This window comes from Mugil cephalus, chromosome 4 (genome assembly GCF_022458985.1).
Source record: "Mugil cephalus isolate CIBA_MC_2020 chromosome 4, CIBA_Mcephalus_1.1, whole genome shotgun sequence".
NCBI classification, from domain to species: domain Eukaryota; kingdom Metazoa; phylum Chordata; class Actinopteri; order Mugiliformes; family Mugilidae; genus Mugil; species Mugil cephalus.
Window position 1 is genome coordinate 729,965 of NC_061773.1, and position 72,089 is coordinate 802,053.

Here is a 72,089-nt window from a genome sequence, read left to right on the forward strand (position 1 = left end):
TTGGAACTATTTTATTGTGTGTTTGGACATGTTTTTCTGTTTTTTCAGTTGCCTCTAACTAGCTCCGGTCCTAGGAAAAAATAAAAGACATTGGTTGGAATGTTGCAGTGTGGTTTGTATATTATGAAATCGTGTGTGATAATGTTTCTTACCTTTGCCTTTGCTGTCTCCTTAGGTGTTGAATTTAAGACCTTTAAAAATGGCTACCATGTCCTTCAGCATGGTTGCTAAATAGAGTATAGTAACGACTACACATGACTACTGCAGCATTAGCTATTTAATCCACCAATGATGGATTAAATCTATTACAAACATTAAAGGAGTTGTATGTTGCAAAATAGCCAAATAGCCCCACCATTGTTATTATCAGTGTTGTTATGTCATGTGGATTGCTTTCATTATGTGTTTGTTTGTGTCACTGAGTTCTGTCAATGTCTGTCAAGCTTCAGGATATGGAGGTAACATTATTATTTTTAAAAGTGATGTAGAGGAAACAGTTGTTACAGAGGGAACACTCTTGTCTAATTTATTGTGGGGAGTCAAAGTTGTATTATATATATATATATAATATGTGTGCGTGGCTGTGTGTACATACAATTTCTGTAAAATTAACTAAAGATGTTTGATAATCTTTGCTTTGATCATGGACTGTATTTAATCATGGACTGTATTTTAAGTGTTGCAATATTTTCTTGTTAATTGTGTAGAATGAGGCACAGGGTGAACCTCAGACAAGATCAGTGCGCTGGAAAAAACACGACAGACGGGAGATATTCCTCAAAGGCAAAGTACTTGTGGCTTGGCACATGGTCAGTATTCATGCTCACAACTTTTATTCACCAATGTAAGTAAGTAAGTAAGTAAGTAAGTAAATATTCAGTCTTTTTTTTCAGTGTAAACTGATCAGCATCAATGTCCAGGTGAAGGACTTAGTTGTGATGTTGCCAGTGTCGACCCAACAAAAGGTACTTTACCTACTTTGATATGTTGATTTCATTTTTTAAGTTGACGTTTATAGATGTTGTCACAGTTGAGTTAGGCAGAAGTGTATAGGCTGTTGTGCAGTCCTAAGCCATACCACCTACAGTATTTAGTTCACTTTGTGGCAGGGTTTCTTTATTTCTTTATTTTTTCTGTTAGTGCTTTGTCAGGAGCTCCTTCAGTTGTTGGAGGATGGAGAAGAGGATGCAGCAGTGACTTGTGAGACGTCATCTGAGTTGGCTGCTACTGACTGGGAGATCAGAAACACGGAGTCCTACTAAAGTGGAAAGAGGCCAGGCCTTCTCTTACTGACAATATGTTGGCTACTCTGGATCCACAGAGTCTGTGATATTACAGCTCACACACACTTGGTCCAGCACAGCAGAGAGGCAGTAACAGGAGTCACACTATTTTGATAGTGTGACTAATCTTTGGAATGAGCCACTTATGTACACGTCACTACATCAAATGCTTTCCAAAACATACATTTGATTAATAACAATAAGTGAGTCTTGATTGTAGTGTTTGCAGTCATTACTGTACCAACTATAGGAAGTCGTTTGTCATAGCATTTACATATATATATATATATATATATATGAAAATGGCCATAAATGGCCATGGCCATAACAAGAACCACCATGTGGCATCCATCAGGGATGAAGCCATTATCATGGTTTGTACAGATTTTATATGACATTAAACTGGTAAACTGGAAATATTTGAAGGTTCTGTAGTACACATGAAAAATCAAAGTGATCCTCATATATTTCTGTGTGCATAACGAAAATGGCAACCTCACTACAACAGTGTAAAGTTAATTCAACAAATGGACTGCAGTCATACTACTATGACTAACATAAAATGTATACTGTAACTATATTTTATAACCAACTATAAATGCATGGGAAGCATGCACGGGCTGTTCAGTCATAGAATCACAAAGTTTTGTCTATATTTTGAAAATATTCAGAAATTGTAATTTTTTTTTTTTTTCTACCATTGTTTGTATTGCTGCATATTTTGGTTGTGCATCTGTTTGATCAAATAAAATAATTGCGAACAAGGAAAATGTGTGACCTTCATTGCCTTCATGCTGACCCTGAGCCAGTGGCTAAGAGACATTTTTTCTTTCTGCTGTGGTCTCAGTCAAGACAAAATGCCACCCAATTTGACTGTTGTCATGCCATTGGAAGGGCGTAATCCTGATACAGTTAGCCCTTATATCCTTGATCATCAAAGATAATCCTTTAAGACAGGGGGAGGGTTTAAAGAGTTTTTTAATGGTCATATTATGTAAATAGGAAAATATGACCTGTGAAACATTAATTGGTTTATGGGGCAAATTATCTTTGAAATGGTCCTAATTTATAAGTATGACTATGTATAAGACAGAAATTAATGTCTTTAATAAATTTGATTACTAAATATCCCCTAAAATATGTTTGACTGATTTCATCCAGCTTGGCCCAGAAAGAGGTCTTTGGATGTACACCTGAGACAGCCATGGCTGAGAGCCAGATAAAAATTAAACTTTGTCGTAGGACAACAGTGATGACATTGTTTGAAAGGTCTTGACCTGGGGAGTAAGATATGTCAGTATGAGAGCTGTGGGTGTGCCCTTTGAACCTTGTATCTGAGACATATTTGAAGGCTTACTGTTCAACAACAAAACATGCTACAGACACAGGATCAACGGTTTTGGAAAATTATTGATCTCTACTGTGATACCTGAGGGCAAACTAATAGGTGGCGTTACTGAAAAAATCTGATTTTACCCTCTTGCCGATGACAAAGATGAAATCTGATCAAACAGTTGTGCTCCCCAGGCCCTAAAGCCCATGCAAAGTTTGCTAAGATCACAGGTTAGTTAGTAAGTAAGTTGAGAAATGTTGACGATCTCATTAGAATAAATCCTTCAAATAGTTCTCCAATCAGATTGAAGCTTGCAGCGTCATATTTCGCCGCGAACGGGTTATTATTGTAATGAATGGAGGACTGGAGCCTCTGCTCTAAGCGCCTCTTACCGCCGCGAGCAGGTTTACATTGAAGTCAATTGAGAACCCAGAGCATCTCATACAGACGTGGAAGGGTACAATTTGCGTCAGTATCAGACGTCTAGGGGCGTGACAAATCGTCGGTATATTACGTCTTGGGAATGAGAACGGGTTGAGCGATCCGCACAGAACAGCTGGAAGCCTGGCAACTGTAGTGCGCTGTCAGGGATGTGTTCACTGAGCCAGGTTTCAGAGAAGCACAGGGTGGCTGAGTGGTGAAAGTCTGAGTTTTTGGTTGGGAGAAGCAGCAATTCATCCATTTTTGTAGCCAGACAGCGGAGGTTTCCCAGGTGTATGGACAGGAGAGATGCGCGTAATCCCCGCTGTTGCAGTGTGACGAGCGCACCCACACGTGTGCCCCGCCGGCGTCTCTGTATAAATCCACAGAGAGCTGCTGCTCCTCTGGCCAGAATCTCCAAAAAACTATCAGATTGAAAACCAGAGAAAAAAGTCCAGCACTGGATAGACGTATGTGCAGGAGTTCTTCCTTGCTAAATTTAATAGCAGAGGGAATACCGAGAACAACACGAAAAGGTAAAAAGTACTAAGTACCAGACAGCATATCACCGAGGCGACCCTCTGCGGTGCCATCTCGGATCTAAAAGATTTCAGTCTGGCCTCCGATTCTTACTACTGATGAGTGGTTTGCATCTTTTGGTATGGCCTCTATATTTCTACTCTCAGAGTTTTCTTCGAACAGTGGATTGTGATACCTTCACCCCTGCACTGTGGAGGTCATTGGTGATGTCACTGATGTTTTGTTTTGGGGTTTTTTTTCACAGCTCTCACAATATTTCAGTCATCAACTACTGTTGTTTTCCTTGGCAAACCTGTTTAACGGATGTTGCTCAGTACACCAGCGGCTTCTTTCTTATTCAGGACATTCCAAATTGTTGTGCTTGCTGTGTCCAAGGTTTGTCCAATGGCTCTGATTGATTTTCCTTCTTTTCTCAGCTTGAAAATGGCTTGCTTTTCTCCTATAGACAGCTCTCTGGTCTTCATGTTGGTTTATCCTCTTCAACAAGAAATGCATACTTTATAGGTTTCAACCAGGCCAAAAAGTAGACTAGTTATGCAGAGCTATTTAATGTTTGAACAATCAACCTTAAAGGCAACACCTGGTCAACAAGAAACACCTGTCAGTCAGTTGTTTAACACATCGAGATGTAAATACCAGGAAATAAAAGCTGACATTCTGAACTCTTGTCTCATACTCATCCTTTGATCTTAAACAGAAATGTCTTCAGTGAACAACAAAAACAAGGGAATTTGTTCACAAATCATGGACATCTGACGTTGGCAGTGGCGTGAAGAGGGTGGCACATCGGCTCGGTGGTTAGCGCTGGTTAGTTCGAGTCGAGTTTGGGTCTTTCTGGATGGAGTTTGCATGTTCTCCCTGTGTCTGCATGGGTTTTCACCAGGTACTCCGGCTTCCTCCCACCTCCAAAGACATGCTTGTTAGGCTGATTGGTGACTCTAAATTGACCCTAGGTGTGAGTGTGAGTGAGAATGGTTGTTTGTCTCTGTGTTAGCCCTGCGATAGGCTGGTGATGTGTCAGTGTGTACCCCGTCTCTCGCCCGATGCCAGCTGGGATAGGCTCCAGCACCCCCCTTCCCTACCATTAAGTGGTATGGAAGATGAGATGAGATGAGACACAAGGGACATTGCTTGGTTGTAGTAGTTATACAGCTGGATAGAATACGGAATAAAAGAAGTTCTGCAGCATTCACTATGGAGCGGAGCTGAATCATTCTGCAGGAGAATGAGCTCCTCTGTCCCTCTAATGTTTGGTGTAGAGAATGGAATGGATTGTCCAGAATGGAGAGAAGTTTATCCAGTACCTCTTGTCTGTCATTGAAACAAATGAGTACAACTTCCAGATGTCTTTTTTGCTGGTACTGCTCCCCCAACAAACCACAGCAAAGTACAGGGCACTCGCTACAATAGAAAGATTCTAGTAACTTGCTGCACACATTGAAAGACCTGAGCTTTCTGAGTCTACTCAGGACCTTCTTCTACACAGCATCACTGTTGTCCCTCCAGTCCAGTCTGTTGTTCATGTGGATTCCCAGGTACCTGAAGCTGTCCACGTCCTGGATGGTGATGGGCTCCATAGGTGTCCTCTTCCTCCTGAAGTCAGTGACCAGCTCCTTGGTCTTGTCCATGTTCAGGAGCAGGTGGTTTGCCTGGGACCACTCCACAAAGTCTGCAATCAGTGTCCTATACTCCCATTTTGGATTTTTAATCTCACAATCAGGGTCAAAGAGAACAATGTGTGTCTGTGTATGATGTGCTTAAATGTGTTTTCATCGTCTTAAGGTCGTTTTCAAACCTGACAGGTAGGACTAACTTTGACTGGGGAGCTTTGTTCCGGTTTGTCCCTCTGCTCATTTGGTCTGATTCTGCTTTCACACTGCAGTTTCTGAAGCGCACCAAACTTTCAGAGCAATGTCATGTGCTTGTGGACGATGTAGGAGGGAAAATCCCTCCCTCCCTCTCAACCTGGAAAAATATACGGTCGGACTAAAGAAAGTCGACAGGCAGCTGCGCTGAATACAAATGGCAAACATGGAGCAGTATATGAAGTTAGCTGTTTTGGGAATTGTGCTTCTTTCTTTATTTATCAGATGCACATCAAACAATAACTGATAAGTAACTTACCATTCCAACAAATGCTTTTTTTCCACAAGTTTTTTTTTTTTTTTTTTTTAATGTGCAAATAGCAGCATAAACCAATAGAGGGTACGCACATCTAGCTAGCTAAGTCTCCATGGTTATGGCCACTGAGTGGGAAAAAGTGACAGCTGACCATGGAGATTAGCTGCTTTAGTTTGAATCATAGACTTTAATAGCATCTAAATTGTAAAATTAATTTTAAAAAATGGGGAAGAGCTGTTGTGCGATTGACTGTACCAATAGATTTGAAAAGTAGGTGGAGATATATATTTACAGATATCTCCTACTGCCAAAGAAAAGAGAAGTAAATGGATCACTGCATTAGATAAAACAAATGGAATCCAGGCACAGAAACCTGGTGTTGTGGTTCACATTTTGTGTCAGTTTCTTTCAATCGCTTTGGTACATTTCTCAAATCATCCTCAACAATTGCAAAACAGTAAGTGCATTTCTCAAAACAATTTGTACAAATAGCAAAACACCATGAAATACCTGCAAAAGCCACTCTCTTGCTCAAAATCTTTAGTTCATCTCTCAAAAGTAAATATCCATGTCAATGTAATGTCAGTGCTATCAAAATAACAAGTCCTTGTGTACGGATAAGACAGTCAAATTACTTAGTCATGTTGTCAATATAACAGTGTACTCTGGAGGGATGTTCAGATGTAAACTATGGCTAAAGTTTTGATGACAATTATTGTAAATTGTAGGTTACAGGAGACTGGACAAGATTCATAATTACGCTTTTATTGTTTTTACTGTAATTTGATCACAGACCATGTCATTGTGATACAGAAAGAAAAAGACAGCATTCATAGGACAAAGAAAAAAAAATAAAAACAAAAGTAGAAATGTGAACATAGGACAATCTCCTTAGGGAAAACTGTACATGCAGTGCTGTAGGGATTACAGTGCAGTCTTCCTACACCTGATGTTCCTGTTGGGCCACAAATTCTCATCCACATCACAACGAATATCTATTCTTGCGATGCAGTGTGGAAAGAATCTTTTAGAGTGTCTTATCCAGCCTCTGCAGGCATCTGCTGTGATGTTATCAGACGCTGCATCCATGGCAGCCTCAAGGGTCATCTGTGTATGTGGCTGGCGATCATATACTATCCATCTCCATGCTGAGAAAAATTCCTCAGTGGATCCTCCTCCCTGCAGATGGCCCCGGTTCGAGTCCCGCACCAGGCACACCATTCTCAGAGACTGCATTAGCCATGGTTATGTTCCCGCCCCGTTGGCCTGGCACATCAACTGTAGCTCTGTGGCCGATGATATTTCAAAAACGCCTTCTGCGTTTAGTCAGGTTGAAGCCAGCCTCCTCCATGCAGATGAAGCTGTGCGGTGGTTCATTTGCTTCCAATTCCATTATACGCTATATCCAGAAGACACAAAATGAGTTTGATGAATTACATACATTTTCATTTTGGGCAAGATACAGTTACAGCAAATGTATACAACACATATGGCATCTTCTTTTCTACAGCCATAGCAAATGTATAAAACTCACACTTACTGTACTGTGTTTTACTATACGATGTTGTATTGTTTACTGTGAGGTACAGTTGCTGCATGCTCATACAGGTTTTACCTGTACATACCGGTAGCGCAGCTCCTTCACTCTTTCGCCATTTCTTTCAAATGGAACGGTGTACAGCTGCTTCGTATTCATTTGGTGTCTTTTCGGCACCCTGTCAATGGTTGAGATGCTGACTGTTTGGATGTTATCAAATATGTTGTTGTCCTCTATAATGGCACTCTGTATCTCCCTTAGTCTTGTGGTGTTGTTTTCTACAACCATGGTGCAAATAGCCTCCTCTTGTTCAGGTGTGAAAAGGGGCCCTCTGCCACCCCTGTGCAGTCCTATGTGGAAGACATATAGTAATGCAAAACACAAAATTGTATGTCATAGAAACATATATCAAGGTGAAGGAAACACGTAGGATCTAATAATATAACATATAGCTGATGATCTTATGTGACAGTTTGTGAGTATAACAGTAATCATGGGCAGATTGGTGAAATGATGACAATATCTTCGGCAATATTAAAAAGCCATTTCAAAGCAACAGTGAAAGTGTGAAGGAGACCCGTCACCAGTATGTGCAGGTAAAGCTTGAGTGTGCGTTCTGTGCGTACTCTAATGTTCAGCACTGTAAACTGTTTTACTTTGTGTAGTTCCATGCAGTACACTTAACAGTTCTGTATATTCACAGTAGGCTACATACTGTACACCATGTTGTCAAAAATGCATTGTTGCATTTTACACAGGGAAAGTTCTTACAATTCGTTTTTTCTCTCTCTCCCTCTCTTCTGGGATAAAGCGTATACTGGAGCTAGAGGCCAGGGAACCACTGCACACATTAATTTACATCAATGAGGCAGGTTTCAATTGGGCCTAAGGCAGAAGGCGTGGAAGAAACAGAATTGAACAGAGAGCAACGATTGATGTCCCAGGCCAATGAGGGGGTAATGTCACAATGTGTGCAGCCATCTTGGAAAATGGTATCCTCACCCATATCCCCCTTCTCGGTCCTTACAACACACAACAACCCTTACCTTTCTAGACACTTTTTACAGAATCATAGTCCCTGAGAATGACAGGGGTCACCATCTGAGCAAGTATGTTGTCGTGTAGGACAATGTGAGCTTTCACCACTCACATTTGGTCAGAGAGTGGTTTGCCCCCCACACTCCCTATTCCTTAATTCAACAGAAGAGTTTATTTCTGCCTGGAGGTCGAAGGTTTAAGACTGGCATCCACATGGCCAAATGGCCCTGCTAGCAGCCATTGATGCTACATGTGATGACATCACAGTGGAGTCCTGCAGGGGGTGGATTCGCCACTCAAGGAGATCTTTAACACCTCTTTGTCTGGCAAGGGAAGGCATCCACTTTGATGTAGATGAAAATACAGTCAGGTCAATAAATACTGGGACATCAACACAATTCTAATCTTTTTGGCTCTATACACCACCACACTGGATTTGAAATGAAACAAACAAGACGTGCTTTAACTGCAGACTTTCAGCTTTAATTTGAGGATATTTACATCCAAATCAAGTGAATGGTGTAGGAATTACAACAGTTTGTATATGTGCCTCCCACTTTGTAAGGGACCAAAATTATTGGGACAATTGGCTGCTCAGCTGTTCCATGGCCAGGTGTGTGTTATTCCCTCATTATCCCATTTACAAGGAGCAGATAAAAGGTCTAGAGTTCATTTCAAGTGTGCTATTTGCATTTGGAATCTGTTGCTGTCAACTGTCAATATGAGATCCAAAGAGCTGTCACTATCAGTGAAGCAAGCCATCATTAGGGCAAAAAATCAAAACAAACCCATCAGAGAGATAGCAAAAGCATTAGGTGTGGCCAAATCAACTGTTTGGAACATTCTTAAAAAGAAAGAACGCACTGGTGCACTCAGCAACACCAAAAGACCAGGAAGACCAAGGAAAACAACTTGGTGGATGACAGAAGAATTCTTTCCCTGGTTAAAAAAAAAACCTTCACAACAGTTGGCCGGATCAAGAACATTCTCCAGGAGGTAGGTGTATGTGTGTCAGAGTCAACAATCAAGAGAAGACTTCACCAGAGTGACACAGAGGGATTAGAGTTTGCCAAAAGACATCTAAAAATGCCTTCACAGTTCTGGAACAACATCCTATGGACAGATGAGACAACGATCAACTTTTACCAGAGTGATGGGAAGAGAAGAGTATGGAGAAGGAAAGGAAACGCTCATGATCCAAAGCATACCACCTCATCAGTGAAGCATGGTGGTGGTAGTGTCATCGCGTGGGCATGTATGACTGCCAATGGAACTGGTTCCCTTGTATTATTGATGATATGACTGCTGACAAAAGCACCAAGATGAATTCTAAAGTGTTTCGGGCAATATTATCTGCTCATATTCAGCCAAATGCTTTAGAACTCATTGGACGGCGCTTCACAGTGCAGATGGACAATGACCCGAAGCATACTGTGAAAGTAACCAAAGAGTTTTTTAAGGCAAAGAAGTGGAATATTATGCAATGGCCAAGTCAATCCCCTGACCTGAATCCGATTGAGCATGCATTTCACTTGCAAAGACAAAACTGAAGTATAATTCCCTCATAGCATAGGCAGACTCAAGTGGCTTTCTTTTACTGGTTTATTCGAAGCTTCTCTTTCTCTCCAAATCCACTGTGAAAACTAAATAATGTTGACAAAAGTCCTTCGTGATGAGAATCAACTTGTAACAGCGCAAAAGTCCTTGATTAGCTTAACTGTTCCTACGAAGCTGTCAGTCACACACTGTCAGACACACGCGAGAGCAGTCAAATGAGACCTTTTTACATTTCAAAATAAAAGCACCTTTTCGTGTACTAAATGAAATAATAGAAAACAAATGCAACTTAAATTAATTCTAATTAGACAATTATCTTTGAAAAGGTTAACAAATGTTAGACATATACAAACAATAAATGCAACAATTACATGAAGGGAAAATGCCCCAAGATCAAGCAGGAACTAAAGACATTTGCAGTAGAGGCCTGGCAGAGCATCACCAGGGATGAAACCCAGCGTCTGGTGATGTCTATGCCTTCCAGACTTCGGGCTGTAACTGACGGGAAAGGATTTACAACCAAGTATTAAAAAGTGAAAGTTTGATTTATGATATTTTGTCGCATTACATTTGATCCCTTAAAAAGTGAGAGGCACATATACAAACTGTTGTAATTCCTACACTGTTCACCTAATTTGAATGTAAATACCCTAAAATTAAAGCTGAAAGTCTGCAGTTAAAGCACATCTTGTTTGTTTCATTTCAAATCCAGTGTGGTGGTGTATAGAGCCAAAAAGATTAGAATTGTGTCGATGTCCCAATATTTATGGACCTGACTGTATGTGGTCAGACAGACAGGAACGTGTGGATGTTCATAATGGTATTTCTTATGTTTGTTCTAAATAGGTGACTTTTTTTTTTTGCACAATGCTATAGAATTGCGAAGAGCATATGCACTAAATATGTGAAATATACACGTGTCTTGTATTCATGTACATACTTACCTCACTAAATACAGTAATATGTAACTTTACTGTAGTTTTCAAATGGCTGTACAGGTAGTGTATAGTACTGCCTTAAGCATATTCAGGTAGTGTCACCAAGATCTGACTTTTTTGCATTGGAAAACACAGAGAGAGTAAACTGTCATAATGGAAACCTGACAATTTGACTTTCTTGTTCATAAACAATGGTGTCACACAGACAGTTTCATTGACATGAATACTTGCTTTTGAGGAACCAACTATTCATTTTGTGCAAGTCACACACTTTTTAAGGTTATCCACTAGGTTTTGCAGTTTGTACTAATTGTTCTGAGAAATGCTCTAACTATTGTGCAAATGTTAATAGTCATGTGAGAAATGCACCAAAGCGACTGAGAAAAACTGTAAAATATCTCTTGGGCATCTTTGTGTCTTTCCCTGGCCAAAAACCAATGAGAGTCATTAAGGAAGAGTTCCACAGGATTGTAAATGATGTAGAAATGTTCAAATGAATGATTATACTCTTACTGCATTGTGCTGCGTCCTCAGACTAGGATTAATAATCTCATGTAGGATTCCCCAACGTGATGCATAGATGAGACTCACATTCCCATTACTGCTCCATCACAAAATGAAGGGGATTATGTGAACAGGAGGTCCATTCTCAGCATTAATGCGCAGGTACATTCACTCAAACTGTTAAGTAATGCATTATACTAGTTCATCTAACATCTGGGATACTCTGCATTGTCAATATCATGTGATGCTGTGTACATCACGAATGCCGAGGCCAAGTGACCATGAGTGTGACATCAGCAATGGACTAGTCTGTGGCAAGCAACCTTAAGCTCTGCACTAGTCTACTTGTCTTCCTCTTTTGATATACTAAAATGTATCCTCTGTACATTATAGGTGAGTGTGGTGGACTTCTGCTGGGTGACAGGGGTAATCCTTGCCTCTGATGACCCCTGATGACCCCAATCCCCTATCCTGACCCTTGCCCCCAATAGAACTTTAACAGGGCACATTGTAGGACAAGGACCTGGGTGGAGTTGACCATAGGCCTGCTGAAAAAGCCTGTTTCCTGTGCTTACGTCACCTAAGGGTTACCCCTGACCGAGCCTGTGACATTATTGTGGCATGTTTTGTTCTTTATAATATTGTCGCTATCAGAGGAGAGTAACACCCTGCCCCACATATTGAGGAGCTGGATGATGGATGATGACCCCATTCATCCTCCAGGTGGTCTAGGTGGTAGAATGGTCAGGCGCAACATCTGCAACACTAACTTTGCAGTTTAATGCATCACCACCACCATTCCCCACAATAAAGACAATGTATTCATATTTCATTCAGTGTTCTTTATTTCCTACAGTTAAAAAGCAAGTTATTTACTTTACATTCAATAAAATACACAATTCATCTGTGGCCATGCACATTTTTCAGATCTGCATTCAAGATCTGGCGTTTCAAGTACATCATTTCCTTATCCAGCTTCTGTATTTTTTGATGAGATGGAGTTTATATAGCTCCTGAACTGGTAACTGAGAATATACGAGGATGATATTGATGACGCAATTGCACAATGAAGGATTCACGTTTAGCGTGTATAACATGAACGACATTATCCCAAGTGTTCTGACTGAACATCTTGATCCACTGCCAAGTGCATTACACGCTGGCAGGATTGCACCTAAATTAAATGAATTTCAGGTTTATCTCATCTCATCTCATCTCATCTCATCTCATCTCATCTTCTACTGCTTCTCCTCTCGCAGGGGTTGCTGGAATCTATCCCAGCTGACATCGGGCGAAACGGGGGACACACCCTGGACAGGTGGCCAGTCTATCGCCAACACATAGACAAAACAATTCGCACTCACACCTATGGTCAATTCAACTTACCAATTAGCCTAATGAGCATGTCTTGAGGTAGGAGGAAACTGGAGTACCCAGAGAAAACCCACGCAGACACAGGGAGAACAAGCAAACTCCATCCAGAGAGGTCCGAGATGGACTCGAACCCGGACCTTGGGCGGCATCACTGCTGACCACCAAGCTACTGTGCCACCCATTTATGCTTTAATTAATTAATATTTTTTATCTGTAATATTCATATTCAGATCACATAGGACTACAACTAAACGTAGTCTACGCATTAAGCCGAGCAAAGATGTTTTCCCAGGGCTGTTGTCTATCCCTTGCAGCTGAAGCGATGTTTCCTTTTCTTCTTAAAATGTGCTCCAGCTCACTACAGGAGCGCATTAAAACCTCAAGCTCCATGAGGGTGAAATATAGTGAGCGCCTTCTATCCATCCATCCAACAGATGAATAGTATAGTAGAGTAGTATGTCATTAATTTCATTTTCTTTTTGACTCATGCCTTCCCTTGAAGTCTTTGGTTTGTACAAAATTGTGACACTGACAAGATAAAGTGACAAAAGACTTCTTGTTAGAGGTATCTTTCAGAGGGGCCTGAACTGACAAAAGAAAAACTTGATGGTCATTCTTCTTTGCGCCTTGGCATTCAGCTATGCCTTCCAGTCATAATGACAATGCAAATTTAAGATGCATGTAGTTGAAGCGCGGATGTCTGTCCATAGAGAGGTCCTGTGTGGAGCAGGAGCAAGCTGTCCACAATGTCTGTACTCTTGATGAAAGTATGTACTGGGTCTGTCCTCTAGATGCGAATTCTTTAATTGTTCGGCTGGTGGGCCTGGATAGTGCAGCAGACTGAACAAGAGTACGAGTCCCATTCTGAGCCTCATCTTTGTGCCTGAGATAGATGCAGCATGCAGGGCCTCTTCAGGTGATGGATGGACAGAATGTAAGGACACTCACTCCACTAGGGCAGAACTGAGCACAAATTAGATTATAGGAAAGACTCCTGTATTATAATTATGCAAAGAAAAAGGGAGATTCTCAGCTTTTCTCAATGAAATATGATTTGAGAGAACGGATTGTGATCATTGATTTGACATTGAATTAAGTTTTTACTATTTTTACAGCTTACATGGATGTTTAATGTTGGGTGAGTGGGTGGGGTGCCAGCGGGGCTGATACACCGATCTGCGACAACATTAAAACCAAACACATTGGAAATAACACTCCTTGATGGCAGCAGGGTGACCCCCAAGGCCCCTTCCCTCAGCCCGTAGGACCTAAAGGCCCCCACTAACAACATTCTGTTGCCAGACACCACAGGGCACCCTCAAGTCCATTCTCTGATGTGATCAGATCTTTTCATATACAAAAAAGCATCAAACAAAAGCCTGAAAAAGAAAACTAAACTCTAGTAGTAAAAAAGGAAATCTCCCTTGTTCTTATGTACATAAGAACACCTGTGTGCTTTTACATATGCACATTATTGTGTCATTTTTAAATCTGGAAATTGCTTTTACCCACTCAATAGAAATATGTATTTTAAGGAATACTGCAAGCATCTGTATATTTATCAGTAACTTCTTTGTTGTAACAAAACGTTTCTTCAAAAAGTTTGCCAGTGTCAATTCAGTCCTGTTTTTTCTGGTTTTAACCTGAACAACTTAGAAGAAAAGAGGAGGGGAAGGAGGAGCTGGGAGCTGGAAGGAAGGGTCTCAGTGGAACCGCTGGATGACAAATATTGGGTCCCTCTCATCCCGGATTTCAATCTGCAGGAGAAACAGACGGAAAATGAGGATGACTGTAGCAGTGACTTAGCTGAATAAGAAAATAAACTCATGTACAACAGGAGGAGAAACATGCTGATCAGGGTGGAGGGATTCAAACATACTTTGGATGCTCAATATTGTGATGTACATACAATGCAATAAAAAATAAAAGCAGATTTATAAAGTAGATATAAATGAGATAAACAGGAGTGTTTTGAATGTCAGGTTGGGAAAGGGTTCCAAAGACGTTCTAACCAATGGTAGACAGCTAGTCAGGTGGGGTAATAAGTCTGCTGGCTGAGGTGGATCTGAGAGTACAGAAGGGTGAAGATAAGTGGAGAAATTCGGACAGATCTGATGAAGCTTGGTTGCGAAGGGCCTTGAAGGTAAGTAGCAGGATCTCGTATTCAGTGTGGGATTTTATCGGAAGCCAGTGGAGCTGATGAAGAACTGGAGTGATGTGGTCCATGGAAGGAGTTTGGGTGAGATATGAGCTGCAGTATTTTGTGATCATTTGTAGTTTGTAGAGACATTTGGAAGGTTAGCCAAAAAGCAAAAAGAACGGAAATACAGTAGTTGATGCTTGAGGTGACGAGGGAGTGGACAGGAATGGTGCTGGTGTTTTTTTGCTAAGGATCGGAGAAGTCAGTTGATGTTTCAGTGGAACTGAGTGAACCGAGGAAACCGAGAACTATAATCGTCATCAATTTAGCACATTATTATATTGATACATCTCAGCCCCTATTCATGCTGGAGCTGTCACCAGGCAAGAGGTGGGGTATTCTCTGGAGAGGTCTCCAGTTTATCACAGGGCTAACACAGAGACAAACAACCATTCCAATCACTACATCATTGAGGTCGGCTCTGGCTCAGTATGTAGAGTGGGTTATCCATAAACCGAAGGGTTAGTGGTTCAATCCCCTGGTCTCCAGAGAGACCATGCTTGTGTAAGCGAATGGGTGAATGTGTTTCTGACTGTAAAAGCGCTTTGAGTACCTTTAAGTCTCACGCCTATGGGCAATTTAGAGTCACCAATTAACCTAACAAGGTTAATATGCAAACTCTATGCAAACAACTTGGGGAAAATGAGCTCTGTCAAACTCAGGAATTACTGCTTCCAAAATAAAAATAAATAGCTGCTGTGTATATTTTAATGTTCAGCAAATATACCACACTTATTTTTTCCCCTCCAAGTTAACTTGTAACGTGAATGCTATGATATCAGAAAAAAGTTCAGGCTCAGGATTTCTTTTACTTTCATCATTTGTAATCTAATTTAGTTACCTTTAAAACCAAGTAATCAGTAAAGTAACAGTTACTTTTTAAAGGAGTGATCGGTAGGAAATCTCTTCGGGTAACACCCACCAGAAACTTGCTTGACCTGAAACTGGCGCCACTATTTTCATAATGGCTGGGTACTTACCTGTTGAATAAAAGGAGGGACTGTGTGCCTAGGTTACTTACCATTCATAGGGTAAGAAAATTCTACAAAATTCTACAAGTCCAGTTGTCCTGATTCAGGGCAACTTTTTTATTTTATTCTCTTACTTTATGCCCTTACGGATTACCATGACCTGGATGACTGAGAACCTTCACAGACACACACATACATATATGTTTCTTGAACATAACAGTGAGTTCACTGTACTCCAATGGCCTCCACAGGCACCAGATCTCAATCCAATAGAGCACCTTTGGAATGTGGTGGAATGAGAGATTCACATCATAAATGTGCAGCCGACAACCTTGTTGTTGAAAGTATGCCACAAAGAATTAAGGCAGAACTACATACTATTAAATGTACGCTTATAACCAAAACTACGATGCTTAATCTATACTCAGTTTGTGATTTGTGTCAAAAACCTGTTTTTTCTTGTTTTTCTAACTCAAAATTTGATAAAGTATGAGCATGAGTATATACTATTATATATGAGTATATACTTGAGTATTTTAATCATAAGTCTCTACCATGGAGCCATGCTGCCACCCAGATGCTAGTTAAAAGAAATGTCTTTGGTATGTAAATTTAGCAAGTAATACTGTTATAGCGTTTTAATACTTATTCTACGCAAGTCTGGTTAGCATAACCCAAGGGTCGGCAACCCGCGGCTCCAGAGCCGCATGAGGCTCTTTCGTTCCTCTGTTGCGGCTCTCTGTGGCGAGCAGTACGGAGCAAGGACACTGATCAAAGCAAATTAATCAAATCAATTATGTATCTATTTTAACTTATTTATTTATCTATGAACTGTACGCGAGCAGTCCGGGCTATTTACACCGGCTCATAGTTCTACTCTCCAGTCTCCCGCTCGTGCGGGAAACTGCTGCACATACAAGATATGAAGTAATAAAAGAAATAAAGAGATAAAAGAGATTAGTAACCTATGTATAGATGAGGCGAAGGCAGTCTGCTCTGCTTCAATCAGCAACCAATCAGAAAACGGGAGGTCGTTGCCAGGTGAAGTAGAACGCCCTAACCATGCCTTCTACAAATGCGCGAAAATGTACACTACTGATGTTGGATACCACGATGTTCTTTCCGAATAAAATTCAGGCTTGTATCCACTATACCCGTCCGATAAAGATACTTTGTGTAAATACACCCCAATGTGTGTTGTATTTAAAATCACAACTTCACAAATATACAAGACATCAGAGTACTTTATTTGTTTACTTTAAACTCCAGAAGTATATTGAACTAGCGGCAACATTTACTATAGCCGAGCTAATACACAAAGAAAAAACAAACAGAGACAGATCATACAAAATGTGTTTCAAACACTTAAATAATCTCATCTACCGGTTATCATCACTAGGGTCACGGGGGTTGCTGGAGCATATCCCAGCTGTCACTGGGCGAGAGGTGGGGTACACCCTGGACAAGTTACCAGCCTATCACAGGACTAACACAGTGACAAACAACCATTCACACTCACACACACCTAGGGCCAATTTAGGGTCACCAATCAGCCTAACAAGACCGGAGTACCTGGAGAAAACCCACGCAGACACAGGGAGAACATGCAAACTCCACCCAGAAAGGCCTGAGCCGGACTCCAACCCGGACCTTTTCGCAGGGAGGCATGAGCACTAACCACCAAGCCGCTGTGTAAAATAATAAGGCCATTAAAATAAATTATTGTTTAACTATTAACAACTACTATAAAATGAAAACCTGCATCTTAATTGAAACTGTGCTCTCCTCTTCTGTTCACCTCATCATAAATGCCTCATATTCTGTGTTGTGATTTAACCTGAAGTGTTTCACAAGATGTGTTGTGTTGCCACAACTTAATAGTTTAGTTACTTTCCACTAAATTATCGAAAGTATCGATATTTTGAGAATCCATTTCAGAGCTTAAAGACCTAGTATTTGAAGTATCATCACTCCATACATCACTAATCTGCACTCTCAAAGAAGAACTGAAAGAAATAGTAGTTAATCTAACCGCTAGAAACAGCGACTAAGTTAACCAAGACTGTATAAATGCAGTGGTGTTAACATGTCTGTTTAACTCGAGCTAAACCATGCTAGGTTAGCACAATCGTTGCCGTTATACACTAACAAGAAGAAAGAGTTTCAAATATCCTACAGGGCTTTAGATGCATTATTTGGGACCTTTCTGTCTTCCTTATTAAAATATTGGTAAAGTTGATAGAGACTAACAAGACAGTGAGTGGTGATACAAGTTAGCTGGGTAAAACTTTACTACCCCACTGCAGGCTGCTGTGTCCTGGTACCTCTGGCACCTTTTCTTGGTGTGTTTGTATTTATTTCTTTAAGCAGGAACTCTACTATGACCCTGGATACTGGAGACAGTTTAACATCTGCTGTAGGAGCTACAGGACTCATTATCTCTTTTTCTCTAATGTTTGGGAGCAAAGTATCTTCAAAGTTTGATGTGAAGTGGCATCTAATGTCTTGTTCTAAACAGTTTTAACAAGATTTAAATGAATTTTGTTACGGTGGTACATTTTAAAACAAATGTTTAAGCTTTACGTGGCCTCTTTATTTTTATCATTTATACATGTAATATGTAACTGAAAAAAATATTTACATCATACAGTGTGACTATGGAGTAAACTAAACACCTGTAGTAGCTAACAACTGACACTATAGGTGAGTTACTATCTGACACTAAATAGATAAACCAACATTGTTTAGTGTTGAAAAATGTTTAGATTAACGCTGATGTTTTGGGCATACTAACTTTGCTGTGTGTCCTCATTACTACCACAGTTAAGAGTTTTAGGGTCCGTTGCACAAAAGTAGGATTCAGATATCCAGGATAAATGACTAAGCCTGGGCTTAACGAATCCTAAACAAGAGCATCCAGGCTTATTTGGTTGCACAAACACCAAGCCAGGACACGGATTCATCAAGCCAGGTTTAACTAATCTTGGCTCAGTGCGCGCACACGGCTCCTCAAATAGACCCCCTGTTATAGTCCGATTAAGGCAATAATTAGTTTTTTTTTGTCTAGTGACATTGGGGAAACCTGCAACACAAAGCAACGAGTATCCTAGTATCAGTGTGTGAACATGCGTGAGAAAAAACGAATTATTGCCTTAATCGGACAATACTTGTCACAAGTGCATGTTAACACGTTACTCCGATTAAAGTCGGAGTTCTCATTACCCGATTGAGACACCCAGATAATTTTGAGTAAAATAGCGCGGATCTTACCTGCACCAGAAGTAGCGCGAACATTACGTACGAGATTAAAAAATGTACTATTAACCGTCTGGTTGTTGTTTGAAATGCCGGTCTGTCGCATGAACGACCCTTGTTTATTATAGCGCCTAATAGAACAACCGGAAATCCGGCCGTATTAACGTGGTATTATCCCGCTGAAAAGACACGTATCGCCACCTAGTGTGAAAGAAGAGAACAGTTATTCGATTTTCTTGCGCTGCATGTAAACTGGGACAAGGACTGTAGTCAGAAAGTCGAATTTTGAGCGTACCTTTACCTTTGCTAAAATAAAGATTAGGTTGAACATTCTCATTTTATATAACGAAACTAAATTTGACTAATTTAATTCTACAAATGTATTTGACAATGGATTCAATTTCACACAAAACATCAGGAAAAAGAAAAAGGAGATCACAGTGCAGTGGCCATAACAAGCTCACACAGTAATGATCTAAATGCATGCAAGGAATACATGATGCAGGGCTTGATCAGCATAGCAATAAAAATTACTGGGGCTTACTCCATCCATTCGCAGAGAAGGACGAAGATGGACCTAATGGAAGGAAGGAATTTTAAAGTAAGATGATCAAAGAAAGTTGGCAAAGCACTTATTTCATCTCAATTCATATAACCACATTAGATCCAGTGGAGACATACACACTGTGGACTGCCCTGCGTTTTCTGCAACTTGTTTAGCACGACGTGGAATACTCTTCTCACTACTGGTCCAACAGTTGATATAGTGTAATGTCTAAAGTTTTGGATATTATTTCATCAACAAACAAGATCAGGTGATGATAGTTTGACAGGTTGCAGTGTTGCATGAAGATACCCATCTGAAAATTACCTCATGTGAATCTGCATTGATTTTTATGATGGGTCCAATGTATCACTCATCCTTTGGTCAGAACCCCTTTCCTGGCTGACAGCACCTTTTGCTTTTGGGAGTAATAGCGTAAATACACCGGCCAGCCACAACATTAAAACCACTGACAGGTGAAGTGGATAACATTGACCAACTTGTTCAGCTGGGAAACTTTTGGACCTGGAATTCATGTGGATGTTACTTAGACATGGACTGGACATCTAAACCAGACCAGACACCCCCACTCCATAGCAATGACACTCAGCAGGATGCAGCCTGACACAGGCACACACAAAAAACGGTTTAGGAACAATTAAAAAAACGTGGAAAACAACACAAGGTGTTGACCTGGCCTCCAAATTTACTAGATCCCAAACTGATCAAGTATCTGTGATCCACAGACTCTCCCCTCAACCCAAAGGACCCAAAGACCCCCACTAACAACATTCTGTTACTAGACACCACAAGACACCCTCAAAAGACCCATGTCCATTCTTTGATGAACCACAAATGTTATGGAGCCACAAAAGACATCTTTACAATATTAGGAAAGTGGTCATAATGTTATGCCTGATTGGTGTATTTTTTTGTGTGTGTTTCTGTGTTTGTGAAAAGTGTCTTTTGACTCACTAAAGCAGAAAAAAAGAAGAAAGAATTAGCTTTCTCTTACATGCAAACCTCTGGGTAAATTACACTAAACACGTAATGTCAAACACGGACTCAAAGACAAAACTAAAGAACTTACTTACCCTTGACACATCAGCAAAATCTGTGAATAAAAAAAGAAACTGAGATCACGCTCTTTTACACACAGACTGGATATTAATGTCTTTTTCACTGTTTCCGACAAATACAGCTCTACACAGTGAAATTTCACGTCTATTTTTCATCACAGACAGTTTATGATCACAGAATGATATCCAAACTCCTGCGCTATGACTGACGTGTCTAGGAGTAGTTGATAGCTTATTGCCTTAATCAGACTATAACAGGAGAACTTAAGTGCACGTAAACACGTTACCCGATTATGACATAATAGGTCAACCGGAAAGCGATCTGTATTAACATGGTAATAACTCGCTGAAAAGACACATATCACCACCTAGTGTGGAGAACAGTTATTCGATTTTCTTGCGCTGCATGTAAACTGGGACAAGGACTGTAGTCAGAAAGTAGAATTTCAAAGCAGACCTCGATTGAGTTTTGCATGTAAACGCACTGATAGATATGGATGCGCTGTCAGCGGACAGCCTGGCTGTTGTCATGGACATCATACAGTTCTTTGAAAACAGATGGGATTGAGACAAAGAAGCAGGGAGACAAAGAAATGAGAATGAGAGGGAGAGAGGTAGGTTTAGCTTTTTTTGCACTCAGCCAGATGTTAATGGGAATCATTTTGGGAGAGAGAGAGCTCAGCTATCCCCACGACATTAACACACTGATCTACCGTAGCCTACATTGCTCTGTCGGCTGGGATCGTGCTGTGTGTAAATACTTAGAACAGAAGACACACGGGGTTGATATTTAAATTGATTCACTAACACTAGAAAAGGACGAAAAGGCCTAGTTTATGTCGTCTTGTCTGGAAAAGTGTAAATGTTCCCTTTACTGTCGCATAAGGATGGACATAATGTGCCATCAAAAGTTCTATGTGAAACTGTCAAAAAAGAAGAAACAAACTCAAAGTGCGGACTGTGACGATAAGTGGTTGCCTACCAGAGAATATTATTTGGTATCGCTGTGATGTTCTCTGGTAATACAGGCCGTGATTTCATTTTTAACTAACGGATGACGATAATCGACAACTGGCGGTACTGCTCCTCTGGTGCCGGTGACATGTGTGTGTGCATCTGTGTGTGTGTTTGGGTATGCATGCAGGCTTTATGCATATGTGTGTATGTACGTGTATATGCATATGGAAGCAATTAGGAGCATCAGTCCTTAGTCCCTGTATTTTTCTCTTTTGTATGTGTGTGTGTTGTGTTAAGGCTGATGTTTTATTGATGTTTTAAGTGCCTTGTAAACCCATGGGCACTGGGCACTAACCCAGTTCAAAGTTCCTTTTTTGATGGACTTGATTGTGGATTGATGGATTGATTTATGTGAAGTAGCCTAAATGTTAATATAAATGTTATGGATGTATATAAATAAAATGTATATAAATGTTCCTTTGATCTATGTAGCCAACATGGGTAAAAACACTGTTAATAAATATTCATATAGGCCATCATCACCATAATGCATTTGTCTGTTTGGCATTACTATAAACAAAACAAAAACAAAAGCTACTTGGGGATTATATTGTGATATTACAATCAAACAGATTAGTACATCATGCAATTATTGATCCAGTCCAGTATCATCATTTTGCCTCCTACACATGGTCCATTTTTCCCATTTTCTGTCCAGTTGTGCTTCCTGCAGTATGAGTGTCAATTTTTCATTAAAAAGATTACTTCCACTAATGTTGTCCATTGCTTTCATTTGTGTCTTTCATTTCGTTTAATCAAATAGTCATCACTACTAGTAATAGTTTCTTCTGAGAAATTACATAAGTAGAGCACCGGACAGGTCTGAGGTACTCCATATCCTAATATTCCTTGTAGCTCATTACATATCATTTCCCAAAATAGTTATTTTTTGACAAATGTGAGAGTCATCTGTTCTATAAGCTCCACATCCTCGCCAACATTTCTGACTGCTGTGCAGTTGTTCCTCTTCATTATTTGTGTCATAAAAAAAAACACATAAGATTCTTCCGTGCAACCTCCCTCCATATTCACGAATTAGTGGATGTATGCTGTATCTTCCACATTTTAAGCCACTCCTCATCTACGGTAAGTTCTTCCCCCCATAATATATTTAGTTGAATATTTGTTGTTTGTATTCAATCCTTGATATAGTCCTGAAATTATTCTTACATTACTTCCCTGATATGCTTTGACTATGACTCTGATTACATCATTCGGTTCCCCGGAAGAAACCAGCCTGATCTCCTTTTTGTAGTAGTCCCTTACTTGAAAGTACCTAAAGATTTTGTGTGTATCTAATTCGTATCTTCTTCTGAGATCTTAAAAACTCAAAACTGTTTTCTAACACACACCAAACAGTTATTCCCTTTTCTGACCATTTATTAGCTCATTAGTATCTGGATTTCTAATTTTTTTGTACGGTATTCACTGCTCGTTGCTTTTGAATATGTTTTGCTAGTAGTTTCACAATAATACGTCTCATAATAATTTTGCTTTAAATATGTATTGTTTTTTTCCGTATACATCCAATAGTAATTCAGTTATTTTCATTTTGGTGTCTTTAATTTGTTTTTGAGTCATTTGTTTCCTGGTACTGTTGCTCTAATTTCCTTAAAGTTACTGAGTGATTTGAATAATTAGAATTTTCTTTTCTTTCTTTCTTTCTTTTTTTTTTTTTTTTTTTTAAATATTGTGGTTCTAGCAATTATCTTTCCCCAAGTAACCACTTTCAAAGCATCCCATATAATGTGCAGGCCCACTCATCCGTTACTATTTTCCTCCATATATTGCCTAACGTCTTTCTTCAAATCTTTCATCAGTCCTTTATGATTTACATATCTTATACATTCAGCCTCCAGATTGTTTGTCTTTTCCTGGCATTCAGAACATGCCTTGTCAGTAATTACTCCATATTTCACTATAAAATCTGAAACAGTTACACTGTATTAATTATCTCAACCAAACGGTCATGTCTCATTTTTACAACCTTATTGTTTCAACACATGTTGACCCAGGTTAATGTAATTTAATGTCCTGTTACCTTTTCACTCTGATAAGATGTTGGATAACAGGTCTCCTCTGATACTCTTCCAACCTCTCCTTCCCTTGTTGTGCCGCCGTATCCTGCCGTGATTTGCTATTCCCAACTCATTGCCATCTCTGTGGAGCATCTCGAGTCATTGCCTCCTCTTGCCCCGCGTCCACATCAGGTTCATCCAGTTAATCCCCTTGTTTTCATGTCATGCGCTGCACCTCCTGTGTTGTCATAGCTCTTACCACGGTTGTTCCAGTGAATTCTTATTTTTGTGAATGGGGTCTGAAAGTGGATCCCCTTCTCTTTCAATGCTTTGATGCCAGGATCAGTTTTGTGCTTTTGAACAATTTCAGTGGGGTAATCATGATTGAAATGAATTTTCTTGTTGCCCTCCTGTATCCCCTTCTTCTGCCAGACTTTCTGTAGAACCATCTCCTTCGTTTCAAATTTGTGGAAATTAACCACCACTGCTCTTGGCGCACCACCCGGACCTGGTTCAGGCCGAGGGCCCAGGGCTCTGTGAGTGTATTGGATTTGTAGATTAGTTTCTTCGGGTAGTTCCAGCTCTTTTTTAAGGAGTTGGTCCAAGTAGCCCGTCATAGAGCTTCCTTCTGTGTCCTCGGGCAATCTGAAAATCCAGACATTTCACTGACACCTCGCTTCAAGGTCTGTTAGCTTGTCCTGCATCTAGTGTGCCTGTTTTGGTAGTTTCATCAGTAGACCACTAGCATCGGTGTTAAGCTCCTCCAACTCGGCTAGGATTGTCTTCTGCTCCTGGAGTTCTTCATGATTTTCAGTAAGCTTCCGCTTTATGTCTTGTCTTAAGATGGCGATTTCTTGTTTCACCTCACCTTTAAGTTCATCTTTGAATGCTGCCAACTCGTTGCGGAGTTTCTGCTTGAGCACTACTTATATTGCTGCTAATGTTAGCAAGTCCAGCCTTCAGTATTTCGGCGTGATCCATTTTCTCTGTGGCGTCACTTTCAAGTTCAGTTTCGTTTGACACCTCTTCTTTTGTCGACCGTTCTTGACTTTTCTTTCGGGTTTAAGTATTTCCCCGACTATGGTAGCTACTCATCTCAACTTTTATAATGGTCGCATGTCGAGTTTTTCAAATTGAGTGAATTAATTTCTCCCAATGTGGGCGAGCTAAAAAAACATGCTGTTAACCTATCCGCCATCTTCCGGAAGTCCCCCTGAAGGCTCACCACATTTCACTGTTTAAACAGATTCACATATAGTATTTCCAAGTCCACTGTGATGTAACCAGTTATATCATAAAACCACATTATTATATATTTTTAGCATCATTTTATTGTACTTGGGTACTGAACACGGGTGTTTTCAGAGTTCATGGAAAGTTTCATAGATATAGTACCCTTACAAGCATAAGATGATATTATACCATACAGTGCACTGGTGTTTATTATTCTACCTAACAGTGTATAAAAGAGTTAAACCTGTACTGTAGTAAAATACAGAATAACAAAAGTCTTGAGCTTTTATCATTTGGTGAAGTGCTCATGGACAAGAATTCAGATCTTTTCTCTTTCTTCCCTCTATTGTGGTGAAAGAATGAAAAGGCTATTTTGAACACTTGCATGTCTTTCCTGTCCTGATTTCTGCCATCTCGTTCTCTTTCTTTGTGTAGGAGTGCATCAAGTTTAATAATTGCCCATTCAAGAGAAAAACCTTTCTACCCTGACCCTGGATATGTTATACAATACCATGCTTTGTAATGTGTGCTCTTGTATATCCATCTTTCTGAGGACCACCAAAATTTTACCAAATCAAAGTGAGGATATTTTTATCAGTCCTCACTTCTTTACGAGGATGTTCGAGGGCTAAGACTCGGTTTTAGAATAAAGGTTACAATTAGGTTCTGGTTAGGTTAATGGAACAGCTCCTCAAAAATGAAAAGTCAAAGCAAGTAGAACTGCCCCTGGTGGTGTTGGCTGGCCAAGTGGTAATTAAAACACTAATACCACATTCACACTGAAAATATAGGGTACGCACGTGGCATCACAGCAAGTAAAGTCTCAGTTGAACATGGAGATTAGCCACATTAGTTTGAATCATAGACTTTAATAGCATCTTAAATTAATTTGAAAAAATGGGGAAGAGCTGTTGTGCGATTGACTGTATCAACAGATTTGAAAAGCAGTCAGAGATATATTTTTGTAGATATCTCCTACTGTTAAAGAAAGAGAAGTAAATGGATTGCTGAATTACGAATAAACAGCTGGCACTGGTGTTGTGGTTCACATTTTGAGTCAGATAATACTCTTCATATTTTTTATGAAGTCATATTTTGGAAGGCTGTCAGATAAGTTTGTAGATGTTGTAGATGTAGATGTTGTCTTGTTTTGGTGTTGTTACAGCAGACAGTAACTATATTAGCTCTAACAATAAATAACAACAAAACAATAAATGGAATATTTGTGAGCACTCCTCGTCATCCTTTTAAAGGCCAGTCGGACACTACAGTATTGCATGGCTAACGTTATTTCTCAGTAAATCTCTTAACGTTAGCATCTTTTATGTACCTACATTGATCATAGATGAAATGACCTAAAACTAACTTAAACTAACTGAAATTGAGGCTAATCCACTTTTCCAAATCCATACCAGTTCGTATGGATCATTGTCGAGTCCAATTGCCTTTAATTTGATCTGATAATCCACATTTTCTCCAGTTTCGCTGTATTTACTGATACATGGGGGTGCACGGGGTGACGTCAATGCAAACCCTCTATCGTGCGTTAACACAGGATTTTCAAGGGCGGGTCATCAATAATCCGGCTCCACGTGGCTCCACTCTCACACTGTACCAAAATTCCAAACTCGCAAGATAGCACTGCCAGTGCAAGGAAGTGAGCACACATTGTCCATATTTATATACAGTCTATGAGCTTGACATGGGCTTCCCCAGAAATCTAATTACATGTCATGAGGATGTGGACTGTAATGGCTGTAATGAGTCCGAAATGCATTTCTTGATGACATTTATTAATTTCAAATTCTAAAAGTAAGGCTTTAAGAGTTGGGTACTACACTGAAAAAAAAAGAAAAGAAAAGCAATGTTATTCATTTCTGATGAATTCTCCGTAACTGTTTTCGAGTCATCACCTTTATGGTCGGCCTTCACTTCTCTCTGCAAAAAGTTGCGCTGCCGGTTTCCCAACACGAAGGCCAGGAAGGAGAGGATGAGGGAGTCAAGGATGCCAATGATAGCTAGGATGTAGGCCCAGCGAACTGAACAGTTGCCCAATGTGTACCTTCCTGTGTCCTCGCCACACATGTCCCGAATCACCTCAGTGTCCCAACCATTCGGGAAGATTATACAGCCAAGCATGAGACACACAGCTGTGGACCCAAGAGAGAGGATATCCAGAGTGTAAGAGAAGGGACAAAGGAAGGAGAGACAAAAGAAGAAAATGTTGAAAAGAGCAGTGAAGGGAGGGGTGTCCGAGTGTGATGTGATACATATAGTGTCACATACACAGAGTGTAAGGGCATTTGGTTTGTGTGAAATTGGATTTGGTCAGGCAGTGTAAATGATAACAATGTGTGATAATTGTTGATAATTGTTTTTTTAGACAATATCCTGTGTTACTTGCACAGCATCATACAGGAAAAAAATACTTATCTATGTGACTAGGTTTCATGTCATGATAGACACATACAATCATTTCACGTTTCAACTGTGATTTTGACAGATCAGTCTAAAAATTAAGCTAAAAAAAAAAAGATTCTAATAAGAGCAACAGCAAATTTTAAACTGTAATTTTTTACCCTCGGCTACAGCATTATCACCACTTTCCTAATATTGTGTAGGTCTGGGTCATGGGCCTTCTAAGGGTGTCCTGTGGTGTCTGTCAACAGAATGTTGGTAGTGAGGCCTTTGGGTTCTTTGGGTAGCAGGGAGAGGCCTCTGTGGATCATCCCACAGTACTTGATCAGTATGGAATCTAGGGAATCTGGAGGCCAGGTCAACAACTTGTGCTGTTTCTCCTGGTAGAACAATGAATTGTCATAAGATGGTCAATGTTATTTACTTCTCTTGTCAGTGGTCATAATGTTGTGGCTGATTGGTGTATCGGCTACATTAATTCTTATGTGACCTTTCCACTGTCAACATTAAAATTCTGATGGACATGTCCCCTTGGTTACAATATTCTCATCATTATCTGGCTTAAGTGCAATTTTTAAGCTCACCAACAGTAGCCTTTACAGCGTTATCGATGATCACACCACAAATTGTAATATTTATTATAATTATTATACACTTTTTAATCATTGTGAAGTAGAATAACCAAAACCATAAATTCTCAGAGTGAACAATATTCTATTTACTTAATCAGTAGTTAGTGCTCAGAACTGTACAGTAAACATCTCAGTGTTAAGCAGAATAAGCACCACTGAGATTCTCACAGTGAACCACAATATTCTATATTGTTATTAGTATAGGATATTGTTGTTCTCAATTTCACTGTGAGAATTTGAGTGATGTGTATTATTCTTAAAACTGATTACTATGCAGAACACTGAGATGTTTACTGTACAGTGCTGATGATGCTACTGATTAAGAGACTCTTAATCTGTTCTGTACAGTAAACATCTCAATGTTTTGTAGTAATCAGTCTTATGAAGAAAAAGCACCAGGTTCCTGCCACTGCTGCCATACCATGGATTTGGCATGGTCATCATCAGGGTCAGTCTCCTCCCTTGTTGCATCTAAAAGTATTAATTGAAATAGTCAACACTTTATTAATAATATTTTAAAGTAAACTTACATTATACTTCTTTACTACTGAGACACTATTAAAAACTACACAGTGCACAATGCCAGTTTAATTTAAAGTAATTAAAAGTTGGTAATTAAGTTACTTTATTCACTGAGCAACTGTAAAATCCTGCAGAACACCACATTATGCTACATTTTTAATAGTTTTCCTATGTATTTTCACCTTGAGTTCCATGAGTGTTGGTCTGGCCCTGGAAGTTCTGTTCAGTATAAATAAAATAAATAAATAATAATTACTCCCTTATTGATCCCTCATGGGGAAATTCCATCTCTGCATTGTGACCCGTGCATTTGTTCACACAGTGTGTGTATAGTTGGAGCAGTGTGCTGCAGCCAGAGCTCTCGGTCTGCTGACCTGCACTGTCCCTGCTCTGAGTTTGTTTCTTCTTAATGAAGAAATCTTGAATATCTCCCTTCCTTCTTTACATTATCACTCTACAATGAAAACACATCAACAAACACAATGAAAACAACATATTACTTGTGCTGCAACATCCATCTAACAGTGAAGAGCATGTCCACGCTTATACCAGGTGAACAGTAAAGCTAACCACATGTTAGGTATTGTTTAAGAACAATTTCCTATGCAAAAACAACCAAATTAAAAGTGACAGGGGTTTGTAAAATATTGCTGTAACAATTCTCAGGAAGAAATATAGTGCTCTTACCTCAGTATTTGATCAACAGGATCGCAGAAGCACTTCCTGAACTTGTTTCAAAATAAAAGCTTCATACACAGTCCAGTCTCGTGAACCATACCTCACAAAGGAATCTGCAGGAGGTAGCAGTAACATTTCCTTCAGAATGTCCCAGGCTGCTGAAACTACCCTCACCCTTACTGTGATGCAAAGAGACATCGTACAAGTCTGAGCTGTGTTTCCTGGCACACTGATAATGTGCAATGCACTTTGGAAGTTAAAAAGGTTTAATGTAGCATGAAGAGCTTGTGAATTCCCTGTAGTTTCCCTTAAGTCCTGATCATGACAGACTTGATCGTATTTATTCAACTGAAGCTGTACTTTTTCATCCATACATGTATCATCCATCCATCCATCCATCCATGCAGCATCCTTCTGTCCATCCATCCATTCATCATCCATTCATCCATATGTACATACATGTATCTATCATCCATCCCTCTATGCATCCATCCATCCATGTATGCATCTATCTATTGATCTATACATCCATATGAAAAAAATCTAAAGTATGTTCAACTTTCCTATTTCCTACTCTTCAGATGTACACCACGAGTGTGACTACTCAATCTTGTTATTTTCCTGAGGATCAGGACACAGTATACAGCTGCGTCAAAGAAACTGAAAATGTTCTGAGAGTAGCAGGCATTCCAAAATAACATTACAATTTAGACAGACAGTCTTTATGTAATGCTTAGATTCAGTGGGTCAGCCCTTCTCTATGGGGGGTGGGGGAGGGTGACTTACCATATCCAAACACTTAAGTCTAAATCATCAGAATCAGTGCCAGTGGAGGTTGATATTGTATCTTACTTGATACCACAACTTTATCAGAGATGTTTACTGCCAAGAAATGTTCAAGGATCACTAAACATGAATGAAACAATCAGTGAATACTGCGTACACAATGAGTTTCTTTTTAAATCACCCGAGGGCAGCTTCACCAAAAATCTTCATCTCATTTCATCTTCCGTACCGCTTAATCCTGCACTAGGGTCATGGAGGTTGCTGGAGTCTATCCCAGCTGGCATTGGGGGAGAGGCAGGGTACACCCTGGACAAGTCGCCAGCCTATTGCAGGGCTAACACTGAGGCATACAACCATTCACACTCACACCTTTGGAGGTGGGAGAGAACCCACGCTAACACAGGGAGAACATGCAAACTCCACCCCAAATATTAATTCACTCTTCTAGAAAGGGATATAATATTGCCGTTCCCAATGTTCATGTGCAAACTACCAATATTGGTCTATGACAACTACAACAACTTATCTAAAAAAAAAAAAGGTTGACTGTGACTGTTACATATTTGACTGAAAATCTGACCCTGCTTTGCTTGTTAATGAAAAAACGGACGAGATACACCAATTAGCAACAACATTTTGACCACTGACAGGAGAGGTGAATAACACTGACCATCTTGTGAAAATTAAATGTTCTGCTGGGAAATGTTTGAACCTGGCATTTATGTGGATGTTACTCAGACATGTACCACCCAGAACAGACCAGATATGCCCATGCCATAGCAATGACAATCCTTGATGGCAGCAGCCAATCCAAATCCAAACTGATCAATTATGTGTTCTGAAACATCAACATATCTTTCAGTTTATTTACTCAAGTAGCTCCATACACTGCACAAGCATCTACCAATGACTGGAGAAAAGACAGTTTCTCTCATTTTTCTGTGAGAATAAGCAGTAGGCCTGCGTATTGCTGGAGTTGTGTGTTGAGTCATCTTATGTCCTCATATTCCCAGAGCCAATATAGAGGGATGCAAGAACGGTAGGGGGGGCTGCTGAAGAAGGAGATGTTTTGACAGCCCTAACACACATATATAGTAATGTATGTATATATGATATTAAATATATAATGCTGAATAATAAAAAAAATATAGAGAGTAGCAGAGCCATCACATTCCCATTGTAAATTTATGTTTTATGTTCAGACAAGGTTTAGAGAAGCTCCCTCATGCACTCATCTTCAGAAGGGTGAACTGTTGGAGTCCTCTCTTGTGATGATGGAAATGCAGCACCTTCAGAATCCTGCTTTTGGAGAACCAGGACAGTTCATTACTTGTGTTCTTGTTATACATGCTTCTACTGGCTTCCAGTTAGAGAGTAGTTTAAAGTGGTGCTGTTAGATTATAATCACTTAATGGCTTAAGGCCAAAATATATTTACGATCCACTTAAATAATTGGACTCCATTAGATACATTAGAGCAGGCGGCAGACAGCTGGAAGCGCTTCCAGTAAAACTGCACATGCTGAATAAACAGGAAGTTAAACGGGAATGTGCGTCAGTGTTTCCTTTTGAAAACAAAAAACTTTCCTCAAAGTTAGCAAACATGGTATCATGATATAATACTTTTAATATCGATAGACATTTTCTGCCTGCATCCACAGTGTTGGCTGTCTCTTTGGCAATTCTGACAGGGAAAGCTTCAGTCAGGCTCAGCCAGTATGGCACAGGGCTCAGAACAGAATTCCACAATGAGGCCTCTCAGCCAAGCCCCAGAGCAGAGTTTCACCACAGAGCCTGAACCTGAACCAAGAACATTAGAGTCAACAGTCTTAAACTATGGCGCTCAAATCCTCTGAACAACACATCATGATACCTGAATGTGGGCATGATGTAAACATGTGCAGATCAGCCACAATATTATGAACACTCAGAGGAGAAGTGAGTAACTTTGACCATCTTGTGAGAATTCAATGTTCTGCTGGGAAACTTTTGGTCCTGGCATTCGTGTGGATGTTACTTAGACATACACCACCCACCTAGACCAGACCAAGCACCACCACCCCATGGCAATGACACTCCTTGATGGCAGCAACCATCCCCAGCAGGATGCAGCCTGACACAGACACACACCCAAAAAAAACTTTAGGAACAAAAACACATGAAAAATAGCACAATGTGTTGACCTGGCCTCCAAATTCACTACATCCCAAACTGATCAACTACCTGTGGGATGATCCACAGAGGCCCCCACAGAACCCAAAGGCCCCTTTCCACGCTTGTCCCATCCACAATTTACAAACTAGACACATGATTTTTCCCAAAATGTCCTCAGCAAAGCAGTGAGAGCAGAATTTAACCTGCAAGCCTCTGTTCACTGTCACGTCCCTCTGTGTTCTCCATTGACTGTAATACAAAGACTTTGTGACAGCGAAGAGGGACAAAATCAGCCTATTTCTCCATGTCCCTCTCTGTCCCTATCCAGCGCGCTTCTGTCGTCACCGACAACCACCTCAAGTTGGACTGTGGGTCATGGCAACCCCTGACCCACAGGCCAGAGCTACAGCTGAGACCAATTCATTAATCAAGGACTCCTCTGATATCTCTGCTGCTAATACTGCTGATCCCTGTCTCCCATACATTTATGTTACAACAAGACACACCAAGACACACTCCTCCTCCAACCTCCGTATCCTAACTGTGCTAAATGTGGGTTAAGTGTGCTAACTGAGCTACATGTTGGTTTACATGGGTTTACATGGTGTTAAATGTGTGCTTCTATCCATCATCTTGTGAGGGTCTCTGGTCTGGAGTGCTGAATATCTGACCTGTGGAGTTCTAAGCTACATCTGCTGACGTGGCCTCATCAACCAGCCCAGTCTTCATGACGTGGAGTGCTGTGGAGCTCCATAAACTACATCTGCCCCAGTCATCATGGCCTCCTCCAGTTGTCCACTCCTACCTGGATGAACAATTCACCAACCTGCCCATGATTCCGGTTATACTCACAAACTCACATAAAATCATCAGTTATGTGTTATATCATTACATTCTACATGTTTCCTTCATCTTGATATATTTATCTATGACAGAAGTTTGTTTATCTGTTTCTCCTGTTCTTCCTTTCTCTCTAACTTCTCTGTTTCTATCCGGCTGGCCTTCAGCAGATGGGTCCCTCCATATGAGCTCTTCCTGTTAAAAGGGACTTCTTCCTTGCCACCATCACCCTCAGGCTGCTCTGGAGATTGCAGGACGTTTTTTTGTAAAGCGTCTTGAGACGATTTGTATTGTTATTAGCGCTATAATAAAACTGAATTGAAATGTGGGTTAACTGTGCTAAATGTAGGCTAACTGCGCTAAATGTTCTAAATGCGGGTTAAGTGTGCTAACTGTGTGACATGTGGGTTAACTGTGCTAAATGTGGGTTACTTGTACTAAATGTGGGCTAACTGTGCTAAATGTAGACTAACTGTGCTAACCGTAAGCTAACTGTGCTAAATGTGGTTTAAGTGTGCTAAATGTGGGTTAGCTGTTCTAACTGTAAACTAACTGTGCTAAACATAAGCTCACTGTGCTTAATGTAGGCTAAGTGTGCTAATTCCCATGTTGATAGAGACGGTACTCCCGGCAGTAGCCCCCCGTGGCCCTTTCAAATTTTCCTAGAGGGAATTTTCTAGTTTCTCATTTTGTACCCATTTTCTAACCATTGCTAGTTATTCATTTTGTAAGATACATAAATTTGCCAAGGTGTAAACAAATTATATATGCAAATATCTAAACTATGACTTTTATACTTTTAGATATAGCAATTTCCAAAATGTACAACATACAGCTTCAGTAATTATATTGTATGAATCTGTACAATCGTGTGGACATTTTAATAATTGTCAAATGTCAAAATACTCAGTTTGCAGTGCATACTATTAATACAGATTAAAAATAAATAATATTTATTCATGACTAATTATATTTCTTATAGTGGGAGTCAAAGGGACAGAAAGAGCTAGAAAGAGTACATCATTTCTAAAGATCCAGAGTCCTCCGCCATCAGCCCTAATCTGGCTCACGCTGCCAGGATGTTGCAGGATGAAATAATCTAGCCATCAATACTCCTCCCAGATGATGCCAGCCATTCCAAACCAATGCACAATTAACCGCCACCTACACACTCCCTTATTTGTCAAATAATCTTGCCAGATGATGATGACTTATTAAATGTCAAACTTCCAGACCAAGCAAGCTACAACCTGTTTTCCTCAAACCTTTGCTGCTTCTTTAAACACATCTGAGAGCAGTCTCATCTGTATCACTTTTGGCTAATGTGTTATTACAAATCCTCCAGGGGATTCTTTGATGTCAACAAAGCTTGCAGGAGACACTTGTGGGTTCCAAGTGAACTGATCTAATCTGTGCAATGCTCTGTGAATGGGTGAGCCTGGAAACGAACACACACACACAGTCAACAAATGAAAATGGTCCAAACCCAAATGAAAAACACAATGATTAATACAGAGTTTCATGTATCTACCATCCACAGATAAAGCCACAACTCTCCAACACTCATAGAACAGAAGAAGCTACTTAGATGGGTGATGAAACTAAGATATGTAGCTATATGAAAGTATTAAATATAACATGTTATATTTTTTATACAGCATATTTATTACCTTACATATCTTGTCATCTATATATAATAACAGCAAATCTTGTATGTTTGATACATGCTGCCTCTCCATGGTGTTTTTGCAGGTAAAATGAATGCAGGAAGTGGGATATATTGTATTACTGGAAGGCATGTGCAAATCATGCATAGTGAAGACTGATCTTTCAGGCATATATGGCAATCAAAAGAGAAGATGTGATCTTTGATGAAGGGCTGTTGAAGAAATTTCGTTACCAAAACCCATGTTTATGCCAATGCTACATTACTTGAACTTCAGCTAATGAGATTCTTGAGGAGGGCCGATGGTCTGCCAATGAGGCTTCAAATCATGCTGTGGACAAAGAGGAATAGTGACTGATAACTGGGATATTATTATTTTGAGGGTTTGATAAACTCATGGAGTCAATCAAACTCCTGAATATGTAAAATGATCTTCTCATTGCTCTTCATCAAGCATGAGACTGAACTTTAGCATTCCTCTAAGCTACATGTGCAGATCTCCCAGTGAAGACAGAGACTTGGGGGAAAGCTACTGATCAGGAACCAGTCCCCCTGTGCACAGGATGAGCCTGCTGCACTCATCCTTAGAGGAACGTGATGGTTACTTTTCTCTTTCTCTCTCTCTCTCTCTCTCTCTCTCTCACACACACACACACACACACACACACACAAACGTCCAAGCGTCTTCCATCCTTACCGCATAGCAGCTGCATCCACGCGCACGTCTTGTAGACCGTGGCGGTGTTGCAGAAGAAGAAGAGTGCAAAGCAGCCGATGCAGCTGACGATGAGCACCATGGCCATCAACACGAAGAAGGAGGCTGCCTTGAAGGCTCCAGACGGGATTGAGCCGAAGTCGGAGAAGCTGCCCTGGCACAAGAGCTCCGGGTTGGAGTCCCCGTTTCCCACGCAGTAATTGAACAAGCCGAAGTGGCCGGCATGGGGAGTACTGATGCTGTCGCCAATCCAGTAAGGCTCGATGAAGACTACTACGTTGATAATAGACAGGCAAACGGTGAATATGGCCCATAGGAGACCGATGGCGCTGGAGTTTCGCATGTAGTTGTCATGGTAAATTTTGGAGGCTTCTTCCGAAGGCAGCATTTCTCTCTCTCGCAATCCCCCAGCCCCAGCCCCGCGTCAGCCTGGTATTCCACTTTCTCTTGATCTCTCCTCTTTATCTATCCGCTAGTGTAAAGGATGAAACGGAACGGATCAGTGAGTCGTCCCCCCTCTCGCCTGATCCAACCACCACATTAAAAGATTCAGATACTGCCGCCCCCCTCTCTTCTGGTCAGTCAAATTTGGTGATGCGCGATAACTCAAGGAAACAGTATGGAAGTTTTTCTGTGTCATCAGAGTTTGAAAATAAATCCAGTTTACAAACAAATTCAACATGCAACCTCAAAAAATCTACTTCTCAACAAAATACACCTCAAAAATTCAACCTTAAAAAAATTCAACCTCAAAAACAGCCAGTCTCAACCAGGGAGAAGCAATCGATATAACATTTGAAGTCACAATAAGGGATTACACTTAAATTGTAAAGATATTTCGTTATGGTAGACAGTTATCTGATGATGCTGTAACAAAATATAAGGAATTAATTCCTTCAGTAGACTATTTACGTCAGTGCCTTATGTCAGTGATGTGGATGACAGCAACCACAATTTAACTCCAACACAAATAGATTCTTTTGTTGATAGCACGACAACATCACCAAGCACAACTCTAAATCTAGTTGCTCCTCTTAAAAAGAAGGTGATAAATCAGAGGAGGGTAGCTCCATGGTATAATTCACAGTTGCGTAGTTCAAAGTAGGCAATTCGAAAGCTGGAAAGAATTTGGCATTCCACTAGTTCTGAAGAAGCTCACAGAGGCTGGAAAGATAGTTTAACAACTTTTTAAAAAAAAAAAAAAAAAACTCTGCATAAGAGTACAACAGAATATTCAGAATAAGAATTACTTTATTGATCCCAGGAGGAAATTACTTTTCGTTACGGCAGCTCCAACCCAAAGTTTACCAGTGTTAAGAACAAAGAGCAATAAGAATAAGTAAGAGAATGTAAAAAATATAGGAAATATATATAACAATATGTACAAGTATAAGTGAAGTGAAGTGAACCTGTGTTCTGAGTTATTGCTCTACACAGAAAAAATTATTGCACATGGTGAGAAATATATGAGGAAATATATACAAGTGTATGAAAATAATGAAATTATGCATGTGTTAATTCAATTAAATTCAATTCAGTTTTATTTATATAGCGCCAATAACAATACAAATCGTCTCAAGACGCTTCACAAAAACCAGCCTGCAACCTCCAGAGCAAGCCTGAGGGCGACGGTGGCAAGGAAAAACTCCCTTTTAACAGGAAGAAACCTTGAGCAGAACCCAGCTCATATGGACGGACCCATCTGCTGAAGGCCAGCCGGTTAGAAACAGAGAAGATAGAGAGAAAAGAAGAGCAGGAGAAACAAGATAAACAAACTTTTGTCATAGATACATACATCAAGCTGAAAGAAACATGTAGGGTCTAGTAATATAACACATAGCTGATGATCTGTGACAGTTTGTGAGTATAACAGGAATCATGGGCAGGTTGGTGAATTGTTCATCTAGGTAGGAGTGGACAACTGGAGGAGGCCATGACGACTGGGGCAGATGTAGTTTATGGAGCTCCACAGGTCTGATACACAGCAATCCAGACCAGAGACCCTCACAAGATGATGGAGGGGGAGGGGAGCGGAAGGGAGAGAGTAAGACACAGTGGTTAGTAAATTATAAGAGATAGAAAATAAAATGATAAGATATTAGAGGACAGGAGCCAGAGAAGAAGGACAGGAGCCAGAGAAGAAGTTACTGTGCAATCTCAGGGTCAGTATAGTTATAAACATGGATTATAGTTATAAACATTATTGCACATAGTAAGACCAGAGTCTCCTAGTATACAGGGAATGTGTACTGGTACACTACCGGTCAAAAGTTTTAGAACACCACACTTTTTCCAGTTTTCTTACTGAAAAATGTTCAGTTTATTGTGTCATTGCACTCTATAATGAAAGCATGGAACAAAGCAATTTGAGTTGAAAAAGAAATCATGGAATCAATTTACAGACCAAAATGTATTTGGCAGATACCTTTGGCAGATATAACAGCTGAACCACTCGTGGCATAGAAATCAAATATTCTTCAGAAAGTTCTTCCCAAGTCTGTTGCAGAAGTTCCCATGAATGTGTGTCACTTGTAGGTTGCTTGGCTTTCACTCTTCTGTCCAGTTCATCCCAAACCAGCTCGATGGGGTTTAAGTCTGGAGACTGTGCTGGCTACTCCATGTTTCCAAGCTTACCATAACCTACAGCTCGAAGTCTTCTCTTCACAGTTGAAACTGAGACTTGCTTACTACGACTACTATTAAGCTGTGCTTGAAGCTGTTGTCCTGTGAGCCGCCTATTACGCAAGCTGTTAACTCTCAGAAACTTGTCCTCTGATTCAGTTATGGCTTTGGGTCTGCCAGACCGCTTCCTATCAGAGTTTCCCCCAGTTTCTGAGTGCCTTATGATGGTGAAGAAAACTGCACTCACTGACACCTTGACTTTCTTTGCAATTTCCCTGTAGGAAAGACCTATATTTTTAAGTGATGGTGATAAGTAATGGGTGGTGTAATAAGTCTGGTGCTGAAAGAACTCCTGTGTCTGGCCAGCACGTCATGGAGTGGGTTCAAATCATTGTCCAGGATGGCTTTCACCTTGTGAAGCATTCTCCTGTCTGACACCACTGTCAGAGGGTCCAGCTTCACTCCCACAACGTCACTGGCCTTGCGTATCAGTCTGTTCAACCTGTTGGCATTGGCTACCCTCAGCCTGCTGCCCCAGCACGCAACAGCATAGAAGATAGCACTGGCCACCACAGACTCATAGAACATTCTGAGCATAGTCCTGCAGATGTTAAAAGACCTCAACCGCCTCAGAAAATAGTGCTGATTCTGGCCCTTCCTGTACAGGGCGTCTGTGTTCTTTTCCCAGTCCAGTCTATTAACAATGTGAACCCCCAGATATTTATAATCCTCCACAATCCTCGCTGATGCATCCAACCACTGCAGAGTCATCAGAAAACTTCTGGAGATGACAGGTCTCCGTGCAGTGGTTGAAGTCTGTGGTGCAGAAGGTGAAGAGAAAGGGAGAGAGGACCGTCCCCTGTGGGGCCCCAGTGTTGCTGACCAGCCTGTCTGACACACAGCGTTGCAGGCGCACATACTGTTACTGCCAGTCAGGTAGTCAACGTTCCATGACACCAGGGGGGAATCCACCTGCATCGCCATCATTTTCTCACTCAGAGGAGCTGAGAATATTATTCTTCATTAATAGAAGAAAACAAGAACAACCTCAGATTTCTTTTCAGCACTGTAGCCAGACTGACAAAGAGTCACAGTTCTGTTGAGTCATCTATTCCTTCAGACCTCAGCAGTAATGACTTCATGAGCTTCTTCACTGATAAAATTGTTGCCATTAAAGATAAAATTCATAGCACCCTTCCATCTGTCAAAGATGTAAGTACAGTGGCATTAGAAACCTCTGTAGGACCTAGTTAATATTTGGATTCTTTCTTTCTAATTGATCTTTCTGAGCTCACTTCAGTAATTAAAACATCTAAACTACAGGTCGACCGATATGGATTTTTTTCAAGCCGATGCAGATGTTTTAGACGTTGGACAGTCGATGGCCGATGTCTGCTGCCGATTTTGTTGCCGATATTTTCTGGCCAATAATTGAAAGTTCCCCGTCTATTTGCATAATAAAAATGGCACACTAATAACACAGGATGCAAATATAAAAAATATAAATAACAATTAATGCACAGTGGTTGTTCAAGGAACATTTATATAACAAACATAATTCTTCTCTTAACATATATTTAGCCTATATAAAAAGCTCTGTGCAATTTACTATGTGTGTGAGTGAGGGGGAGTGACGTAGCCCCCATTCACGCTGCAGTGTTTGTGTGACCTGCTGCCTACACACACCCCGTTACTATCACCGCCACACACAAACAGTTGAAATTCTGCGACTGCGACAAAAAAATAAAACCGAACTCACAATGTCAGGGGTGATGGTTTTAATAGACTGCCCTTTTGTAATGTTAAGTTACCTATATCCTACAGTTGTAAGTTCCCCACTGTTTAAGGCTCTGTTTAATATTCAGTGTTGGGCACATTATTTTTAAAAAGTAATTACTTATAGTTACTAGTTACTTCTCCCAAAAAGTAACTGAGTTAGTAACTGAATTACTCCACTATAAAAGTAACTAGTTACCGGGGAAAGTAACTATTGCGTTACTCTTAAGTTTAAATATGTTTAATGATTTGATTTTTTTCTTAGCAGGTTTTACATCCCAGTTGCATAGAGTAGAACTGTATAGACACATACTCACACAGAACTTTTAATATTTATTGCACCTCTGACCCCAAATGGTAGATATAAACCACTTTCACATCGGCAAAAGTCCTAGGTCGAACCTCCACCTGTGAGAGCTGCGTGCCTGTTTTTTTCCTCACTCATACGTCATCACGTACATTGCAGATAAAGTTAGTTTGTTGATGACCTGAAGAATGGACCGGTCAAACCCCCGCTCTTTCAAAACCTGTAGACATCGCTATACAAGCTGGATATAAACACAGTCACCGTTCACCCATGCGCTTCCATTAACGAGCGTTGTAATTTGATTTGTTTGAAAACTTGTTTTTGAGCTAAAGCTTCTACAGTTATACAGTCTGTCAGGTCGTCGAGTCAGACTGAAACAGGCATATATATATATGTATATGTGTATATATATATATATATATATATATATATATATATATATATATATATATATATATATTATATATATATATATTATGAGTGTCAGACAGAAAAAGAAAAACCCGGGTCGACCCGGTCCAACCAGTGACGGCTCGCAACTTTTCTTTCACATTTGGCATTGCTACCGCTTACCTCTGCTAGTTGGGTGTGGGTGTGATTTGCGTATAAACTGAGCACTGTCTGTGATTGGCTTGTCGTGAAAGCCTACTGCACCTTAGCCAATCACCATCACCTATGCGGTTGTTTCGCCCCTCCCTCCTCTCCTCGCCAAAAACAGCCTCGCGGCTCCCGTGGCTGAGAACCAAGTAACGCGCCTCATTTAATTTTCAGTAACGGAAACGGCGTTATAAAGATGGAAACGGTAATTAGTTAGATTACCCCGTTACTGAAAAAAGTAACGCCGTTTATTTTAACGCCGTTACTCCCATCACTGTTAATAATGTATCCATGAAAAGGTAAATATATGCTTATTGTCTATGACTTTAAAAGATGAGAATTTAAGCCTTGAGTTACCTGTTCTCTCAGGAGAGTTGGGCCTTCAAAAAAGTTTTGGCTTGGGTCCTTCTCACGCAGCGACTGCACGATCCACCGCATCAATAACAGTGGGCTGCCCGCGGACGTGCCAGTATTTAAATCGGCCATATCGGCCACGACCATCGACCGATGCCGATGGATTAAAAAAGGCTCTAATCTAAACCATCAACTTGTCTTCTTCAATCCCGACTAAATTGCTCAAGGAGGTTTTTCCATTAGTTAATACCTCCATATTAAATCAGATAAACTTATTAACGGTATGTGTGTCCCAGTCTTTTAAAACTGCTGCAATTAAACCTTTACTTGAGAAACGTAATCTTGACCCAGATGTTTTAGCCAACTATAGGCCATTTCCAACCTTCCTTTTATTTCTGAAATTTTACAAAGGGTTGTTGCTAATCAGTTGTGTGATCATTTGAACAGGAATAGTTTGTTTGAAGAGTTTCAGTTAGGTTCATAATAGTGGTTAAAGTTACCAACGATCTCCTCATGTCTTCAGATGATGGACTTGTCTCTACACTTGTCCTGCTAAATGTTAGTGCTGCATTTGACACAATTGATCACAGTATTCTATTACAGAGACTTGAAAGTGTGATCGAGATTACAGGAACTGCATTAGACTGGTTTGAATCCTGTCTGTCATGTTTGTCCATGTAAAAATGATTCTTCTATCAAAGTAAGCTATGGAGTTACTCAGGGTTCTGTGCTAGGACCAATATTATTCACATTATACATGTTTCCCTTAGGCAATATTATTAGAAAGCACGGCATAAACTTCTATTGTTACGCAGATGATACCCAGTGATATTTATCCATGAAACCATATGAAACTTATCAGCTGGTTAAACTCCAAGCATGCCTTAAAGACATAAAGGCTTGGATGACCTGTCATTTTCTAGTTTTAAACTCAGACAAAACAGAAGTCAAATGCTGCAGCAAGAACACTGACAGGAATTAGCAAGAGAGATTATATTTCCCCAGTTTTAGCTTCTCTCCACTGGCTCCTTTTAAAATCTAGGATTGAATTTAAAATCCTCCTCCTTACATACAAGGCCCTGAAAGGCCTAGCTCCATCATATCTGAAAGACCTCACAGTACACAGGTGTGCTTGTGGTTCCTAGAGTTTCAAATAGATCTGATGGTTGTGCTGGTGTACGATCCTAAATGCAACAGACTATCAGACAGGGTGCAGTGCAAAAGGTAAACCGTCCTGACTGTGTTACTTTCTGCCACATCAGCTAAGCGCCTTGGCTCCTGCCTGCTGTCGCTGCACCATTTCGGCTCAAACTACCTGGCTGGCTGTGAAAAGCAAGGCTTGTGCAGTCAATCCGTGCACTCTCCAGTCAACCAGTAGGCAAGAAGTTCAGCCAGTGTGGACAGCCCCGTCATCTGAATAACATGTCATTGTGCATGCTGAAGTGCGTGCATCAATAAATAAATAAGTGGATAAAATAAATGAATAAATAAGTGGACAGATAATAATAGCAATAGTAAATAAATAGCATTTATGTTTTGGTATTTATTTACTTAATTAATTATTTCTGGCATATATTTAGGTATTTTGTTATTTATTTAATTATTTATGCCATGTTTCTGTAGGTATTTATTAATTTTTTCATTGTTGCAGAATTGGTCCTCCATAGAGACGAGCACTACAGGATGAAACTGCCTTTAGCCATTGACTTCTAAGCAACTCCTCAGTTTGGGAGGTTGCACAAGCGCTGCCTTCAGCCACACGGCCAGGCAGTTCACTAACTATATGTGAGTTATATTGTTAAAGAAACTGGGAGTCGGGTGAAGATATTTCTGCTGTTTGATCACCTCAGCCAACGCAGGCGAGCTACAGTTTGCTCAAATTATTACTGCTAACGTTATTTTAGCTAGTTTGTATGTTGATAAAAAAGACACCAGCCTTCAGGGCTGATTGATTAGTGCCTGGCAGCCTGGTTAGAAGGCTGGGTAACTCACATTTGAGTTTAAAACCACAGGTTGATTTCATATACAGTTTGATCCTTTCCTTCTAATACTAATTCAAAATCTTCTTTAGAAACTAACACGACCTGTCAACATAACACCAAAAAAACACCCCAAGCACCAACATCAGCAACCACGTCAACCCCAGCCACCTCTTGTTCCTCTACAGCCATCTCAGTCCCAACCACAGAACCCAACCCACCTGAGATCTCTTTCAGTTGAGGCTACTCTCCCTCTTGCTTTTGGACATCACAAAAGGTGGTACAGACCTTTGTGGCTACTAGATTTAATATTTAATATCATTATGTTTTCTTAAATTGTTAGATAATACAGAGATGTGAATCTATGTGATGAGTCATACATGTTGTTCAACCGTTATTTGTGTTAAGGACAAACGGTCACTTTCTGTTGACAAATTGATTCATTTCCCTCTGGCTTATGACTCTTTTTATTATCAAATCAAATCATCAAATCAATCAAACTTTATGCAGCAATTTACATAAAACATAAAAATACAACACTATGTACTTCACAAAAAAAAAAACAGAAACACAACAAATATTAAAACCCTGCAGCCTTTTTTTTTTTTTTTTTTTTTGAAGGTAAAGGGTTTATTGGTTATTCTGTTGTAGGCTGTTCAGGTTAAGTACAGATGAATTGATGCTCTGTGTCCTTGATAATTTGAACATCACACTCCAACTTCAGTGAGTCAGGGATTATCCTCCGGATTACCAAAGTTTTTTTCTCTCTATAATTTATACTGGAATACAACAAATTAAAAATAGTAAAAATAGATTAAAATAGGGGCAGCACAGTAGCTTGGTGGTTAACGCTGATGCCTCCCAGCAAGGAGGGGTTCGAGTCCAGCTTGGGCCTTTCTGGGTGGAGTTTGTATGTTCTCCATGCGTAGGTTTCCGGCTTCCTCCCACCTCCAAAGTCATGCTCGTTAGGCTAATTGGTGACTCTAAATTGACCTTAGGTGTGTATGTGAGTGTGAATGGTTGTATGTCTCAGTGTTAGCCCTGTGATAGGCTGGTTACTTGTCCAGGGTGTACCCCGCCTCTCGCCCGATGCCAGCTGGGATAGGCTTCAGCATCCCCTGTGACTCTAGTGCAGGAGTAGGCGGTACGGAAGATGAGATGAGATTAAAATAGTTGACATACTATTATCTGTTCAGATATCACAGGAAATAAAGGAACAAAACATGCTTAACTTACAATTTATATGTCTTTGTTTTATAGGTGAAGCACCTTGTGTTGCAATTAATTTGTATGAAAGGTGCTATATAAATAAAGTTTGATTTGATTTGGTGATTTGGTGCCCTTCACAAATCATGACCAATACTTTTCCTTATGTTTTTAAACTCAGATGTTAGTTACCCAGCCTTCTAACCAGCCATGGCAGACTTCAACGTCGACCAATTACCTATATCATTGTTGTAGTTTCATAAACAAATTCTATTATATTGGAAAATGCCATATGTGCATAACTTTTCATCCCACACTACTATGCTTTGGAATAATAGATATGTTTTATACCGAAAAATAAATCATTATATTATCAGGATTGGTATGAGAGGAATATATGGTCTGTGATTGACCAAATGGATGCCAGTGGTAAACTCTTGGATTATTAACAGTTTTGCACTAAATTCAACCCTTCCAAATCAGACTTTATAAAAATTACAAAAAGCACTTCCTCATGGATTTATATTTCTAACAAAAAAAATATATTGGTCCACCAATCTATAATACCAAAAATGGGCCCATTGACAATACAAGGGATTTTAATTATTGACAAAAAATGTAACAATCATTTCATAAGAAACTGCCTCACTGAAACATTGTTCCCCGGCAGACAAAAGACAAATAAATACATAAATTTCATAACAAGTAAAATGATAAACTAAGAACAATGCACCTAACATTTCCTATACCCCCCAAAATGAAAGAAACACACTTTAAAATTATGAACAACATGTATCCGTCTAAAGAAGTACTTAGACTAAGCTTTAATATCGGTGGTAATTTATGCACATTCTGTGAAAATGACATTGAAACCATGGACCATATCTTCTTCTCATGTAATATAATACAAACATTCTGGGTTCACAATTGGATCAAACAAAAAATGGTATTATTTCCAGCGGCTATCTCTAGAGATGATGTCACTTTCGGTACGATCTTACAAAACAAAAATAATGAACTCTGTTGCAATGTAATCCTTTGTCTAGCCATTTTTTTCATCCACAAGAATGCAGTTATGAAGTCATCCCCCAAATTTATCGTCTTCATGAATGAATTTAAATTGTACATGAAATCTCTAAAACTTCTAACAGAAATGAAGGTACAAAAACTATATGATAACTTAAAGAATTTTCCCACTGAAATGGATAGTTAAATTTTATTTGAATCCCCCTTATGAAATCAATGTTTATTCTATTTCATATATATTTTATTTTTGACTATTTATTTTGAGATGTTTATTTTAATTTTATTTCAATTGCTCTGAATTTATTATATTGAAGCACTAGTGTGTATGTTCTATTGTGAACTGGCTTGCACTATTGTTGGATGTTCACCTAGCATTCTCTTTACAGTTGCGCAGTTCATGTACTATGAAAAACGTGCCAGAATTGTTTATTTTTGTACTTTTTCAATAAAGCATTAAAAAAAGTAAAGAAAAGAAAAGCTTTCTTACAGCCTGCCAGGGACTAATCAATCAGCCCTGGAGACTGGTGTCTCTTTTATCAACATACAAACTAGCTAAAATAACGTTAGCAGTAATCAAATGTAGTTCGTCTGCATTTGCTGAGGTTATCAAATAGCTGAAATATCTAGATCTATCACCTAGTTTCTTTAGCTAGCGATGGCCACTATTATTGGTGCTTGCGCCCCCTGGTGTAAAGCTATATAGCGCGCACAAGTCTCCACGCGCATTGCAAATCTCATCTCATCTTCTACTACCGCTTAATCCTCACTAGGGTCGCGGGAGTTGTCCATACCAGCCGTCATTGGGCGAGCAACGCAGGCAAACAACCATTTGCACTCGCACCTAGGGTCAATTTAGGTGGGAGGAAACCGGTTTAACCGGAGTACCTGGAGAAAACCCACGCAGACACAGGGAGACACATGCAAAAGGCCCTTTCATAAACCGGATTACCATGCACACCCTACCTCTACACCGCCCTGTACACCACACCAGCTTTTGTTTCTAATTACATTTCTCATTGTTTAGGAGTGACCCCCGCTCACCCCGGTTTTGCTGGCTTTAGCCACACCCACGCTTGTTGCTACTAGCAACAGCGGGCTACACAATAAAGTTAGGTTCCGACAACCGTTATGCAATTATGAGCTTTCAAGCAGAACACAGCGAACGTAATTGAGCAATATTACCCTCAAATTACGTTTAAGCACACCCTCGAGGGTAATTGCGATTATACAACAATTACCAACAAAATACAGCATATAATTAAATATATTCATGTTGATGGACATTTTGCTCTCAAAATTTAAAGTTTTTTGCGAGTGTGCTTCCCGTTTCCATGGAAATAACCCGGACCTGGAACCCAGACCTTCACACTGGGAGGCATCAGCAGTAACCACGGAGCAGTTGTGCATTTGTAACTTGCTCCACGCATTTATCGTCTATAATCGCATTTATCGCATTTCATAGTCATCAAATCAGCAACTCGAGTCCATGCACCTCCCCCACCAACATCACACTTCAAAACAACGTGTGTTGCATTCATGATCTGAAACACTGCAGGAATTTCTAATATCTTCCGAAAGGAATTGCCTTCTGCATCCCTTTAGCTCAATTAAATCCAGGTCAGGCGGGATTGACCACTCGCTAGGCCACTCGGGGCTTGGATCTAGACCGCATGTGGACCGCGGGCCGTTTCTGGAATACCCAGGCTAAACTGTCTGATTACGACAAACGTCATTTAAAGGGGGAGATGACTGTCACGTGGTCACGCCTACTTCCTGTTTACTGCCTGTTGTACCTTCAGACTGTAGTACACAGAGATTGCAACACTTGCCTGCAGGAATAGAGCTGTCATCCACAACAACATATGCTGCATTGCTACTGATATACTCACATATAACATTAATCTATGTATCGCTGTGGTCGTGATTACTAAGGAGATATGGAGACGTGACATTGAGGAAACGTGTGCAGGCCGGGAACGGATCCTCGACGTTTCCTATTTACCGGAGTCCAGTTAGCTGGTGCTGAGAAACGAACGTTTCGGTCTTATGTCCGGATCCCAGACCCAACAGAGGCGATGTGGAGGACTAAAACGTTCTGAATTAGCCTGACTGAGTTCTCATTTAGTGGAAACAACGAATTCTACGCCTTAACTAGCTTGTTAGCTAGCGGTGCTAAATCCGGTAGCTAGCAGTAGCAGTAGCGGCACCAGCCGCCGCGGGGTGAGGTGCTGACTGAGTGGGCTTGTGTTTGGAAAGTGGAGCAGCCCGCCGGTGCCCTGAATTCAAGTAAACCCTTCGGTGCCAGCCCCCTCAAGCGGGCAGTCAGGAAAAAGCTGGCCGGGAAGAGATGGCCTGGTCGGTCTCCCCGTTCCAGAGGACAAGGCTCTGCGGTGTTTGAAGGAGGTCTAGTACGGCTGGAGCCCACCACGGGTCGAGGTGCTATGATGGCCGCATCCCCCTCCGCAGCCGGCGTCTTCACGGCCACCAGGCTGTCGGTCAGAAAGAGCGAGGAAATAGTTGATTTGATAGATTTGTTTTCCAAGACGCAGTACAGAGCAAAGGAGGTCACTCCTCGGGTAAGAATGGGGAATGGAAGTCGAAGCTGCCTTTATAGAGTCAAGAATGTAAAACATGACCCTACAAGTAAAGGTTATGCTGGGAAATGTTATGTCCATCAAGAAGTTTATATTCAATTCAATCCACTAAACATAAAACTGAAGCGAATTACTTCCTCAGTTTGGGAGTTCATTCTTTCAGAGGAAGATCATTGGTTAATTGATAATAATCAAAAAATAAGTAAAATAGTATAAGCATGAAATGTATAAAATTAATTATTAAAACAAATAGAGATAGATGTAAATGTGTATTATATATTATATACTTAGAAAACAGGTAAATATGTATTATATACACTGGAATTGTTGCCTAATATAAGAACTTTAGGGTTGAATTTTAAGCACGTTCCATGATTTTTGAGACACCAGTAGTCTCTACTCAAAGCTTAACATACTCTCACCCCCTCCCCTCCTCCCCTCCTCCCCTCCTCCTATCCCCCCCTCCAGGTGGAGGCGATAGAAAAGAGGTGCTTGGAGTTGTTTGCCAGAGATTACAAGTTCAGCATCATCCATAACGCCAATGGAGAAGTGTGTGGCCACTACCCTCGGCAGATAGTTTTCCTGGAGTATGAATCCACAGATGTGGAGAGAGACAGGTACCTCTTCTTTACTCAGTCAGTCCCATCATTTCCAATACAAAGTTCAGCCCATTTAGTTACTTTTTACCCTCTTGTTTGTGACCCCCCCACCCACACAGGGAGCAGGGAGCAAAGGCCATCCTCAATTTCCAGTCCTCTGAACAAAGGGTTGAAATGACTGTTCTGTCACATGAGGGCTTATTGTGTCCCAAAAAACAGGAAACGATTTGTAGTGATTCAATAAATCCTTATTTCTCACTTCTGTTAACACAGCAGAGCTGTTATTAAAGTGTGGTGTTGTGAAAAGAAGACAAACAAAACTATGCAATAAATGTTTTTTAAAATTGTATGAACATTAAAAGTTGGGAGGGGGGGCATTGCTCTTAATAAAGGTAATAATGAATGCTGTCAGAAAGGAATCATTATCCGTAATTGTCTAATATACCCAAAAATATTAATAAAGAAGATGCTATGATATGAGCATCATTATAAAGCTTATCTGCAGAATTCAGATCTCACAACTTTTGACATTTGCAGTTCCAACATTTCTTGGTCACACAACAAACAAATAATTATTTTAATATTGACTTGATAAGCTCACATGATACAATGAATGGTGGGCAATGAAGCAGAAAGCACTGACTAACCGGTATCATTCATTATTATCTGGTAGCAAAAAAAAAACTGTCTGGTTTGTCGTTTCACTCTTGATTACCTTAAATGTTTATGAGGCCTCACAAGCTGCTTTGTTGCTGCAGTAGCCGCTGACAGGCAGTTAAATGTTTATTGACATATTGGCTGGGAAAAATAAATCAATGGTTGTAAAGTCCTGATTTGATTTTTTTTTTTTTTTTTTTTTTAAATGGTTTGTGTGTGCAGATTTGAGAGTGCAGTTCAAATCAGTAAGCTGCAGGACTTGGTGAACCGGAGTAAGCTGGCTCGCTGCAGAGGAAGATTTGTCTGCCCGGTCATCCTCTACAATGGCAAGGTATATACAGTATATTTTTAATATCAGTCGTATTATGCCTGCCTAATACTGTGTAAGTGTCCCTTGTGCCTCCAGAACAGTTGTGACTCATCAGAGAATGGACATGGGTCTTCTGAGGATGTCCTGTGGTGTCTGGTAACAGAATGTTGTTAGTGGGGGCCTTTGGGTGCTATGGGTTTATGGGAGGACCTAGGGCTGCACGGTATACAGTTCATACCAAAAACTGGTATTTTTTTCCATTTTGATATGAATTTTTAATATACCAGCATACCGATGTATTTGTTTACACAGCGTTCAGAACACTGCGCCACAGACACTGTTTCCAATCAAACCATTTTCAGTGTAGCGCTTCTAAACACGCATTGTGCAATCAAGTGGCAACCTCCAGGTCTGAGTTATGAAGCCCATGCGGAAGTGCAAAAAATTGCAGTTCATCGAGTGAGGCTGGCTGCAAAAGGGAGCAAATCTCCATAGAATCCCATGTTAAAAAGCCCAAATTTACAGCATCATTAAACATGTTTACATCCTGGTTCAAAAAACAGTTTTGGTCTCAATGGTTTATTTCACTATTCATGACAACTGTAAAGGGTTTACATTTTTTTCTAACACATTTGTTTATTTTTTATTAATGTTTAAAATTCTGCATAATTAAGGGCGTTCTTTGAGTGACAGGGGACATATGGCCGCTGCCAGAGGCCGCTAGCTGCTAGCCGTGGTCTCTCTGCTAAGCTTTGACCTGCATTAACTTTCTCTAGTTAGCAACTCACACTTTTTAGTTTCCTTTTAAATTGTACCACGACTAGACATGGAATTAAAATAACACATACTCCCAAACTTTGTCCGAACCAAAACATGTCTCTTGGTTTTGAACGCGAACAAAGCCGTCTGTAGTGTAAGCCACTTCCTCCTTTCTGTATGGTGGCTGGTAGCAGGTGACACAGTAATTAGTAATTGATTTACTGAAACTGTCTGCCCGCTGCCTGACCCTGTATCATTTCATCCCCGTTACAGCATATATGTCGGTCATCCACTCTGGCAGGCTGGGGGGAGTTGTACGGACGCACAGGCTATAACTACATCTTCTCAGGTACAAAGCACACACAAACACACACAGGTGTCTTAAATTTAGTTCAAATAGAGGAAGTTGTACAGTTTCAGTATCAGTTCCCACATACTGGGTGATGCAAGAAACCCTGTTTATTGAATCTGTCCTTCATTTAAATATCAAGTTTGATTGTTGAAGTTGTCAGTCATCATGTTTCCCCATAATTTATTTGTATGTTTTATCTTTTTACAGGAGGCAACGACGACACATGGACGGAGTCGGAGGATGTTCTAGAGGATGACAGTGCAGTCAGGTGATCACATTCCCTTAAATAGATGAGTGCACAGTGAACCTCAGACACTGGGTTAGATCAGTATGTGACGCTAATCACTCAGGGCAGCAGGGTCTCTGATGCTCTCGAATGGTCTAAAAATAGCACTGATCTAATTTCTAAAGTCTTGTGTATTGTCTCTCTCTGTCATCAACAGTACACCATCAGTCCACAACTCATTTAAGCAATATTCCCCGAGAGGGTTTGCTTTAACGTCATTTGAGTGCGACAGTGATGCAGAAGCGCCGAGGTCTGCAAGCATCACCAAAGTGCTCAAATTACGTTTAAGCACACTCTCGAGGGTAAGATTGTGATTATACAACAATTACCAACAAAATAAAGCGTATAATTAAATATATATTCATGTTGATGGACATTTTGCTCCCAAAATTAATTTTTTTTGCAAATGTGCTTCCCGTTTCCATGGAAATAAATGGGGTCTGACTAATAACTGGAACACAATCAGTCACGTCAGTAGACTCCTATGTGTAATGGAACCTAGTTCACCACTACAGCAAATAATCCAAACCTTATTAACGACCTAGCAACAGTGATAACAATGATTTTCTAGTCCCAGATGAGTGAACTCTGAGCTGACGTTCATGTTTTAACGCGTTCTCGGACTTTACCGAACTAAATCAATAATGCATAAATGAGAAAAAAAATACTTATTCTTACTGCCCAAGTTATAACAAAGATGCTGATTTTGTTCTAATAAATCGAAATTAACAACAAACCGATCCATTTCGTAGCATATTTTTCAGCCGTTTCCTGCTCCAGCTTTGACAGTTAGTGTTGCCACAGAGATGGATACAATGTTGCCACAGACTTGGCGGAGCAATATTTTTAGTGATGAGTCAGCTGTCCTGTAATGCTGATTTGAGCATGTATGTCTTATTGACCAATCAGATTGCTTGGTCGGAACTACTTGTTGTATAATCATCATTTAATACTATATATGATAAAAGTCTTCACACTGTTAAGTCTAAGCAAATGTTATGCATGTTTGCTTGAAAAGTGACTTATACAGATGATCAGATTGTTGTAGTTCTGAGATTATTTTTGTAGTTCTTAAACAAATACATTTTTATTTGAATGATGCATATGGAAAAAGCTGTTGATTTGTCGCTAGATGACAAAAGCCTGATTCGCAATGGATAATTTTAACCTGGGGCATCTTGTGATTCAGAAATCACCCCATACATCTGAGTTTCATGTGGCGCATTCACGCAGGATAAACAAACTCTGTGTTTTACTCTAATTTACAATCCATATTTATCATAGTTATCATAGTTTATGCCTCACTCCACTGTGTGTTAGAGACGGTTTAATTACTTTGCAATTTACATTCACTGGCCACTTTATTAGGTACCCCTTGCTAGTAAAAGGCAGTACAATGAACTCATTGTCTTGTTCAAGAAACCAGTTTGAGATGACATGAGCTTTGTGACATGGTGCATTATCCTGCTGGAAGTAGCCGTCAGAAGATGGTACACTGTGGTCATAAAGGGATGGACATGGTCAGCAACAATACTCGGGTAGGCTGTGGCATTTAAACCATGCTCGGTTTGTACTAAGGGACCCAAAGTGTGCCATGAAAACATCCCCCACAACATTACACCACCACCACCATCCTGAACCGTTGATACAAGGCAGGATGGAGCCATGCTTTCATGTTGTTTACGCCAAATTCTGACCCTTCCATCCAAATGTCGCAGCTGAAATCGAGACTTGTCTGACCAGGCAACATATCTTCTATTGTCCAGTTTTGGTGAGCCTGTGCAAAATATATGCAATTTTACATTTATAAATATCCACCAAAACAAAATAAGTTCAGACATAGTTATGTGTAATAATGTAAAATAACAGAGGGAAAAAGTATTGAACCCATGCAGAAAGGGAGGTGGAAAAAGGCATGGAAAGCCAAGACACCAGCTGAAATCTATCAGTGATCAGAAAGCCATCCTGCCCTTTGAACATCTCATGATGGGAAAAAGCAAAGAACTCTCTCAAGACCTTTGCAACCTTATTGTTGCAAAACATTCTGATGGCATTGATTCCAGAAGGATTTCTAAACTTCTGAATGTTCCAGTGAGCACTGTTGGAGCCACAATCCGGAAGTGGAAAGAACATCATTCAACCATAAACCAGCAACGACCAGGTGCTCCTCACAACATTTCTGACAGAGGAGCTTGTTGAAGCTTGTTTAAAGTTTGCTGGTCACATGAGAGCAAAATCGAACTCTTTGGATGCCATAACCACCATGTTTGGAGGACAAAATGCACTGCACATCACCAAAACCACCATACTGACAGTGAAGTTTGGAGGTGGAACATCATGGTGTGGGGCTGTTTTTCTGCATATGGTACTGGCAAACTTCATATAATTGAAGCGAGGATGAATAAATGTACAGAAACGTTCTACAGAAAAATGTGCTGCAATCTACCAGAATGATGAAGATGAAATGAGAATAGATATTTCAGCAAGACAATGATCCCAAACACAGAGCCAAGGAAACTCTCATCTGGCTTCAGAGAAAGTAAATAAAGCTGCTAGAACGGCCCAGACAATCACCTGACTTGAATCCAATTGGAAATCTATGGAAAGAACTAAAACTCAGAGTTGATAGAAGAGGCCCATGGAACCTTCAAGACTGTTTGTGTGGAAGAATAGCCCAAAATGACACCTGAGCAATGCATGTGACTAGTTTCTCCATACAGGAGGCATCTTGAAGCTGTCAATACCAACAAAGGTTTTTGTACAAAGTATTAAGTATCAGTAAGTGTGTTCAATACATTTTCCCTGTGTAATTTTCACATTATTATACATAACTTAATTTCTGAACTTATTTGTTTTGGTTTCTTTCTATCTTTCTATAACTTGGGTTGTTACAACACCTGGTGAAAAATTCACGTCAATACCACCTTTAGAAATATGTTTAATATGAAAAATTGTGATGTGTTCGATACTTATTTTACCTGCAGTATGTAAACATATATAGTAAATATGGTAAATAGTTTTGCTTTTATATAGCACCTTTGTACAAAAGCGCTTTTACAGTCACATCTACCCATTCACTCACACAAGATGAGTGAGTTTTTTGTTAGAGAAAATTTGGACTTTTCTCGTGGCCTTTGGCAAAATGATTACATCCATCTCAGTGAGCTCTGCCCCGCTGGCTGCTCAAGACAGTTTTCAATGCAGACTGATGCAAACTGAAAGGTTCCTCTCTTTTGAGTCACAAATGTTTAAGACTGGTTTTTATTGTAATTTAATTTATCGCATTCCGCGTGGGCCCTTTCTTTCATCTAACTTCAAACTGGAGAAGGTTTTAATTATTGGTGATTTTAACCTTCATATTGATGATATCACTTGCAGTATGGCTGCTGATCTCCTATCCATCGCTGGCTCTTTTAACTTTACTCAACATGTTAGTGGCACTACGCATGTCAGGTGCCATACCTTAGATCTTGTTTTCTCGATTGGTCTAAATATTGAAGATATGTGCATTGATGATGTACATGTGAGTGATCATAGCTGTGCAAGATTTGACCTCAACTTTCCTTGTGACCCTCTTAAGGTCAGAAGAGCTTAAGGCCAAGAGTGGGATTATTATGGGAGGCTGCTGAGATGTTTTCTGCTTTATTTGATATTTGTTCACTGACTGGAAGTAATGATGTAAACGTCCTTACCTAGTCTTTTAACAGTCTTTTGTGTTGTTATCTTAGATGAATTGGCACCTGTGAAGCACTGTCTCCAATGCAAAACATTGTCCCTGTCCCTGGATTAATGACTGTTTCAGGTCATATAGAAATAAATGTCAAAGGGTAGAGCATTCATGAAAGATGACTAATTCGTGCTTACAGGCTCCATCTTAGGGAACTCAGGGCCTCCGTAAATGAAATGTTGGGAACAGCCAGAACTCAATGTTTCTCCCAGGTAATTTCATTCGTTTTTAAAGATCTAAAATAATTTTAGATAAATTCCAGTCTGGTTTCCACAAAAAGCACTCCACAGAAACTGCTCTGCTTAAAGTCTCCAGTGGTGAGGTCAGCTGATGCCAGTGATTTCACAGTTTTAGTTCTGTTAGACCTCTCGTCAGCCTTTAACGTGGTTGACCACAAAATTATGATTAATGAAATCTAGTTGGGATGTCTGGTTCAGTCCTAAAATGGTTTTCGTCCTACCTTTCCAGCAGAGGTTTTAGTGTGTCTGTGAACGATATCTTGTCTGAATCTGCTGAGCTGTTTTGTGGGGTTCTTCTGTCCTTGGACCCATACTGTTCACTGTAACCAGCATTACTAGAAAGAAGCAAAATATTCTTATATTCAATCAAGTCATCTTGTATTAATAAAGCAGAGTAGAGCAGAGCAAAATAAAGCAGCATACTGGTGCCATGTCCTTCAAAATATTAAATGGTCTTGCTCTTATATAGCGCTTTTCTACCTACTCAAAGGTACTCAAAGCGCTTTTACAGTCAGAGACACATCCACCCATTCGCTCACACAAGCGCACACACACATTCACACACCAGCGCCAGTTGCACTGGGAGCAACTGGGGGTTCAGTATCTTGCTCAAGGACACTTCGGCATATGGCACACTCAGGGGATCGAACCACTAATCCTTTGGTTCATGGACAATCCGCTCTACCTACTGAGCCATAGCCACCCCCAGATTAGATATTAGATATTAAATATTAATTAAGTGTTATCTTTGACCCAGTAATGTCCCTAGTTCACCATTTCCATCCGCCAAATATTGCTTTTGCCAGCTCAGGAACATAATAAGACTGTTGGTGTCAAAAGTTGAAGTGGAAATGATCATCCATGCTTTTATCTCACTACTGCAACACTCTTTTAACTGTTTCAATAAAAAAAGAGCTTGACAAGTTAAACAGAATGCTGCTGCAAGGCTTTTAACTTACACAAACAAAAGGTCCCATATCACCCCGGTTTGAGCGGTGCTCCACAAGCTCCCAGTACATTTTAGAATTCATTTTAAAATGTTAGTTCTGACTTTTAGATCCTTGCACGGACAAGCACTCTCCTGTCTCTCCGATCTTATACAGTCATACCTTTCACATGCAGTCTGCAGCCATCTGATCAATGACTACTTGTGTCCCATCCACATATTTTAAGATCAGAGGTGACAGCTTTTTATTCTGTAGCCCCCAGATTGTGGAATGCCTTACCTCTCTCACTCCAATGCCTTGTTTCAGTTTATGCTTTTAAAAAGCACTTTAAGTCTCTTTGATTTAAACAGGCCTTTGGTAAGTTGTAATTTTATGGCTGTTTTAATGTAGGTTTCATTCTTCTTATGTTTTTTGTCATAACTGCATTGAATGTATTTTGTTTTACTTTTGTTTTATTTTTTTGTGCAACATTCTGTCTTTTTACTTTTTTATTATGAAGCACTTTGTGGTTTATTACCTGAAAAAGGTAAATAAAGTTTACTGACTTACTTCACCTTTTATAATGTAACTACAAATTCTTTCCTTTTATCATGCTCAGGAATGGGGACTCCCAGCTCTTCGACAAGGTCCGAGGCCATGACATTAAGCTGCTACGTTACCTCTCAGTTCGTTACATCTGTGACCTGATGGTGGAAAACAAGAAGGTTAAGTTTGGCCTAAAGTAAGGAACAGCACAGAACAGCACCTGTTTTTTAGGGCTTTGTTGAAAGAAAACTTTTAGAATGCATCTGATCTGACCACTGACGTGGTAGAAGTGCCTGCACCCAAAGCTGCACATTTACCCCAAAGTTCACTATATTCCATAAAAACAGCAAAACATATTGCATTTATATAAGGCATGGGTCTTCAACAGGGGATCTGTGACCCCTACTGGGTCTGCAGTGGTACTGCGCAACCAAATCTGTGGTTGATTAGATATATTTTATATATATTTTTTATTTTGCCCCACAAATTTAAATTTCTTTAATCCTCATTAACATGAAACCAATTTTTTGTGAAGGGATAAACGGACGCAGAAGACGTTATCTTACTTTCATCACTTCACTCATTCTATGATACAGGAGCTGCCTTAACAGTGCACCGTTTCACACAGAGCGCCACACTAGCCAAGACCTGTCAATCTAAGCCTCCTGTACACAGTAGGCCCCACCCCTATCGCTGCTGAGCCAATCACGAGGCCGCACATTACACACTGACTCTGTCATGTTCTCTTAATCTCTCATCAGTTTGGGGATCCTTGGCCTGAAAAACGTTGAAGACCCCTGATATAAGGAATGTTAAAGTATAGTCTTGGTTGAGGGTATTCACATCAAAATTGGAGGAGGTTTAGGACAATTTCCATACACAGTCCCCATTGTCTCACTCAGTGCAACATAAAAAGGCCCAACAAGTGGAACATCTCTGGATCCTTTTTCATAATAAAGAAATAATTTTAAAAAACACTCTGGGGCTCCGGGGCTGCCTGTAAACACCACCCCTGCATTAGAATATTTTAACAGTTGATGTCTCTAATGGATCTCTACTGCTGCCCCAGAACCAAGAACAGAGCTGTTCTATGTGTTTGAGTCATCTTTGGCTTCACATGTTAAATTATCATTTATTGATCTCCACCTTGACGTTCGTTAGACTTTCACAAAACTCAGATTATAACCCTGGAAGTTCCATACGCATCGTGGTGCTGGTAATAAAGGTAAAATAAGTAATTGAGGAAATATGTAATTTAACCACATTCAACTCCTCATACATCAACATGACCACATCATGAATTAACACAGAATCATACTCATGTGTTAATCTCATTTTCATTGAAAATGTAAATTCTTACTTAGATACATGTATTTTTTTAGTTAACAGCTACAAGGACAGAATATTTTAAAATGCTCTCCTTACCAGTCAACAAACATGACCAATACTACTTTTATTTTTCACTTGATCCTTTATAATAAAATTCTATATATATTTTTTGAATGAGTAAGGTACAGGAGATCTTAAATGTGACTCAGGACACATTGGGTCCGCACTGGTAAAGGAATGACGATGCATGCAACCGAAACCACCTCCAAATGTGGTCAGAGATCAGATTTCAATGCATCCTTCACACCTGTCTTTTATGTGATGGTACCACCCAGATTGGATCCCGTATACATGGGCCTAATTATATCAACAGGTTTTTCCTCAGTGCATTCAACTAAATCTCACACAGTGATGGATGGTAGCTGTTGGAAGCTGGAAGCTGTTCATTGTCTTAATTAGCTGTTAAGTGATCAGATGGCTCTCATGGGCACCAGGAGGAGTCTTGGTGTGAGACTCTTGATTCTACCATAGTGTCAGTTTCTCTCATTAGTGTATGTGCTATATTGAGACATACCTGTTAAACATTATGGAAACTTATATGGCCTTTTTTATTGTATTGTAAGAAAGGTCCCTGTGAATTCTCAAAGTGCCATCTTACCTTTTTGCATCTTTCCCTGTATTTGCAGTGTGACATCCTCTGAGAAAGTCGACAAGGCCCAACGCTATGCAGACTTCACCCTGCTTTCTGTGCCTTACCCAGGTCAGCAAAAGTTTTCCAGAGACTCTAATACATTTAGATATCATTTAATGATTAAATGTCTAATTTTACGTGATATGTAAATATACAGTGGTGGAAAAAAGGTTTTCGGACAATCCATGCAGTTGTGAAATTAAGCATTAAGAATAATTCTCAGGTCTTCAAGTGCAATTTCTTTTAATACAGACACAGAATAAATCCTTAACAAATCCTAAAATGGCCATTAAAAACTTAAAATTGATTGGTTCCATAAAAATACATAAGTAGTAACTGCAGTAATTTACAAGGAACTGGGTAAGATTAGCTCTCAACAGTGTGAAAGGCTCGTGGGGAACATGGCAGCCAGGATTAGAGCTGTAATGCTGCTAATGGCAGGACAACTAAATATTAGTTTGATGATATGATGGTCTATGTATTATGTATGTTAAGAACTGACATATTGAAACTGTCAAGAATTTAGTTTTGTTAGTTTTTCTTGTAAACAATAAATTTGTATTTGTGTGTCTGCCTAATGCAGCCACACCTTTTGAAACACAAAAATACTTTTCCCCATATATTTCATGATAATTGAGATTGTGTAAAATTTGAAGGGTGTCAAATACTAGGGCTGGACGACTATGGAAAAAATAATAATCACGATTATTCTGATAGATATTAAAATCATGATTAATAAACATGATTATTCATTGATTAAAAAAAAAAAAGTATTTATTGAACCACCAAAACTAAACTTTAAATATAACTTTTTATAGCATAAATGTAACAGCCTCCGTTATCTCTCGCTGTCACTGTAGCCGGTGGGATATAGAGTGGCATTGTAAAGAGAGTCTTCAATGGAGGACTGTGTTGCGGAATTGACGCACTTTTTTGGGTCTTTTGCTCCTTCAATACTTTGTCATACACCACTTTATGGCAGAACTTAAAATGGTTAAATAAATGTCGTGTTGCTTTGGGGTGCAGACACGACGGCGTGACAAACTTTGCAAACAATCTCCTTTTGCTCCACGTCCAACCAATTTGAATCCAAAATGTCTCCAATGACCTTTCTTTTCAACTAAAGGCTCAGGCTGACTTTCTGTCATGTTGTCAGTTGCTCGTTACACAATTGATCCACACACGTGACATGCTTGCTGCAGCTGCACGCGACAGAGGTACGTTCACAGTGCTTTTACAGCGCCGGAACTTGTAAACACGACGCGCGGCACATTAATCATTTTTCTGTGTGTTTTTATGATTGAGAAGCCAAAATTGAAATCACGATCAAACTTTGATTAATTGTCCAGCCCTAACGAAAACCGCTGTAAGATTGTAATGACTTAGGCAATCCACTGGAGGGCACTGATTGATTTATACAGAGAAAGAACAGTTGACCCGGTACATACTGTAGCTTACTGTCATTCAATCCTCCTTTCAGGGTGTGAGTTTTTTAAGGACTACAAAGACAGAGACTACACAGCTGAGGGTCTGGTGTTCAACTGGAATCAGGTAGGGAGTCTGTGCTCAGAGTCAGTCCAGTCAATGATGACAGCTTGTCTGTGTTGAATTAACCCAATGTTTCTGTCTCTCCACTGACAGGATTATGTAGATGCTCCTTTGACAATCCCTGTGTGCTTCACACAGAACTTGAACATTGACTGGACCCAGTACCAGGTCAGTTTTTAGATTCTGTCCTTGCCTCTTGTCTTGTCTTGTCTCATCTCGCCTTGTTTCTTCCCGTCTTGCCTCTTCACATTTCGTCTTGTTTATTCTCTTCTCTTCTGGTCTCTTCTCATTTCTTACACATTGAATTATTTAATGACGGATTTATTTCTTTTTATTATTTGTTTATGTGACAACTGTGTATCCACACACTTAATCAATGTGTGTGTGTTGTTCAGTCCTGGGACCTGGTGGAGCAGACCCAGAACTACCTGAAGCTGCTGCTGCACATCATCAACTCTGATGGTAGGTGGTTGTGGTGGTGACTTATAATACACTGAAAAGCTCCAGCCACTGACTTATTTACTTATTCTTCTACTTGTCTCCCTAAATTCACATTTGTCAAGTGTTTGTGTAACTACAGGGTGGCAGAATAGTTATGCAAATATAATGTTTTATGTATTACGTATTAAATGACAAAATTAAAGCATGTATTTATGTGTCTAGTCCTGGAACATTGTCTTTATAATCAATTGCATTCATATTCTGTGAAAATTTCTTCTTTATTGTATCAGCCAAACACTTAGCAGTAGATGTACTAAATTACAAATTGGTACCAAATTAAAATGGGGTGGGAAAAAATATCAGTGTGAAAATATGTTGCGATTTCTTTTGATATTCCGGTATCGATTTTGAATGTCTTGATATAAATTTTAAAAGTAAACGATAAGGTCATGTTTTGGGTCGATTGTGACCAACTTCTGCATCTAGACCACCACTTTATCTGTACAAATGCAATAAATTGGAAATTGATTATTTTTTGTTAGTATTGGTTACAGAAGCAGATGTTTACCATTGTAACTGAATATGAATACTTTGCCATCTTGCCATCAAACCATCTAGTTTGATTGATGTTTTGCTTTACAATAAAGAAATTGCAGTCATCCATCAAGTGCCTGTTATACTAGACTCCTGTTTCATCATAATGCTACAAAAAGAATGTTCCAATTTTGACCTTAAAGGTGTTCATATATGTAATTTCAGGTGAAAGTGGTCTTCTGGTGCACTGCATATCAGGCTGGGACCGAACACCTCTATTTGTGTCCCTGCTCAGGCTCTCCCTGTGGGCAGTGAGTTCTTACTTTTCCTCTCTTTTGTTTTTTATGTTTATTTATTTTCTTTAAAATCTCCTCCACTCCTCTACTGCTGTCTCTCCACATGACACACAAGTCATGCAGCTCATTCACCTCACCACCCTTCCTTTGTAAAAAATCTCTAAACCAAACTTATTTGCTGTTTCTATCATGTGCTTTAATCTGCCTCTTCTTTACATGCCACCTTTACCCAGAGAGCACGGCTTATATATAAGCAGATGCTTTAAAATGTGAATCATATTGTAAGACGGACAGTGGGCAGAGCTGGCCTGCCAAAAGGTCCAATCTGGCCCGCCTGATGAATTTAAGTGAGAACAAAAGTTGGAAAATTACACAGGTTGCCCTAAATGCAAATTTTCAAATAAATCGGCACTTACTCCTTATTTGTCTACCCGGGAGTGAGACCGAACTAAACAGCAGATGGAAAAAATGCCCCAACATTACACTTAGAAAGAAATTTTAGGTTAGTTTAATAATTGTAAACATTTTCCCAATACACTTACTTTTTAACATTATAACACTATCACTAAAAACAACTCTGCCTTTTTAGCTTTAGAATTGTACAAACTCATTACATTACTTTAAAATTCAGTGTTGAACTTGTCCAAAGTTCCTCATGCCTCGTCTCCTCTGTGACACATTTAAGGGACTGTAACATTCTTGATAATGGAGGAGGGGAACGATTTCACAGCGGAACTAGAGCAGGCATCCCATAATCACCTAATCTGACGCACCAGTTTCTAGTATGTTAAAAATATTTGACTTACCCTTGTTGTTTGTTTCTCAGGATGGTGCAGTGCATGCCAGCCTGGAGCCGGCCGAGATCCTCTATCTCACCATTGCTTACGACTGGTTCCTCTTCGGGTAAGAAAAAGAAAAATTTATATTGTTTACATTACTATCATAATTCAGTGACTTTGACCAAATGACCAATCACAGTGCATCAGCAACCGTAAATAATTCGTTGGAACATTTGTAAGATCCCTGTGCTTTCTGCTCCGTGTTGCCTTTCTGTATCCTGCGTGTTAATGAATCACAGAGAGAGAGAGAGAGAGAGAGAGAGAGAGAGAGACTGACTGACTGACTGACTGACTGACTGACTGACTGACAGCAGTACATGCAGTCTGGTTTCATTGATAGGACTTAACTTAGCATTTGTTCCTATCATGGGTTCTGGGATTCTCACAGTCTGGAGGGGTTTGTTCACAGCTGCAACATAGATGAGCTCACTATATCTTAAGACAGATATATGCTGTATATTATGGGGGTAGCCGAATACTGTATTCGGAAAGGTACATATAGTGTGTTTTTTTTACAAATACTTATTTTGATTTCAAATTATTTGTATTCGACAAGAAGACAAACATCCTATCAAAAGTTGCTTTTCATCATGTGACCGTAGATTTGTGTGTCTGCCCAGATTGAATGACGTTCAGGAGTCAGGGTGAAAAGTCTCATCTCCACAACAGAGGAGGCTCTGACTGGATGAAACACTACTGCATCACTAGTTTAGTCGAATTGATTTTTTTTTTTACTTAACTGTTTTGCAGAGGCAGCATACAACTTTTGGGAAGCAGAGTTTGAATACATTAGCATTGAGACGTCAGCAGTCAGATTCTCTCATGTTAGCATTCGTCTTAGTTAGCATTCCTTAGCTCAGTAATTCAGACAGATCTACCCGTTCACTCACATAAGCACACACATATTCACACACCAGTGCCATGCACTGGGAGCAACTGGAGATTCAGTGTCTTGCTCAAGCACACTTCAGGGATCAAACCACTGACCACTCTACATCAGTACAGTCATGTTCTGTACCTTTAAGTCACCCTAAATCAGCTCTATTAGCTGCATTAATGCAAAGTCTAATAACTGCATTTGTCGAAAGGGGCATCACCTACAGAGTATGCTGTACACTGTAAGAACTAATCAATTAGCATTGGATCTATATTAATTATTAGTAAATAATCAATCTTTGCATTTCCAGCTCACAAGCACCATTCTGACAACGACTTGTGAAATGTGTGGTTTATTTTCAAAATAGTGAATAGTGAATGATAAATAATATGATAAATAATATAAAAGAGTAATGGAAAATGATGAGAATACAGTAAGTAAATGAGTTAACGAAAGTGAAAAGTATGAACAAAAATGAGAACGCAAAGAGAACCTAATTTCTTAAAGATTTAGATTTGTTCAAGGTTTCTTTAGTCTCATCACACACCCCAACTCTGCTCAAATATGAAGATGATAGTTTAATAGTTTACTTATGGAGACTGCCCCGAACAACTGGATTGAGTGACCAAAAGCTGTCCTGGTGAGCTCGATCTTCCACAGTGGTATCGTCAGAGAAACCAGAGGTACCGGAGCGTTAAGAGCAGTTTGATGGACAGTCATCCAGGTCTGGACCTCAGCGTCGGTTACAGTGGGGTTTTCCTTAGTGTTACACAGACAAAGTGGACAAGTGATTGCCTGGACAATTAAAATAAAATTCAGCTTATACTTAAAGTCGTGCGGTAAATGTAGTGAGAATAATTCAAAAATAAAACTTAAACATGCCAACTGGTGGGCAACAAAAACCAGTTAAAAGTTAGAAGTTATCACAAAGACAAAAATGAACTGAAGAAGAACGAAGACAAAGAAGACAAAGCAGACTTAATAGTAAGCAACACTAACTAATATCAAGAAGAAGGAAGGGTAGATTATATTCAGGCTATGCTAACCAGTCTTGCTTTGTAGAATAAAAATGCTATGGTGTCCAAAGACATTTCTTTAACTAGCCCCTGGATGGCAGTATGGCTCCATGATAGAAACCTCTGATTAAAATATTCAGAGCCTAACTTCTTCAAATTTTGGCCTAGAAAGACGCACAAAACAGTAAATTAACACAAATCACAAGTTGAGTATAGATTAAACATTGTAATTCTGGTTACAAGTGTACATTTCAAAGTTTGCAGTTCTAGAGAGGTCCTGCAGTTCTTAATTTATTTACAACCATTATCTCCAGGTGGTCCAGGCGCCGAGAAGTCTGTTTATTCTTATCTGTTTGGAGTACCTGGATGTGGATTAACACGTCTATCAGTACGTTTACATGCAAAAACTAATTATTGCCTTAATCGGACTATAACAGGAGAACTTAAGTGCATGTAAACACGTTACTTCGATTAAAATCGGAGTTCTCATTATCCTATTGAGACAACCAGATAATGCGATTAAATCAGAGTTTCCAATCGGATAATGTGTGTGCGCATGCTCCACAACAGCTGCGCTGGCGTGTGACCCCGGAACAAAAACGTCCAAGAAATCCGGTCGTAGAGGAAGAAGAGAAACGGAGCCGCTAGAAGAACCATCTGAGGGATAGCGCGGATCTTACCTACACCTGAAGTAGTGCAAATATTATGAACAAGATTAAAAAATTTACTATTATCCGTCTGGTTGTTGTTTGAAATGCCGGTTTGCCGCATGAACGACTCTTGTTAATTATATCACGCAACAGGTCAACCGGAAATCGGGCCGTATTATCGTGGTATTATCCCGCTGAAAAGACACGTATCGCCACCTAGTGTGGAAGAGGGGAATAGTTATTTGATTTTCTTGCGCTGCATGTAAACTGGGACAAGGACTGTAGTCAGAAAGTCGAATTTTGAGCATAGCTCCATTAAGCTCTGCATGTAAACACACTGTATGAGAAAAGTTTGAAATCCTTCGTTCGTTGCATAAGAATGTGCTGAAAAGCTTGGTTTATGGCTTTGTTTTATGGTCTAAGAAGATAAAATATTTTTCTACATCATTTCTTTCTAGTCACATGCTGCCAGATCGACTCTCCAAAGGGGAAGAGGTACGTGTGTTTATTTTAAACTCACTTGTTCCTGGTATAACAGCTCGTATGTGTAGTAGTTCATGGTTTAATGTTCGCTGTGTTTCATCTTTGTACTGAAATTAGTTTCCTCTTCCTTAGATTTTCTTTTTTTGCTTCAATTTTTTGAAGCACATTGTCTCAGAGAAGTTCTCTGCTGTTAAGAAACAGAGGTGAGTTCTTTCTTTCATTCTTTCTTTTTTTTCAGTAGTAACTATTAGGGCAAATAACCAACTTCCATCTGCAGATTTCAACTGCACCAACCCAGTAGTCCCTGTTCGTTCTAATCTTTTCATGTCCGTCTCATTTCATCATAATTTCAGAAGGAAGAACTCACACTACAAAGACAGTGATTTCACCATGGAAGACCTCTGCCAGTTAAGTAAGTCTGTGGAGTGTTATCATTTTAAATTTTTTAAATCAGTCCAACTTGATTTTCTCATTTTTTCCGTTCAGTTTTTGGTGCAATGTTAGGCCTGATGTAATGAGGAATTACAAAGTTTCAAAGTGATATGAGCAGAGACGTAACAATGAGACTCTGAGTGATAACACACTTTCATCTCATGTTAATCATATTAAATTGAAAGGCTATAATCCAGAATATGCTGCATCATAAGCTTTAATGTCTGCACGATCATGGAGGGAAATGTGGCCTCAAACAGGTTGCAACCATGGCCTTGGTGCTTGCTCCTGGGGTTATTTTAAGATTTATAGGAACAGCTGGGCGACCAGAAGAGCAGAAAGATGGACAAAAGTTGTTGCGAGCAATGTTCAAAAAAACTGAATACGGCCTGCTGTGTGAAGGATTGGTGAGAAACCTTTTTGTTTTTGGATTCAGAGTCCAGGGATCGCGGCAGTGTGACCAGTCTGAGTAGTGAGTTTTCCCTCATCACTGAGGAGGTGGGCGGCGCCTCCAGCCTCACCAATGAAACCGTGGACCTGTTCTCCAACCAACCGTTCACATCTACCTGGTCAGCATAACACACGTACAAGATCACATTCAACGATCCACGTCTTTTCAAATATTTTTTTTTTTAATTGTACAGACACCAACCAACCATCCAATTCTGGCATGGTCAGTTTTTGCATGAGTGGAGTCCTCAGTGCAGCTTGCTATTCAGGAATCTGACCGGTTATGTTATGAAGCGAGTGCGCAAAACAATATCTTACAGTACAGTAAAGTACAGCCCATTTTTTATTTATTTATTTATTTATTTTTTAATTCAAGCTTTATTGCATTTTTCAAAGTGACGTGACTTGGCAAGATTCTCCATACAGGAACAGAATAATAATAAAACAAATAACAATTAAGTAACCCTAACAACAGAGTTAACAATTTTTGTCTGAACATGTACAAGATAAGATAATGCGACAGATACACAAAAATACACAAACAGGAAAAAGAAAAAATGTCCTAGTAGTGGTCATCGTCTACCTTTATGTAATCCCAAAACCTGTCCCAAGTATGGAAGTTTTTCTGTGCCATCAGAGTTTGAATATGAATTGCTACATAAATGTAGTTTACATAAAAAATTCAACATCACAAAAAGTTCAACCTTATAAATTCAACATCACAAAAAAATCAACCTTGTAAAATTCAGCATAAAATTCAACCTCAAAGATACAACCTCAAAACATTCAACCTCAAAAGTTCAGCCTCGAGAATTGAGCCTCAAAGCTTCAACCTCCAAATTTCAACCTTTGAAGAAGACGGATTTAACTTCGAAGAAATCGATCCCGTTCTCTATTCAGCCAAGTGTAGCCAATCAGGTTATGCTCCATTGGTCATGGTGCAGAGACATGGCACATAGAAGAGAGCAGCAAATTAGGCCACGCCCCCATTTGAGTGAAAACAAACCACTAGCGGTAAATACAAATCCCCCCATAATCAGAGTTTATTTTGTGTTGTCAGCATTTATCGGCTGGAAAGGGGGCAAAATGGTTAACGTTAGTCAGGCTGACACATAATCGCTCTGCAATGTTAAATTTTTTATTTTTATTTTTTTTTAAATAGGAGCCGTATGTCCATCTACCGACAGATAAATGAGTGAACGGCCCCACTCACTGGCCTGAGGTGTCGTATCAGACATTTATTTCCTACGTCATTGAATCACCGGGTAATATATCACAGCTGTCATCAATTCATAATAATTCCATAATAAATTAATTAATCATGACATACATACAGCATGAAGCTTAGCCAACATTAACCCTTTTGTTTAAAAAAAAAAATGCTTTACAGTAACGTAACTCTGTGCTCTGTCATTTCTTCCTGTCATTTCAGTTCAGCATCAACATTCACTACTTTGATTTTTTAGCATGAACTTTTAACATTATAACTAACAATTCTGATGACTGACATTAGTTAACGTTAGCATCATCATGATTAAGTGCAAACGTACACATATCAACTATCAGGGTCCGACGGCTTTACATCTTTGTCCACCAAATTTATTCAATTTGTTGTCCCTCTGTCTTGAGGGGAGTTTTATCTTTTAAATGGTCCAAAGAACAATAAACAACACAGTAACTTATGCTTTGTTTTCACCCATAAGGGGGTGTGGCCTTTTCAGTGACGTAGGGTTATTCTCTTCCATAACATAGATATATACACGTAGATGCAGCCTCTGCCGCCTCTGTCCATTGGAATGATGTGTCAATGCAGCCGTTATCTTGTTCAGGAGGAAGCCGTGTTAACTGATTGTATAAGTGAACAGAGGCAGAGGACTATCCACGATTAAAATCATAATAACTCACTGAATTTTCAACCGAAGTTCAACCCGTTTAGTTTATTATAAATGACAGACATATATTTATGATACAATATAAATTGGTTAAATTAAAAATGCAGACAATGTGCAACAGCATTGGAAAGATTCCAGGTATTTGTAAAAACGGATATTAAAAAGGATTGATACATAACAATAAAAATCTAACAATAATATATTTAATAATAATAATAATAATAATAATAATAATAATATGATCGAATGTATGATTTAATAATCAAAATAAAATAAGATGCAGTTACAGGAATAGTATTTGTGAAATAATAATAGTAATAATACATTTTAATATTACGTTACAAACTAGTAAATGGCTGTGAGTATCGAGTGATACCTGCTACCAGGTTAGCTACCTGAGCCCGAAACGCAGGTGTTACTCCGGTTGGAGTAACACCAGCATTTCTGGCTTGTTGTTGGTAGCTGCCGAAGGTAAAGACACTCACAGCCAGTTACTAGTTTCTAACACAATTTTCAATAACAGTGTAGATACTGTTCAATAACTTCCATCAATGTTCAACTTCAGAGATTGAAATTTTGAGGTTGTATCTTGAGGTTGAACTTTTTGAGGTTGTATCTTTGAGTTTGAATTTTTTAGGTTGATTTTTTTTTAGGTTTATTTATTTATTTTTTTGGAAATTAGACAATAATGAATATGATTTATGATTTTGCAAGATTGAATTTTTTGTGATGTTGAATGTATAAGGTGTGTTTTATGTTGAATTTTATGAGGTTGAACTTTTTGTGAATTTTTTATGTAAACTACATGTAAACTTATGTAGCAAATCGTATTCAAACTCTGACAGCACAGAAAAACTTCCATATCCAAGGAGTCACTTGCCTCTCTCACATATTTACCACAACCAGCCATAATCGTTGCCCTTCAATCTCTCCACCAAGGTCCCTCTGCCAAATCGTCTTCATCTTTATTGTGAGGCTTTTCATTTTCCAAGTGGAAGTTTCTTGTGTGCTATCACCATGTTATCAGCAATATTGTAAGGCTTTGAGTTAATACAACTCCTTATTTGTAAAAATTTCCAAAAATGATCTTTTACTGCCAGATTAAATTTCTGCAGTAGCTTATGATATGACAAAATCACCCCATCTTTGAATAGATCACTACTAATACGTATGTCTTTTGAGTGCTACTGTTTCCAATACGCACATTTCTTTCAAATACACACATTGGGATTATGCCACAGTCATGAGTATCTTTGTATTGTGTGTAATTTTAAACATTTTATGCACTCTGGTCCAGACATCTTTTGAGTGTTGAAGTACTGAATTTATGATATTAAACTGTTTTTGTGATAAAACTTCCATGGGTTGGAAAGGAGAGCATATCTCCTTTTCTACCTCCATCCAAGCTGCTTTGTCCTCCGTAACTTGCCAGTACCTTGCTATTTTGGTCATCTCAAAAGCAAAATATCTGGGAGGCCCAGACCTCCCTTCTCTTTATGTGCGCATAACTTTCTCAGTTTTATTCATAGCCTTTTTCCACCCCATAGAAAATGTTACATCATCCAGTTGTCTAAAAATGGTTGATGGTATCTTAATTGGTAAAATCATCATGACATAACTAAATTGCAGGGTAACTATCATTTTTATGACATTGATTTTTCCCCACAATGTCAGTTTTAAATTTTCCCACTTACCAAGGTTTGTTTTAATTTTCTTAAGTAATGGGTTAAAATTTAGTGCCACTATTTCGCCTATATCCTCAGACAGTTTGATGCCAAGATATTTCATTCCCTGCGTACCCATCTAAAATTAAAATATCTCCACCATAAGTGAAATACATAACTTGGAGAGAGGCATTGCCTCAGATTTACTCCAGTTACTGGAATAGCCCGAAAATTGTGAGAAGGATTTTATAGTGTCCATCAGATGTGGCAGAGAGGTTAAAGGCTCAGATACTACTGCTAAAATATCATCAGCATATAATAATAATTATATGCCGCTCTTATTCCAGGGTGTGCTCTTACAGACACTGCCAAGAAGACCTCTAAAAATATGATAAACAGTACTTCTTTGTACAACATTATAATCCATTTGATAAAGTTAGAATTAAAGCCAAAATAAGACAGGGTAGAGAGCAGAATCTGCCACTCAAAGGTCTCCTCTGCATCCAGAGAAATGGCTGTAATAGGAATATTTGGGATTTACTCAACCGCATGCCGCACCTGCTAAGATACTCTCTTTTAATATAAGCGTTTGACGTTTACCACACAGTAGCTATTTATTCAGTACGACCATACGATTAATTTCAAAATAGGTTTTAAAGTATTCCTCTATTATCTTTTTAAACATTGAGTCCGACAGTAATCCAGTGTTTATTCTCCATCTACCTCTCCTTTCAGCCTTGAGATTTGCCTTAATAAATAGTTGGACTGGTGCATGATCTGTATTAGAAATTGCTTTTATATCACAGTTAGCCACATTGACTGCCAAAGAAGTACTTATTAGAAAAAAAATCTGTCCTGGAGAAGATTTTATGGCAGTGGGGGAAAAAAGTGGGAGAAAAAAAGTAAAATCCTTCACGTTTGTGTTTGTCAGTCTCCATATAATCCTATACCTCTATTGGAGGGTTTCTGAATGTACTCCTATCCAATACTGGATCCATTATTTCATTAAAATCTCCTGCTAGAATAACTTCACCCTTTGTATCTCCCAATATTCTATTCAGCTTGTGGAAGAATTCAGGGTCTCCCTTATTAGGTGCGTATGTGTATATATATATATACAGTGGGGGAAATAAGTATTTGATCCCCTGCTGAATTTGTAAGTTTGCCCACTTCCATAGAAATGATCAGACTCTGGTTTTTATGGTTGTTTACTGGTTATGGGTATAGACAGAATATCAGTCGAAAATGCATAAAAAACACACAATCTAAAAGTTATAAATTGTTATGTATTTTATTAAGGGAAATAAGTATTTGATCCCCAAGCACAACACAAGTCAGTACTTTGTAGAGAAACCTTTGTTGGCAAGCACAGCGATGAGACGTTTCTTGTAGTTGGTCACCAGGTTTGCACACAGCGCAGGAGGGATTTTGGCCCATTCATCTTTACAGACAGTCTCTAAATCCTTCAAGTTTCTTGGCTGCCTCTTGGAAACTCGGAGCTTCAGCTCCCTTCACAGGTTTTCGATCGGGTTAAGGTCCGGAGACTGACTAGGCCACTCCATGACCTTAATATGCTTCTTCTTGAGCCACTCCTTTGTTGTCCTGGCAGTATGTTTTGGGTCATTGTCATGTTGGAAAACCCACCCACGAGGCATCTTCAGTGTTCTTGCTGAGGAAAGAAGGTTTTTGTCCAAGATGTTACAGTACATGGCTGCATTCATTGGCCCCATAATGCGGTGAAGTTGCCCTGTACCCTTTGCTGAAAAACAGCCCCAAAACATGATGTTTCCACCTCCATGCTTAACCGTGGGTATGGTGTTCTTTGGGTCATACTCACGTTTTTTCATCCTCCAAACACGGCGGGTCGAGTTAATGCCAAATAGCTCAACTTTGGTTTCGTCAGACCACAGCACTTTCTCCCAAGCCTTCTCTGAGTCATTTAGATGTTCACTGGCAAACTTAAGGCGGGCCTGTACATGTGCCTTCTTGAGCAGGGGGACCTTGCGGGCACTGCAAGAGTTCAATCCATAACGGCGCAGTGTGTTGCCAACTGTTTTCTTGGTGACGGAGGTCCCAACTGCTTCCAGATCATTAACAAGCTCCTGCCATGTTGTTTTAGGCTGCTCCCTCACCTTTCTCATCATCATCCTCACTCCATGAGGCGAGATTTTGCGGGGAGCTCCAGACCGAGGACAGTTGATGGTCCTTTTATGGGTCTTCCACTTGCGAATAATGGCACCAATAGTTGTCACCTTCTCACCAAGCCTTTTGCTGATGGTTTTGTAACCTATACCAGCCTTGTGCAGGTCTACAATCTTGTCCCTGACATCTTTTGACAGCTCTTTGGTCTTGCCCATGGTGCTGTAGAAGTTGGAATGTAAGAAACTGATTCTTAGAGCAGGTGTGCTTTATATACATGACGAGTTAAGATCAGGAGTATTGGTAATTAGTTGACTGAGCACAGCTGTGTGCCACATGCGCACCAGCCAATCTGTAGGAGCCTGAATTCTAAGTGAATTGTTGGGGATCAAATACTTATTTCCCTTAATAAAATACATAACAATTTATAACTTTTAGATTGTGTGTTTTTTATGCATTTTCGATTGATATTCTGTCTATACCCATAACCAGTAAACAACCATAAAAACCAGAGTCTGATCATTTCTATGGAAGTGGGCAAACTTACAAATTCAGCAAGGGATCAAATACTTAT

At 39.7% G+C, this 72,089-nt stretch overlaps 2 protein-coding genes across 5 annotated transcripts in view; one reads left to right on the forward strand and one right to left on the reverse strand.

Annotated features, from left to right (window-relative positions):
- Window positions 1-12,098: 12,098 nt before the first annotated feature.
- Window positions 12,099-35,879, reverse strand: lhfpl4a (LHFPL tetraspan subfamily member 4a). Of its 3 annotated transcripts, XM_047581886.1 has the most exons (5): window positions 35,355-35,879; window positions 26,876-27,112; window positions 20,710-20,729; window positions 19,616-19,648; window positions 12,099-14,402 (listed from the first exon to the last, which is right to left on the reverse strand). In XM_047581886.1, the coding sequence occupies exons 1-5, from the start codon at window positions 35,758-35,760 to the stop codon at window positions 14,349-14,351; spliced, it is 750 nt and encodes a 249-aa protein (XP_047437842.1). In that variant the 5' UTR covers window positions 35,761-35,879; the 3' UTR covers window positions 12,099-14,348. The 3 variants fall into 3 exon arrangements, with proteins under 3 accessions (XP_047437842.1, XP_047437843.1, XP_047437844.1); XM_047581887.1 differs by lacking the exon at window positions 19,616-19,648; XM_047581888.1 differs by lacking the exons at window positions 19,616-19,648; window positions 20,710-20,729.
- An 11,109-nt stretch (window positions 35,880-46,988) lies between these two features.
- Window positions 46,989-72,089, forward strand: part of mtmr14 (myotubularin related protein 14) — a 37,509-nt gene continuing 12,408 nt past the window's right edge. The window contains exons 1-16 of one of the 2 annotated variants that reach the window (XM_047582127.1): window positions 46,989-47,815; window positions 48,302-48,450; window positions 49,312-49,420; window positions 50,432-50,507; window positions 50,718-50,778; window positions 56,308-56,430; window positions 58,250-58,323; window positions 59,735-59,805; window positions 59,896-59,970; window positions 60,198-60,264; window positions 61,003-61,088; window positions 61,900-61,976; window positions 64,914-64,950; window positions 65,071-65,141; window positions 65,292-65,350; window positions 65,807-65,939. In XM_047582127.1, the coding sequence (XP_047438083.1) occupies window positions 47,681-47,815; window positions 48,302-48,450; window positions 49,312-49,420; window positions 50,432-50,507; window positions 50,718-50,778; window positions 56,308-56,430; window positions 58,250-58,323; window positions 59,735-59,805; window positions 59,896-59,970; window positions 60,198-60,264; window positions 61,003-61,088; window positions 61,900-61,976; window positions 64,914-64,950; window positions 65,071-65,141; window positions 65,292-65,350; window positions 65,807-65,939 (1,403 nt within the window). In that variant the 5' untranslated portion in view covers window positions 46,989-47,680. The remainder of the gene's footprint in view (window positions 47,816-48,301; window positions 48,451-49,311; window positions 49,421-50,431; window positions 50,508-50,717; window positions 50,779-56,307; window positions 56,431-58,249; window positions 58,324-59,734; window positions 59,806-59,895; window positions 59,971-60,197; window positions 60,265-61,002; window positions 61,089-61,899; window positions 61,977-64,913; window positions 64,951-65,070; window positions 65,142-65,291; window positions 65,351-65,806; window positions 65,940-72,089) is intronic. The other variant, XM_047582126.1, reaches the window with a different exon arrangement.

What these genes read in the sequence shown, in the direction of transcription:
- lhfpl4a (XM_047581886.1), bottom strand. Translation starts at nt 35,760, where the DNA reads ATGCTGCCTTCGGAAGAAGCCTCCAAAATTTACCATGACAACTACATG. An exon ending in AGTGAAGGCCGACCATAAAG is followed by an intron (nt 20,730 to 26,875) that starts GTGATGACTCGA and finishes TTTTATTCACAG; the next exon opens with ATTTTGCTGATGTGTCAAGG. An exon ending in CTTCTCTGCGAATGGATGGA is followed by an intron (nt 14,403 to 19,615) that starts GTAAGCCCCAGT and finishes TTTCTCCTGCAG; the next exon opens with ATTGAAATCCGGGATGAGAG.